The following is a 72,089-nucleotide window of genomic DNA, read 5'->3' as shown; positions in this document are numbered from 1 at the left end:
TATGTTGTGGGAATTGCAGCCGGAGGATTTCTGGAGCAGCAGTAGACAGTCAGTTCCCGATCAAATCAGCAGCTACTTCGAGGTGAGTTACCTTCCAGTAGCGGTGGGTCTACGGCCACAATGTCGGCCCACCAGTAGGAGTTGTATGTAGATGATTGTCTCCGTGATATCCATCTAGGGATTACTACTACCTGCGCTATGTTTATGTGCTAGTATGATATGATGTTATGTGCTAGTGACAGTAGGGGGAGATAGTCCCCGAGGTATCCGGTCGGTAGGGCCGAAGTGGTAGTTATACCCAGCCATGTTAGATAGATCTGGTATTGTGATACATGTTATGTGGTAGTAGTGGAGGGGAGGAATAGTTCCCCAGTATCCGGTCGAGAGGACCGAAGGGGAGGCCAACACCCAGATATGCTAGGCAATGCCCGGTCGAGAGGACCGAAGGGGAGGCCAACACCCAGATATGCTAGGCAATACCCGGTCGAGAGGGCCGAAGGGGTAGGTCGGGCACCCAGATATGCCTGACAATATATGTATGTTATGAGATTATATGGTATGTGGTACAGTGGGGGAACTCACTAAGCTTCGTGCTTACGGTTTTTAGTTTTGGTTTCAGGTACCTCATCAGCTAGGGGAAAGGAGCTGGCGCGGTAGCAGCATGTCACACACACACACTCTCTTGTTTCCGCAGTTACTAGTTTATTCTGGGATTGATCTCTAATATTTGATTGATCGAATGTTGTGGTTTTCAATTTGGTTTTCGATGTGAAATGGTTTAATCAAACAATGTTTTAACTATTAATACTTTCATGTAATGTTTTATAACGAAATTTTTGGACGTGAAAATTGGGTCGTTACAAGTTGGTATCAGAGCCCTGGTTTGAGGGATTCGGACACACCTTCGGGGGTGTCTGAACTCAAATCAAGGGATTAAAAGATTTTCTAAAAGAAAATGTTTTCTAAAATTGAGAAAGAGTTTTGAGAAAGAACGAAGTGTGTGATGTGCGCGACCGGCCGAGCTCAAGTAAGTATTCCCCAAAGTACCCATACAAGTTTATGTTATGTTTATCAGCTTTTGTAGAACAGCATGCTAGAATAGGACCAAGGATCTAGGAGTGATGCCTTATGTGCCTACTTTATGTGTTTCAGTTGTATGAGAATTGCATGCTAGATATTGAGTAGACAGTAAGTAGGATAGCCTGATTAGGTTATGCCTGATAGTATGAGTTTAGCACTTTATGCTAGCTCAATTCCTGTAAGCGGATAAAGTTGATTGAGATTGTTACCCTTGTCTGAATGTTGCTTGCTTTGTGCTATGTGGGACTCTGAATAATGGGAGTTAGCCATTAGGCGAATACGTCACGTCACATGTGATCAGGGTTGAATAATCTTAGAGTGTCGGATTTGATCCTACTGCGCAACTCTCGTTTGAGTCCAACCGTTGTAGGGACGAGTCGGGTACTCGAAGGATTATCTAAGCCTCGTCACATGTGATGGTATTCGGGTAATGGCTAATTGGCATTACAAGGAGGCCTGCAGCAGCTGAGGACTAGATAGAGTAGAATCAGAGATTTTCCTAGGGCAAGCCTAGGATGAGTATAGCAGTGATCAACAGTAGTGAAAAGGATTTGTTGGAGTCGAGGCATTCCTTGAAGAAGGTACGGATAGATGTGGAAGGTAGTATGGGCCCATACTACTGAAAGCAGAGGATCCGTACCCGAACCAAGGAAGGCCAAGATAAGACCAGGGAACTTGTAAGTAGCAGTGATCCCTCAGGAAGTATCAATATCACTAATGATTGTGTTATGTATTGCAGAATGGTGGTACTTCGATCGAGGCCGGTAGATGGCGGTTCAGGAGAGGGGTTAGGTTCGGGATCAGGTTCCGAGCCGGTAGATGAGGGACTGCGCGAGTTCATCGCGTCAGAGATCACCAGAGGCATCCTTGAGTCGACCCCCATCCTCTTTGGGCCGATCAAGGAAGGGATCATCGAGTTGATGGAGGATCGCCTTCGGGCATTCAGGAGTGATATGGCATCTAGCCAGTCGGGATCTCGCATACTGTCCTTCAAGGACTTCAGGGGCAGTGGTGCGCCGGATTTCCATGGGGTGAAAGACCCCATTGCAGCCAGGCGATGGATTGCAGACATTGAGTCTGCACAGTTGACTAGCTTTTGCCCCGAGGGGTCGAAGGTGAGGTATGCAGCAGGGTGTTTACGGGACCGAGCCCGGGATTGGTGGGAGTCAGTGGGTGACTCGTTGGGAGCATCAGCTATCGAGGCTATGACCTGGTCGGACTTTGTGACCAGGTTCAGGGCAGAGTTTGCGCCGGCTGTCGAGCTTCAGCAGTTAGCCAGGTAGTTTCTGGACATGAGACAGACGACGGAGACTGTGGCGGAGATCACCGCCAAGTTCCGGGAGAGGGCTTTGTTGGTGCCCCGGTATGCTGGTGACGAGGATATGAGGAGGACCCACTATCACGACATGCTCCGGGCTGATATCCGGGAGCACGTTAGTTTTTCAGCTTGCCCCACCTTGGACTCCATGATTGCCAGGGCGAGGGAGAGATAGATAGATTTGGAGCACATCCGGAAACGGAAGGCAAAAGAGGGTCAATCAGGAGGGGCTTCGGGGAAGAAGCCCAAGGGATCAGATGCGGGGCCGAAAGGCCAACAGGGACGGGGACGCTGCAGGAAATGCGGCAAGACGCACGAGGGAGCGTGCCGGTTGGGATCATCAGGCTGCTACAAGTGCGGCAAGCCTGGGCACTTTAGCAGGGATTGCACTGCTCCGGCAACAGTTATTCAGACATCGGAGTTGCTATGTTTCCACTGCAACCAGAGGGGCCACAAGAAGGCCAATTGCCCCCAGTTGACAGTTTCAGCGCCGGTGAAGGCGCCAGCTCCAGCGACCCTGCGGATCACGGATGTCCGGCAAGGCAAGGCAGAGGCTCCGGTGGTGAGGAGCCGAGCATTTCAGTTGACTACCGAGGAGGCACGCGCCGCACCTGATGTGGTGACGGGTATGATTCTTTCCCTCTATCTTTTATTTTTATGATGTTATGATATTGATATGTGCTCCATATGTATATGTATGCATTAGGATCGTTCCATATGAACGACATCCTAGTTCAGGTGTTATTCGATTCGGGTGCATCCCGATCATTTGTGTCCCTTGCACTTAGCAGGAAGTTTCCTGAGTCTTCGGGTATGTTGGATTGCCCTCTAGAGGTAGAGATTGCTGATGATCGATCGGTGCAAGTATCGATGGTGTTTCGGGATTGTGTATTGCGTCTATTCGAGGAGCGCTACTTAGTAGACCTGGTTCCCATTACGCTGCGTGGGAACAAGGTGATTATTGACATGGATTGGTTGAGCCCTAATGGGGCGGTGATAGATTGCGCGCAGCAGCTAGTGCGGGTCAGGACCCCAAGCGGGGGAGAGTTAGTGATTCATGGCGAGAAGCCGCAGTGTGGACCCGCAGTATGTTCAGCAGCAAGGGCGAGACGCTACCTTCAGCAGGGATGCGCAGGATATGTCGCGTATGTGATGGATACTCGGGAGGCGGGTAAGGCGATAGTGAGCGAGGTTCCGGTGGTTCGAGATTTTGCAGATGTTTTCCCGGAGGAGATATCTGGGATACCTCCGGAGCGACAGGTGGAGTTCAGGATTGACCTTGTTCCTGGTGCGGCCCCGATAGCCAAGGCACCGTATCGGTTGGCCCCTCCTGAGATGCAGGAGTTGTCTACACAGCTGCAGGAGCTGTTAGACAAGGGATTCATTCGACCGAGTAGTTCACCCTGGGGAGCCCTGATGTGTGTGAAACAAACTAGTTTTAATCCTACTAACTTAGACAAAAAAAAATAAACACACGAAAGGCAGTGTACCTATCGATTAGCAGTTTAGTTCAGGTAAGTAGGGTATCGAACACAGGGAACGGTAAACAATTAAAATAAATGCTAATATTATCTAAATAAAACAAGTAATAGAAAGGGGGTTTTCTCTAGTTTTGCAAGACTAGAAACTTAAACAATTAACTAAAACTTAAACTAAGAAACTAAGAGCTAAGCAAATAAAAATCAACTAAATTCAATAATAAAGAGGACTTCTGTTTAGTTCGACTCATTTGTTCCCATGGATGATTTCAATGTATCAGATTAATTCTTCATTGGCTACCGACTAAGATGATTAGTTTCATGTTCGCTATTACTAATCCTTAGGAAACAAATTAACTCAAGCAGTGGCCAATTGTCTAAATTAACGGATTTCCTAGTTATTAATTCGGGTTAAATAAGACTTGTGATGGTTAATTAAATTGGCCCTTCAATTAACCTCTTGCTGATGTTCATCAAACAAGCTCACACATTAACTTACCTATCTTCTAGTTAATTCTAGTTTCACATTCGTTATTCCTAGACATACAACTATGTGGTCACAATAAATCATATGAAATTAATAACTAAGAGATGCTCATACAACTTAATTACTAATTTATTAACAGAAGAATAGTTATTGTTAACACATAAGGTTCTTTAACAAGATTAATAAAACATAATCACCAATTAAAATTAATCCTAATCAAATAATCAATCAATGTTCACAAATTCATCTACCTAAACAGAAGTATGAGTTTTAGCTCATAATTACAGCAGAAACAAGCTCAAAAACGAAATCAATTGGTAAAAACATAGTTCAAACAAGAGATTAGGTAAAGAGTAAACTTGATTTTGCCTTGATTCTCCTTAAAATTGAATGTAGGGTTGATTCTCTTGCCTCCCACGCTCCAGCAACACCTTTAGTCGACAATTGGCCTCCAAGGGTTTCTCTATATGCTAGGGTATCGATCTGAAAGTCCCTTTATATAGATTTTCACAAAACAGAGGCTACTCGGCGAGTCCAGTTACCTACTCGCCGAGTACATCACTTAAAACCCGTGTACGGCAAGTCAGCGCGTCAAGAATCGCGAAAGTTCGATACAACTCGCCGAGTAATCGACCCTACTCGACGAGTACGCTTCGAATCAGCATTTTCACAAAACACGAAAGTCGTCCGAAATTGTGTCTACTTTTCAGAACATTTTGAATCTCGTCAATCGGAGTTACTGTTCATGAGATATGGCCAAAACACTGACGAGGGGTCAAGCTGTCCAACAACATCCTTCTTTCTTCAAAATCCAAGATCCATGCGTCCAATCGCCAATTCTGCTTCCTTTTCCATCCGAGCATGTAATTGTTGCTGATAAATGAAATTATAAACTAATTAAGCACCTTTTGTTCATTAAATGAGATAAAATCAACATAAAGTATTAAGATAATGCATGATTTTTATGAATAAATAAGCCTATATCAAGCCCCGATTTTGTTCGTAAAGAAGAAGGACGGGTCGCATCGGATGTGTATAGATTACCGGGAGCTGAACAAGGTAACGGTGAAGAACCGTTACCCGCTCTCGAGGATTGATGACCTTTTTGACCAGCTTCATGGAGCATCTTGGTTCTCCAAGATTGATTTGCGTTCGGGTTATCATCAGATGAGGGTCAGGGAGGAGGATACGCAGAAGACCGCGTTTCGGACACGCTATGGCCACTATAAGTTTGTGGTGATGCTGTTTGGGCTCACCAATGCTCCTGTCGCGTTCATGGACCTCATGAACTGCGTATGCAGACCGATGCTGGATCGGTCTGTGATAGTCTTTATCGATGACATCTTGGTTTATTCCAAGACTCAGGAGGAGCATGAGGAGCATCTGAGAGAGGTGTTGGAGACCCTGAGGAGGGAGAGCTTGTATGCCAAGTTCTCCAAGTGTGAGTTTTGGTTGCGCGAGGTGCAATTTCTCGGACACCTTGTCAACCAGAACGGGATTCTGGTCTATCCGGCCAAGGTCGAGGCCGTGATGAGATGGGAGGTTCCGAAGTCTCCATCTGAGATTCGGAGTTTCCTGGGATTAGCAGGCTACTATTGGAGATTTATTCAGGATTTCTCCAAGATAGTCGTACCCCTGACGCGGCTGACGAAGAAAGTCGTGGTCTTTCGATGGGGACCCGAGCAGCAGGCTGTGTTTCAGACGCTGAGACAGAGACTGTGTGAGGCGCAGATCTTAGCCCTGCCAGCAGGCGTAGAGGATTTTGTGGTATACTGCGACGCGTCCATTTCTGGGTTGGGCGCGGTACTGATGCAGAGGGGGCATGTCATTGCCTACGCTTCGAGGTAGCTCAAGCCTCACGAGGCGAACTACCCGACGCATGATTTAGAGTTGGGGGCGGTGGTTTTTGCCCTCAAGATTTGGCGGCATTACCTCTACGGGGTTCGATGTACCATCTACATGGACCACAAGAGTTTGAGGTACCTCATGGATCAGCCGAATCTGTATATGAAGCAGCGTCGGTGGTTGGACGTGGTAAAGGATTATGATTGTGAGATCCTCTACCACCCGGGGAAGGCCAATGTGGTGGCCGATACGCTTAGCCGCAAGGCGGCGCCGATCAAGGACGTTTGCATGAGGATGACCGTGGTGACTCCCCTGTTGGAGCGAACGGGAGGCTCAACAGGAGGCTATCAAGGAGGAGCATCAGAAGAGCGAGCGTGTGGTGGGTCAGGTTTCCTCCTTTGATTATGATAGCCGAGGACTATTGACACTACACCGTAGGGTGTGGGTGCCGTATCACGGAGACGTGCGCCAGTTTTTGATGGAGGAGGCGCACAAGTCCCAATTCTCTATTCATCCCGGGGCGACGAAGATGTATAAGGATCTTCGTCTAGATTATTGGTAGCCCTACATGAAGCGGGATGTGGCATGGTACGTTGAGCGCTGCTTGACCTGCAGGAAGGTCAAGGCCGAACATCAGAGGCTGCATGGCAAGATGCAGCCGTTGGATATCCCACTGTGGAAATGGGAAGATATCACGATGGATTTTATCACGAAGCTTCCCAAGACCGCGCGTGGAGTGGATTTGATTTGGGTCATCGTGGATCGATTGACCAAGAGTGCTCACTTTATCCCGATTCAGGAGAGCATATCGGCCGAAAAATTGGCCGACATCTATATCAGGGAGATCGTGGCGCAGCACGGGGTGCCAGTTTTGGTTATCTCGAACAGGGATATGCGTTTTACTTCCAGATTTTGGAAGAGATTTCATGACGAGTTGGGCACTCGTTTGCATTTTAGCACCGCCTTTCACCCGCAGATGGATGGTCAGAGTGAGCGGACCATCCAGACTCTGGAGGATATGTTGCGGGCGTGTGTGCTAGACTTCGGTGCGTGCTAGACTCTGGAGGAAGGGTTGACTTTGACCAGGACTTTGACTTGACCAGAGTTGACTTGGTTGTCTGTCAGGGGTCAGTTTGACTCAATGTTGTATTGATATTGGTAGCTCGGGGAACTAGTGGAGCAGCAGTTCAGAGTCAGTGGTCAGGTAGCGGTCAAAGGGATTAGCAGCAGCAGTTCAGCAGTATCAGGTGAGTTTCCCATTGTATGAATGGGTCTACGGCCACAATGCCGGCCCATGTAGTTATGAGTAGAATACCCGAGGGTTAGCCCTAGGCATAGTATGCTAGTATGATACTCGGGACGAGGTCCAATGATAGAGGGCGGGTGCCCAAGGAATGGTTTATGTGATAGTTTATACTTGTTGTCTGTGTGATACTTGTATGTGCCTGGTAGGGAGGTGAGTGTGGGCGAGGTCCCGTATCTCACCAATAGCAGAGTGTGGATGGTGTTCTACATCTCAGTAGCAGCAGAGCAGGGGCGAGGCCCAAGTCAGGAAAGGAGTGAGTGTGGGCTGGGCCCGTATCTCACTACCAGTAGGAGCATGGACGGGGTTCCGTGACTCATCAGTAGCAGGCCAGGGGCGGGGCCCAGAGATAGGCGAGGCCTTAGGACAAGATCCGTTAGTATGTGTTTACCTTATGTGAGATGTTTATGTGCTATTATATGTTAGTAGGCGAGGCCCTGTGATAGGCGAGGCCTACGTGAAACAGATCTGTATCCGAGCGGGGCTCGAAGCCAGGCGGGGCCTGGAGCGGCGGGGCCGTTGTAGCGGGCGAGGCCTGAGGTAGGGGCGAGGCCCAGGATAGCAGGCGCGGCCCAGTATGTGCAGTATGTGGTTATGCATGGTATGTGGTAGGGTGGGGAACTCACTAAGCTTCGTGCTTACGGTTTTCAGTTTTGGTTTCAGGTACTTCCGGTAGCGGATGATGGAGCTCAGGATGATCGCATGGCACACACCATAGTTTAGACAGCCTGGAAATGTTTACTCTGATAACGAATATGTATTCTGGAAACTAATACTTTGTTTATGATTGAAAATGATGAATTTGCTTAACGTAATGTTTTATTAAATGAAATTTTTAGTCTTGAATATTGGGACGTTACAAGTTGGTATCAGAGCCTTGGTTTGAGGGATTCGGGCATACTCTCGGGTGTGCTTGAACTCAAACTGAGGGGTTGGATAAAAAGTTTCCAAAAAAAAATGAAAAGACAGTTTTGTAAAAAGAATTTTTGAGAACGAAAGACAGTTTTAGAAAAGCAAAAAGAATTCAGAAAGAGAAAAATTTTGAAAAGAGAAAAAGGGGTGTGATGCATGCAATCAGCCGAGCTCAAGTAAGTACCCCAAAATACCCATACCAGTTTATGTTATGATTATCAGTTGGTAGAACAACATGCTAGAATAGGACTAAGGATCTAGGGATGATGCCTTATGTGCCTGTTATTTGTGCTTTTGAGCTGCATGATAGTGCTGATTAGACAGTAGTAGGATAACCTGTTTAGGTTATGCCTGAGTTTATGAGTTTGTGTTGCATGCTAGTTCAGATTCTTGCTATGTGGATATGATTTCTTGAGTATGTTATGGTTAGATTTTCCCTTGTCCGAATGCTGCTTGCTTTGTGCATTGTGTGATTCTGAGTGATGGGAGTTAGCCATTGGGTGGATACAACACGCCACATGTGATCAGGGTTGAATAATCTCAGAGTGTTGGATTTGGTCCTATTACGCAGCTCTTGTTTGAGTCCAACCGTTGTAGGAACGAGTCTTTTACTTGAAGGATTATCTGAGCCTCGTCACATGTGACGGTATCCAGGCGATGGCTAGTTGGCATCACAAGGAGACCTTCAACAGCTGAGGACTGGTTTGGGTTGAGTCAGAGGTTCCCCTAGGGTAAGCCTAGGATGAGGTAGTGCTGGGAGCAGTAGAAGTGGTTAAGGGACCTAGTGGAGTCGAAGCAATTCCCGAGGAAAGTATGGATAGATGTGGAAGGTAGTATGGGCCCGTACTACTGAAAGTAGAGGATCCGTACTCGATTCGGGAAAGGCCGAGACAAGACCGGGAACCTGGTGGGGTATGGTTGGTCTCGCACCAGGGATGAGTATTCTGATAGTGGTTGTGTTATATGTTTCAGCATGGTGACGTTGCAAGAGAGACCAGCGGGGGGATCAGGCACCGGAGAGGGATCGGGCTCGGGTTCAGGGGCCGAGCAGCTCGAGGAGCGGATGAGAGAGTTGATATCAGCTAAGGTTACGCGCAGTATTCTAGCTCAGACTCCTGTGATCTTTGGCACGGTCAAGGAGGGTATACTGGAGATCTTGGATGAGAGGCTGGGAGCCTTCCGTACCGAGATGATGGCTTTGTTGGGAGCGCATACCTTGACATTTCCAGAGTTCAGGGCTTGCGGGGCACCAGATTATCATGGGGCTAGGGACCCCATTGCTAGCAACAGATGGTTGGCTGATGTTGCCAACGCTTTTCATACGAGCAAGTGTCCCGAGGGGGACAAGGTTAGACTCGCCTCCTGTCTTCTGAAGGACAGAGCGAGGGATTGGTGGGAGGAGATTGGTCATGCTTTGGGGGATGATGCCGCGTTGGACGCGATGACTTGGAGCGATTTCTCGGTCAGGTTCAGGGCGGAGTTTTCGCCGATTATTGAGGTGCATCAGCTGGCACGAGAGTTTCAGGATTTGACGCAGACTACTGAGACTGTGGCGGAGATCACCACCAAGTTCAGGGAGAGGGCTCTTATTGTACCGCAGTATGTCACGGATGAGGAGATGAAGAAGGCTTGGTACCATGAGATGTTGAGGGATGACATCAGGGAGTTCGTGAGCAGATCCAGCTGTAAGACGCTGGAAGATATTGGACTCGACGAGTCAGGTCGCGTAGCCCCAAACCCTTCGAGTTGAGATTCGAATCAGTGAGTCGGGTGGAGACTCAGCGAGTTGGTCAGGTCAGGACTCGGAAATTGTGGGACTCGGCGAGTCATGGACTGACTCGGCAAGTCATGTCGCGAATGGAAAGACCCTGAGTATGTGAACTCGGTGAGTCAGTAAGTGGACTCGGCGAGTAGGGTTGACCTGGAAGGGTTGACTTTGACCAGGACTTTGAATTGACCAGAGTTGACTTGGTTGTCTGTCAGAGGTCAGTTTGACTCAATGTTGTATTGATATTGGTAGCTCGGGGAACTAGTGGAGCAGCAGTTCGGAGTCAATGGTCAGGTAGCGGTCAAAGGGATTAGCAGCAGTTCAGCAGTATCAGGTGAGTTTCCCATTGTATGAATGGGTCTACGACCACAATGCCGGCCCATGTAGTTATGAGTAGAAGACCCGGGGGTTAGCCCTAGGCACAATATGCTAGTATGATACTCGGGACAAGGTCCAATGATAGAGGGCGGGTGCCCAAGGAATGGTTTATGTGATAGTTTATACTTGTTGTCTGTGTGATACTTGTATGTGCCTGGTAGGGAGGTGAGTGTGGGCGAGGTCCCGTATCTCACCAATAGCAGTGTGTGGATGGTGTTCTACATCTCAATAGCAGCAGAGCAGGGGTGAGGCCCAAGTCAGGAAAGGAGTGAGTGTGGGCTGGACCCGTATCTCACTACCAATAGGAGCATGGACGGGGTTCCGTGACTCATCAGTAGCAGGCCAGGGGCGGGGCCCAGAGATAGGCGAGGCCTTAGGACAAGATCCGTTAGTATGTGTTTACCTTATGTGAGATGTTTATGTGCTATTATATGTTAGTGGGCGAGGCCCTGTGATAGGCGAGGCCTACATGAAACAGATCTGTATCCGAGCGGGGCTCGAAGCCAGGCGGGGCCTGGAGCGGTGAGGCCGTTGTAGCGGGCGAGGCCCGAGGTAGGGGCGAGGCCCAGGATAGCGGGCACGGCCCAGTATGTGCAGTATGTGGTTATGCATGGTATGTGGTAGGGTAGGGAACTCACTAAGTTTCGTGCTTACGGTTTTCAGTTTTGGTTTCAGGTACTTCCGGTAGCGGATGATGGAGCTCGGGATGATCGCATGGCACACACCATAGCTTAGACAGCCTGGAAATGTTTACTCTGATAACGAATATGTATTTTGGAAACTAATACTTTGTTTATGATTGAAAACGATGAATCTGTTTAACGTAATGTTTTATTAAATGAAATTTTTAGTCTTGAATATTGGGACGTTACAATAAAAGTGCATTGAATATAAGTTTAAACTCATGCATTTTGCATATTTTTCAGGATTTTTCATGATGCAATTCCATTCACACACTTTTATGATATTTAGGGACTTTTGAAGGTAGGATCTTAGTTGAGGTGATGAATAAGAGATTTGGATGAAGTTTCGGGACCTGTGGAGCATCAAGGAGGAAGATATCAAAGAAATGAATATTTTGGCTTTTCAGAGCTTTACACGGCCGTGTAAATGTTTACACGGGCCATGTAAACGAAGTCTCTCAAGCATTGTACTTTGAAAGTCTGGCCAATTTTCGCATTGTACTTTTTGCATTTACACGGCCGTGTAAACGTGGTCACGGGTTTACAACAGTTTTTCTTCTTTCTAAAAAGGAGCAACCTGTTCCAGAAAAAGGGGGGTCGATTTTGTGAGTTCTAGAGGCGATTTTAGGGAGCATTTCGAAGGCATTTGTTGCTTGAAAACACTTGGGAACATTTGATTTCATTTTGTAAGAACTTTAATTTCATTTTCTACGTTTGTTCTTTGTTCTAGTCATGAGTGGCTAGAAATCTAATTCTCCAACTTCATGGACAATTATGTCTGTGAAGTCAATCATCTGACTTGGTATTTGTTTTAAATGTTATCTAGTGAATTTGATTTTGTTTTAATTGAAGGTTTGATTTCAATTCTAGTTCTTTTTGGCCAATTGATTTAGGGTTGATTCATTCAAGTTATCTAATATGTGAAATTCGTAATTGTTTTGTTATATAGAACAAGTAACAAACACTAGATTGAACTTTCTTAAAATAATTCCGGTGTAAATCAAATTCACACATTCTTACACTTCCAAGGTTATGAAAAGTATTGAATGTTGTTGGTAAAATTCACACAAAGCATAATGCAATCTTTCCACCTATTCTATGAACTTGTTTAGATTAGGTTTGTTAGATTAGAATTAATTAAAGAGCTTATTTTAATTAATTAAAATGGTGAATGTGAATTGCTAGATCTTGTTAGCATTTCTAATACCAACTTAGATAGAATTTAACAAATATCATTTCAAATTTTGAATAACATTGTTAATTAGTCTTGCATAGAGTTGGAGTACTTACAAATCTTGAATCCACTTCATTTAATCAATCATTTACTTATAACTTTATTCTATTGTTTAAATCATTGCTTCTAAATTCCCCCCATTTTGTGACCATTTCTGTACCTTACGCAAAAAGGTATAAGCACTTGTCTCGTGTCTCTATGGATCGACCCTGCTTACCTTGTATTACATTTTTAGTGCAAAGTAACAATGTTTGGACCCATTCCCAACCCGACTACCATCCTCCACCAACCCCCGATAATTAGATGGTTTATCCTTCTTCAAGCATCGAGGACGATGATTATTTTAAGCTTGGGGAGGGGCATCCATCCATGCATACATCCTGTTGCATGCAAGTTACATGTAGTTTTGTACATTTTGCATTTTTATTATTATTTTTTTCATTTTTCTGCATAGGAATTTTTTCAAAAACCAAAAAGATTTTCTTTCTATTCTATTTTTTTAGTATTTTTTGCATTTTGCATCTAAATTTTTGCATTGCATTCATTTGTTTAAAGAAAAATTGATCCAATCTCAAGCAACCAAATCTTCTCAAAACAATTGAGCTAGTAAGTGAGTCGTATGTCTTGAGATTAGACTTGCTCTTTTTATTGAAAATCTAAAAACAAATTAATCGCACACGAACACACCTCCTGAAGCTACTTGTGCAAAACAGAAAGCGAGAAGATTGTCAACATTGGAGCATAACAACATGTATGAGTCAATCTTTGGGACGCATGACTGGTCTTATGAGTAGTAAATGCTCAATTGAACTCAAAATGCCAAATTCAAAAATTCGTAAAAAGAATACAAAAGTTCAATGTCTCGAGCCTTCCAGCGCTCTAAAAAGTCATTTCTACTCATTCCGTTTTATATACCCTGCTTGGGGACATAGTTTTCAACTATACCTACGGGTCTTTGCATGTTAACTTCAGTCCCCCGAAAAATGTCTAGAAGCCCTCATGGTAATAGACCGTGAGATGTCCCACAATAGAAAAGTCAAGGATGAAAATATAAAGAAATAGGCCTAGCAAATAAATTAATAAGAGTGTTATGTGTTATCTTAGTTAGTGAATTTGATAAAAAAAATTAATTAAATAAATAAATAATATAAAAAAATTAAAAAAATAAATAATTATTATTAAGTTAATCTGTGACCTTTGGGACTCGAGCAAGTTCACTAAATCGCCTAAAGCTAAATTGTTTGGGACTGATTGGGTTGAAAGTTCGCTACACGGGTTCCATAGAAAGTCATGAACTTAATAATAACAAATAAAGCTAATCTGTGGCCTTTGAGGTTCGGGAAAGTAAACCCGAGGGATCTCTTTAAATCTAGCACACTAAGGTCATTTGATCTGGATGTGTTGGTTGGAAGCCCATTACATGGATTTAAAAGAAAATCATGAGCTTTATTTGTAGGAAAATATAATTAGATAGTTTGTATATATTTGTGTTTATAGTCTAATTAAATATTATGTTTAGGAAAAACGCTTTGCTGCCAAAAGATTCTTTTGGACTTGGATTTGAACTTATGACATTGAGACTAAATGTTAATTACTTTGACTAGTGTAAGTGGTTTGAAATTTGTAACCAATCGGGGTAAATATTAGGGAATTTTTAGAAGATTTTTTTTAGAAAAAGATTGTTGTTAATCAACAAATAGCTGGAGTCGGTAGTTGTTATATTTTGTAAAACAAATATGATTGAGCATGTTTTGTCACATATAATTTCACGAGAGTAAGACCATAATTTGTTCCATGAATTAACTTAATGATATTGTCACACCCCAAAACGGAGAACGGCGGAAACGTTATGGGGCGGAGGACGTCATGTAATGTATCACAACAATGCAAAGTAGTAAACAAGCAACAACATCATCCATTGCATTAATAGTATAATTTTAAGTACATGTGAGTTCTTTCATAGTATAAATCTACATAATGAATATTCAAAATAAAAGACGAGTCTTAACTGCTCTGTCTTCACAAACCTGGTCGTCGTAGCCGTCTATTTGTGACATGAGAATACAAGTTATTTTGAAAGCAATTATCAGCAATAAAGCTGGTGAGTTCATAAGTATTTATGTGACTTTGATTTGTAAAACTGTAAAGAAAGACCTGTAAATGTTTGAAGGAAAGTTTGTATCAATGAACATGTTTGTAAGTAGTTGTAAACGTTTGAAAACCCTAAAAAATCCCATATTTCCTACTAGTATAAAAAGTAGTCTTCTACCAAGACCCGAATGTTTTGAACGTTTGCTTTTAGAAATCCAATATTTGTCCATAAGTGGGTGGTAGTTTAAAAGTCCCTAAAACTGAAATGCAATAGTATTTTTCATGCCTAAAATAGTAGATTTATGTATGTATAAAATCACTAAGGCATTTGATAACCCCGTAAATCAACGTGTTTTTAATACTCCATGTGAGTTTTATAACCACACTAATGACCCAAACTGCCTGTAACAACGTTCTTCAGGCATTGGAATGTTACAGCGTTTGTCACCCCAGACCTGCCGGTCTAACTGTAGCTAATAGTTTAGGTGCGGGAATTGTCAATCCCGTATAGATTTATACACAAGTATCACACTCTCCCTACAAGAGATTATGGTATATAATACAGGACTTTAACAACATACTCGAAAGTACGTGAAGTTGAATGTCTCACAAATCTTAGTATTAAATAGATTTATGTATGAAAGTCCATTTGTTTTTGTATATGAAAGTATTTCCTTGACATAGTACTTGTAGTATGTAAAATTTCATAAATATCTAGTAAACTATCTATGTATTTGTATCTTTTGTAATGTGTTCGTATTTCATATAGTCTGTAATGTATTAGTATAGACTCATGAATGAACAGACTCTGGTATGATTCCTTGTACTTGGAATAGTAAGTAGTATCTCCTAACTATACCTATTATAGTTACTAGTATTGTATGTGTATAACCGAAGTATGCCTTTGCTACTCAAAGGTACTGAACCAACTGATGGAGCTTTTATGTCTATATATGTATACATGATGTATATAACTAATATTTAGACGACATTCGGACGAATAACCAATGCCCTAATTCCACATCCCAACGAGGAAAAGGAAATAAAGCGATCTAGCCGTCCTAAGTCCTTTAAACATTACTTATATAACTATACATATATAGACATGCATTTGACAATATAAAAGTATAAAATAAGTTTTGTAACACCTTTGAAAAGTTGAATAACTAAAAAATAATGACTTGATGTCAGTTTGTAAAACGATTTGAAAGCATTTTGTTTGATAAGACTAGTTTTAAGTATAAGAAAACCTTTATTTGAAACATGATTCTAACAGCGTTTGAAAGGAAACATAAAGTATGTAAGACAGTTTGATAAAGAGTTTTAACATGTAAAAACGTTTGAGAAAGTCCTTTGAAGTAATATGTTTGGTGAAACAGCTAAACGTGTAGTAAATCCATTTGTATACTAGTCATAAATCGCATAAGATTGATTAAATAATAATATCGAATACATAGGAAAGGATAGATATTTTCACACGATAATAACCGGATGTTTACTTGTATTCCCACCCACCCCCCCCCCCCTTAAAAGTATAAAAAAAGTATTTAAAATGTATTTAAAGTGTGTTTGTAGGGGTATGAACTCACTTGATAGATTGAAGAAAGCGAGACGAAAACCGAGCAGAACTTCTACTCGAGAAAGTGGATTTCTCGGGATTTTCGGGAATCTCGGGAGCGTAAAACTTCCTTCCGAACTTGGATATGAAAACCGGAACTTTAGGATGGTTCTGAGGGTTTAAACGCAGAGCTTCGGCGCGAGAAAGGGAGGAAATGAGCAAAAATGGCCGGCACCCTCGCATCCTATTTATAGGGTGCTGAAAGAGGGATTACGCTGTGCATAAATTCGGAGTATGCTGGGTGTACTTCGGTTACGCTGGGCGTTCACATGCGTCATGGCTTACCGCATCCTCAGACGGAGCATTGGAGCAACGTGGACGAACCGAGGCCTAGCACCCGAGTACGCTGGGTATACGAGGGTACGCTGGGCGTAAATCATCTTGGTGTGTGTGCCTCGAACTTGTAAAATCCGTAACTTTCGCATACGAGCTCCGTTTTTGACGTTCTTTATATGCACACGTAGGTGAGAAGGTACTCTACAACTCTCATTTAAACTTCGTTGGCAAATTTTGACTTTATTTTTAATTATATATTTTTAATAAGCTGGGACACGAAAAATCTGTTTAAATCCATAACTTCTTCATCCGATGTCCGTTTCTGTCAGACTTTTTACCGTTGTGCTACCATTGACGAGATCTTCGATTCTCGTTAGGTTGTGTCGGCCACAAATCACTCGATCACTATTTCGAGTTTTTAGCTATCTACTGCCACTTCGGAACTTAGAAAAATCATAACTTCCTCATACAAAGTCAGATTTGGGCGTTCTTTTTATGCATGCTCACGGTTTAACGTAATCTACGACTTTCGTTTAGACACCTAAGGCTAATAATTATGGTATTGAAACATCGTGTTTTACGTTTACAAGTTTTGCTGGTTTTTACACGAATCTTCGGTTGGTCATAACTTCTTCGTTATAACTCGGAGTCGAGTGATCTGGATATCTCTGAAAACCTTGAAACGATATATATCATTTAGACAACCTAGTTGAAACTTTTTGAACATTTTATTTTCCAAGATATTTTATTAACTTAAAACGGGTTACCAGGTTTGATTGGGATTTGTTATATTGGCTAGAAATTTCAGGTTGTCACAGATATTGAGAGAGAACAAGTGTTGTGATCTTTGATTTTGTTGAGTTACATTAGGGAGTGGCTACAATCTTATTTCTATTGTTATATAATTGGAGACTAAAACCAAGTTGACTCAAGGCACGACAGGTATATTCTCAACTATGGTACAATAATAAGGTTAATTGGGTTGGATCATTTTCATGTTTGTTTTGATTTCTTGCATTAAGTTTCAAAAGTTTTGACTTTGATTTTCTTTTCTTTTATTTTCTTCGGTTTAAATTTTTCTTGTTCTTTCTTGAGGATAAGAAAGGTTCAAGCTTGGGGAGATTTGTTAGATGCATTTCATGCACCCATTTTGTAGTTTTACTCCATAAAAGTGCATTGCATTTAGGTTTAAACTCATACATTTTGCATATTTTTCGAGATTTTTCATGATGCAATTCCATTCACACATTTTTGTGATATTTCAGGGACTTTTGAAGGTAGGATCTTAGTTGAGGTGATGAATAAGAGATTTGGATGAAGTTTCGGGACTTGTGGAGCATCGAGGAGGAAGATATCAAAGAAATGAAGATTTTGGCTTTTTAGAGCTTTACACGGCCGTGTAAACGAAGTCTCTCGAGCATTGTATTTTGAAAGCCTGGCCAGTTTTCGCAGTGTACTTTTTTCATTTACACGACCGTGTAAACGTGGTCACGAGTTTAAAACAATTTTTCTTTTATCTAAAAAGGAGCAACCAGTTCCAGAAGGGGGGGGGGGGGGTCAATTTTGTGAGTTCTAGAGGCGATTTTGGGGAGAATTTCGAAGGCAATTGTTGCTTGAAAACACTTGGGAACATTTGATTTCATTTTGTAAGAACTTTAAATTCATTTTCTAGGTTTGTGCTCTGTTCTAGTCATGATTGGCTAGAAACCTAATTCTCCAATTTCATGTATTGGCAATTATGTGTGTGGTTTCAATCATTTGACTTGGTGTTTGTTTTAAATGCTATCTAGTGAATTTGATTTTGTTTTAATTGAAGGTTTGATTTCAATTCTAGTTCTTTTTGGCCAATTGATTTAGGATTGATTCATTCAAGTTATCTAATATGCAAAATCTGTAATTGTTTTGTCATAGAGAACAAGTAACAAACACTAGATTGAACTTTCTTAAAATAATTCTGGTGTACTTCCAAACTTATGAAAAATATTAAATGTTGTTGGTAAAATTCACACAAAGCATAATGCAATCTTTCCACCTATTCTAAGAACTTGTTTAGATTAGGTTAGTTAGATTAGAATTAATTAAAGAGATTTTTTTAATTAATTAAAATGGTGAATGCGAATTGCTAGAGCTTGTTAGCATTTCTAATACCAACTTAGATAGAATTTAACAAATATCATTTCATATTTTGAATCACATTGTTAATTAGTCTTGCATAGAGTTGGAGTACTTGCAAATCTTGAGCTTATTTTACATAATCCATTGCTTACTTATCACTTCAGTTCTTTATTTAAATCATTGCATCTAAACCCCCGGTTTTTGTGAATTTGTACCATGTGCAAAAGGGTATAAGCATTTATCTCGTGTCTCTGTGGATTGATCCTGCTTACCTTGTATTTCATTTTTAGTACAAAGTAGTAGTGTTCAAGGAGTTATTTTACCCCTTTATTTATTTGCTTTGACACGCCTAACATGGGTCGTACTGAGGATGTGGCGGCGTCGGATCTGTCGGGGGATTGTTGTTCTTTCTGGTAGGTCTCTTCCTCGGAGGCATCTTATTCTAAAAGAATCAAGAAGAAGAGGATGGTAAGTCCCCTAGAATTTGGAATCAAGTGATATGGAACAAGACATGTCTCACATGATAGATAAAGTGTTCTACTAAGCGATATACAAAGAAGGGTTACCAATACAAGTAAACTATCGCTAGAAACGAAATAAGTAGCAACACTTGGAATGAATTCCGACACTGAGTTCGACTCTAGCTAAAATACTCAAATAGTATTTTTAAGTTGTATGCTCTGTTCTATCGATCTCTTGTTGTATATATAGCTTGGTAAGTTTTAGGCTTGTTGCAACACCACAGTCACTCCTAAACACATGTTGGTCATGTCTCAAATAAATATAGTTGATCAGGCTATATTGATTCCAGTCATGATTACATAACTATCCAGGTTTAACTGCAGTGTCCAACATCCAAATACTTTTGTTTTGTTCTACTTGCGATACTGCTTCTGGTATGTATATATACTCGTATTCTTCATATAAGATACTTATGTTTTAAAAAGTATACTTTTAGTTCAGAACACTTCGGTCTCTTAGCATTTATAGTTTTATACCATGTAAGGTTCGGTATACTTAGTTCACTATAAACAATAGCTCTGATACCAATCTCTCACACTCTCAAACTGAAATGGCGGAAAACTTTCGGGGGTAGAGGACGTCATGTACAATAACACAACAATTGCACAATAGTAATCAAAGTAAACACAACCATTATATTGAAATATAGGTATATACATCTACTTATTACATAGTTTGTATACATCAAAAGTATAACAAAATATAAAAGACGTGACTCTACGCTCCGTCTTCTCAAAATCCTACTGGAGTACCTGTCTATTGATTTCCTGAGAATACAAACGATTTTGAAAGAGTATCAAAATTAAGCTGGTCAGTTCATAAAGATGTTTTTGTAGTGAAAACCTGCCATTGAATCTTGTAAAAAATTTTGTATGCTTCCCAAGAAAATCCAATATTTTCTAACATATAAGTTTGTTATTGTGTTCTGTATAATGTACTAGATCATATGTCTGGTTACCACCGACTATAATGTATATCGTTGTTTTGAATGAAAAATCATTGTATGAAAGCCCTGGCTATCACCAGTAATGTATAAAATGTTCTGTTTGAAAACCCTTGTTACGACCAGTCTGTTTATTAGTTTCATGACTTAAAATAAAACCATATATTATATCCCTGGAATCTTCCAGTGTAATGTATAATAGTTCTATTAATTAAAATAAAACTAGCGTAGAATGAAATCCCGTAAACAAAAGGTTAGTTTATACTATTGTGAGTCGTATAACTTTGCTTTATATGACTAGTGACTTCTACAATGTTCTTCAGGCGGCGAACGGTATGATATTTGTCACCCCAGGCATCTCTGCCTAACTGTAGCTAGCAGTTTAGGTGTGGGATTGTCAGTCCCGAATAGATCTATTCACAAATCTCACGATCTCCGTCCAGGAGACTCTGGTTACACTAAATGATAGGATTTAAACTATACCCCGAAGGGTACAATTTGAAGAGATGCCTCACAATCATGTATTAACTAGTTTACGTGTAGTTATATATGATTCTCTTGTATTTGAATATGTTTGTATACTTTGTAGAGGAATAATTATACTTAAATAATTATTTAGTAATGTATTCTTGTTATCCTAATAATAACATTGCATATCATAAACAAAGTATGTCATAGTTTATATGCCTGTTAATGTAAAACCGTGTATTGAAATCCCAAACTATACCTATTATAGTTTGCATGAATGTTATGTACTTGGTTCGTATATTGATCTAAAAGTTATGCAATTATGATTGAAATTGAAAGCGCCCCATATGCTCAACATGTTACAAAAGAGATAAAATATCTAAATATTTTATAAAATGTGGAAATCGTTTGGTTGTATCAATTGCATAAGTTTTAAACATATTGAAATTCTTTTGTATAAGTTCACAAAATCATTTGTGTTAGGCTTGTATTCCCCCTGAAAACGTTAAAAATAGTAAAAACATAGGGGTATGAACTCACTGTTAGTTGCGTGAAGGTGTCAGACTATGAAACTGAATGAGGGCCTTCGAGTTGTTATGCGCGGAATTAACGGAATCCTAATAATAATTAAACACATATACAAGTAATATTAGCGAAACCATTAATTATAGTGTTGGAAAACACTTGCTTTTGGTTTACGAATGTTATCGGACTCGATCGAATTGGGAAAAAGTGGGTTTTCTGCCAAGTTCACGACTTGGGGAGGTTTGCGGCCGTGAACTGTTCTCGGCCGTGAACAGCCTTTTGAATGGTTTACGGCAGTGATCAGTGTTCTTGAAGCAAATATGAAGGTTTGAAGGGTTCACGACCGCGAACTAATTTCGGTCTTTGAAGATTTGAATATTTGAAGGGTTTGCGACCGTGAACTCAAGAACAACAACACCAGATTTGATGAAAAACGCGTTTTTAGAGGCTCTACAACAACACCCAAAGGTGATTCTTGATGATTTTCGGAAGAAAAGTGGGTATTTTTTTTGTTTGCGGTTGAGAGGTTAGAGAGAGGATGAGGGAGTTTTCGGCCAGAAAAGTGTAAATGAGGGGTATGAGCACATATTTATAGGTTGGGCTCATGGTTAGTGGTGGGAGCCACCAGCCGTGAATGGGTTTACGGCCGTGAATACCAGGCCGGATTCACTGATTTTCGAAGTAACTCGAGTTTTCGCGCGATTTTTGGTTCCGACCTTTATATAAAATTTCATAATATAACTTAAACGATTTCCAAACCATAAGAATTTGATGAAACAAAATAAAATTCCAAATTTATTAATGGAATCGGGCTAACGTTAACGGAAAAATGTTCGAGTTGTCATAGTGCAACCTGAAAATCTAGGGTTTCATTAAAATCACTTACCACGTCGGGCCCTTATAGCCACGTCATGGCGGGTCATTAAACCTTGTGGCCAAGAAAACAATCACCATGCCATGGTGAAGATCCACCACGTCATGGCCACCCAAGAATGAAATTCAAACTTTTAACATATTAGCTCGTACTTGACACGGGTGTTACAATTGTAGCACAAATAAAGTATTACCTTTTATCCTATTTGGTCGTTAATGTTATTTTTTGTGTAAAAAGTCATTAAACTTGTAAAAATGATCTCAATTAAGCCATTATTGAAAATCGAAGCAGTCATCCGATGATAATTGTTATGTGGAAATAAATACACAACCACATATAAAATTAGTAAAGAAAGTCAACCGAAATATGGGTTTTATTCTTGTGTTCGACTTCATCTATTATTCACCTCACTATGATCATAATGATCATTGTATTTGGCTTCATATGTTCTTCATTAATGTTGCGTTGACTTTGAAGAACACATTCAAGATGCCAAGAACAATCACCACCATCCATCTTCCCACACAAGAACAATTCCAATATCAAATATCTAGATATTTTTAAGACATTTAATTTTTATATATCCCCTTTCTTGAAACCCATACTTGATCATCAATCATCATTAAAATAAGAATAACTAAGAAACATTAGTAAAATCGAATAACTAAGAAACAAACCCAAAGATTGTGAGCACAAATCAAAATATTTGTAGAAATGATTACAATACCATAATAAAGAATCAATTATAGGACCTAAACTTAGTCTTCTAGGGTTCGAACTTGTAGACATTCTATGAGTGCCTGGACAAGGCGAACCGAGTTGATTTTTGTCACGATGACATGAACTTTATTATATTTGTTTCCAACGGTGGTGACAGAATCATTGAAATTAATGGCGGAGAAGAGTAAGGTGTTGTTAGCTTAAATCTGGTAGATCTATTTTGATGTCAATGGTGTAGTTCATTGGCATCTTGAACTCAGTTTGTATACCTTCCTTGATGATTATCATAACGATCTGAAACTTGTTCTTAGCAACCGAACTCTATTTGTAGACCCTTTTCCGCTTTCAGTTTGTAGCTTGTTACTTCGGAATCACACACACACACACACACTTTTCTTTATCTTTTATATTTTTTCATAAGATATTTTAATTCGTTTTATTGCAATGATCTCTTGCAGGTAGAACACAAACTTTTGAAGGTTCATTTTGATGATGTCCAACCTCTGAAGCAAAAGATCTTTGGTCTCACGATAAGGAATGTCTCTCTCAAATGAAAGATCATGTGTTCAAATCTCATTATAAGATATGTATGGTATTTAATAATAGATAAAATTATCGTTAAAAAAAGGATGCCCAATTTATGAGATGCCGAATCAAAAAGATTAAAAGTAATTTTATTTATTATTGTAACCGGATTCAATGGGTGACAATTTGTAAAACGTCCTTTGAAATCATTATTTGGTTAATGTGACAAAAGTTATTAACTCTTGAACTTTTTAGGCTTAATTTGTTTCATAAATCGAGAGGAAGTGCTATTTTGTAATGTGTGTTTTGTCTTATATTTTTTGTGTGATTAATATGTTTTCTTCATTTATGGAATAGCGGTTTTCGGTTAATTTTCCCATGCTCTGAAATTTGTTGTCTTTGATTACTTCAGCAGTTCAGCTCAATTAGCCCATGCTCCACCATAATTTCCTTTTTAATCCAATCGTAGGTAAAAGTTTAAATATGTTGAGCAATGGGTGATTGTGCTTGATGTGGAAGTGACAATTTGGTGTGTATTTTTGGTGCATGTACAATTTTTTTGTCTTATAAGCGTATGTGTTTGGGCTTTAGGTGATTCCACTTGGATTCAAATGTGTTAGACCACTTGTATCTTGTATGTACCAAATGGTCTTTGGCCTAGTTGTATCTGGAATTGGTGGAACTATCTCTCAACCAAAGGTTGAAGGTTGGTTCAAGTCCTTTTTAGAACAAAAGATGTAGATTTACGAATAGAATGATAGATACATGTCTAAGCCGTTTATCTTTTATGTGGTTCTTTTATATGTGTTTGTTCTTTGAGTTAAGGAGTATAAGTATCGATTTCAAATAGTTGTAATATGAAGTTTCTTAAAGTCAAAAAAGTTTATGGAACTAATTTTTAGTGAAGGTTTGCTGATGATCCAAGTATGATGCTATTTTTGATATATCCTCAAAAGTTCATGAGTTATAAAGCTACTTTGGAGAAAAACCAAAAATTATGATAATATTTTGGTGAAAAGGCCACAAAAATGCATTGCTATTCTGCAAGGCCAAGTCAATGATGTGTTGCGAGTTTGAATAAATGACAAGTAAAATGCAATTATTGATAAGATCTTTCATAAAGTTGGCATGTTGAGAGACACTATTCATAAGTCTTAGTTTCACTTTAATTTGAAAGTTGTTTTGAGTAAGCTTTCATTCCAAAACTATCATGTGATTAAGGGATAATGACTTAAAAGGGTAATATATTTTTTGATTTGTATACATTTGATCACTGAGTTTTTTTTCGTCCACATTTACCCCTTCAACTTGTTGAATTGTACACATTCAGTCATTATGACCAGCTACTCCAGGTTAGTCGGGAAAAATGATTTAATAGGGTAATATATTTTTCATTTTGTACACATTTAGTCCTTAATATTTTTGTTCACATTTAGTCCTTAATATTTTTTGTTTCAAAATAAGTCATTTTTGTTTTTGTACACATTCGATACTTATGAATGTTTTCTTTAGGTTTTTCTCACGACATCTTATGTGGGACAATCATTAATTAAGTGTGTGAGGCTGTTGATGTTTATGTGTAATGTCTCATTTTCACAACAAAAAAATTTTCATTTTTAAATAAGGCAAAACTCCCTAATTATAAATTCATTATTAAAAAAAAAACGTTTATTCCAAAATACATTTATCGCGAAAATTATAGTAATATAAGAAATGCGTAATCCTCAATAATGTTGATGAGTGTGTAGATTCATGCATTCGCCTTCCCACGACCAAGGATAGAACCTGAAAACATAAACAATTGGGTAAGCACTAAGTTGAATGAGTTTCCCCTAGAATACCCAACACAACAAACATATTATCATGCATAACGGACCCACACTCATTAAATTGTTATACCTTGGCCCAATCATCGGACTGGAATGTCAACATGCAACAAGTCCAATCAATCATCGGACTGGAATACCCATGGTTTGTTGGCATGATGCCTTAATCTAACCGCTCTTCTCGAATCTTTGTACCTACAACTTATAGCCGGCCCGCACCAGGTATCTTGGCCTATAACATATAACAGGACCAACTGAAACTATCTCACCACCATATGGCTATCCCACATAAGATGTTATGAAAAAAAACCTAAAGAAATCATTTATAAGTACTGAATGAATAAAAAAACAAAAATGACTTGTTTTAAAATAAAAAAAATATTAAGGACTAAATGTGTACAGAGTGATAAATATATTACCCTATTAAGTCATTTTTACCGGATAACCTAGAATAGCCGGTCATAAGGACTAAATGTATACAGTTTAACAAGTTGAAGGAGTAAATATGAACGAAAAAAAAAATTCAGTGACTAAATGTGCACAAATCGAAAAATTTTAGTCACAAATCGAAAAATATATTACCTTTTTAAGTCATTATCCCTATGATTAATCAGCAAAACAACTTCAAACATATGTTGTAACAAGATTGATAACTAGAAAGCACTTCAACATATGTTGTATTAAAATTAACTAGAAAACACTAAAACGAAAAACATATTAATATGCCACTCACTAACTCAGTTTAATAGCAATCTAATAACAATTGACTTAACACTGCTTTTTATGTAAAGTATTTTAAGGTTTAAACAAAAAGCAAACAAATCCATAGTACCATTGTAAAACAGAGATAAAATTGATAACAGGAAGAAGGGCATGACTGCTTGTTGGGTAATACGAGATAAGAATAGTTGTTCATCAAGGACACAAACTAATGTATATGTCTCTTTGTGTAACGAATAATTTGTTCAAAGTAATAATTAAATTACAAAATGGTACTAAAAGATACTAACAATTTCTAATATCTTTTCATTCACCAAATTGTTTTAAGAAAAAAACAAACATTTGAATTAAACATAATCTTTCTAATCTCATGTAAACAATAGACACCCAGATTGATCACCAATATAACTTGGGTAACACTACTTGCACATAATAGAACACACTTAAAGAAGTACAACCCTAAACACAAATATTTTTAAGCGATGCAACTCCACGAAATCTTGAACTTTGATGTTTAAATCTTGCACTAAAATACTCACACTACACCTACATCTTAGTAAAAAAATATCTTATAAGCACAAGATACCGATAAACCGTGTTGTTTTACAAGTAATTATTTTCTTTTTTAAACATTAAAAAATATCAGTGGTTTTTAAAACAAAATTAACCCAAATATCTTCCGGAATAAATGACCAAAATTTCATATCTTTCGCCAATTACCATTTCAAAGCTGGTTTGCCGGTATATGACCCAAGTTTTTGAATACACAGCAAACACATGTAAAAAAAATTAATCGAGGTATGATAAATTTCGATTTGTTTTTTCTATCATAAACTGCTGCTAAAAAATAGAAGAGATTTAGGGGAAAAAAAAATCGTTAGAAATGTTTGCAAAAGGAATGAAAAAGGAGGCTCAGATTTGTTTACAAACGAAGCAAGAGGATTGATCCGCCATGGCTGCAAAATATCAGAGGTTGCAATGTGTAGAAGAAGAAACAGAGGATCATAATCATAATCATAATCTCTCTATATCACTCTCGATTATATCACCTTCCTCTGATTTTGCCCAGCCAAGCTACAGATAATCTCTATTAAACTTGCCCGATTTCGAACTTGGATCAGATAATCTATCATCACTGCCTCTTAAATGTAGTCAGAGTTTGAACATCAGAAGATGATGATGATGATGAAAGCGAACTTTTCCAGATCTGGGCTCGTTCCCTATTATTTCAAACGCAGATCAGAAGCACTTCTCAAACCCAATCCCAAACATCACATAAATGCAATTTATTCTATAATATACTCCCGCCGTTCAAAATAATAATAATAATAATAATAATCGCTATACTCAGAAACAGAAGCCAGAAGCACCAGTTTTAGCAGCGATTAATTTATCTGTTTCTTTCTCTCGCTCTCGGTATACAAACACGACATGCATGTATTTACCGATGAGGGTTGTTGATTTGTAGGAACAAGACGAAATCATCGGTCGGAAGAAGGGCAACCACCCTCAGAAACCTCACTTTTCCTCTCGCCGGCCTCATTCTCTGATCCAAGTTCTGTAAACATAACCCTAACTTTCCCCAAATTGCTTCTTTATACTCCTTTTTTTTTCCGGAGAAAAAAAAATTAGGCTAAAAATTATTAACATTTTTCAATATTTAAATATGGGTGTTTTTTTTTTGTAAGGTCCTATTTTATTTACCTCATCTTTTAATTTTTTTCTTTCATTTAACTTTTTTTTTTCATCTAGTTGTTTTAATTTTTAATTTTTTATGTTTTTTTAATATTTTTTGTAATTTTTTGTATTTAATAATTAAAAAAAAATTCTTGTAATGCAAATATATAAATACAATTATATTTCAATAGCTTCTTTTATGATTTTACCGTAAAGACAAAATTAATTGTTCTATCCATAGTTTTTCTAATATTTAGAAAAAAAACGTAAAATGAAGACATCACTTATATATTTATTATTTATATTTATATTTATCTAAACTGACTAATTATAAATAATTAATACATAACAATTCTTAGATTTTTTTTTATCTTTTTTGCTTTTTTGAATTTTTTTTGGGTTTTCTTGGTCTTTTTTGATTTTTTATATTTAATAATTAAATAAATAAATTTATTCCCTAGATATATGTTTTAGTCTATCATGAAATTGCTAGTGTTGCATTTAATATTTTTCCTATTCACTATAATATGAATGACAAAGTATTGATTCGACGTTACTATATTGCGTAGATATATTTTTTAGTCTATCATGGAGCTGCTAGTGTTGCATTTAGTCTATCAATATCTTTTTAGTCTATAAAAAGAATCATTGTTACCAATACATAAATAATCTCTTATTTTCTTCCCTTCCCCGTCCGAATAAATTAATGACAATCATATTGAAAACCTTTTGTAGGCGTGGTTTATATAACGTACTAAATCAATACATCTACAACGACTGGATCATATGGCGAAATTTAAAACTAACCAGATTTGTTTTTTTTTCTTTATAATTTTGTATATTAATACGTTGAGACAATTTTCAAACTGACCACATATGTATTTTTTTGTCAGGTGTTTAACACTCATGAAAATTTGAAAGAGTGGGTTGACCAGGTGGCACAAACTCTTGGATATGTGGTCATTACAAAGAAATCAAAAACGAAAACAAGTGGAGGCTATGTTTCAAAAATCAATTTAGTTTGTGATCAGATATGTGTCTATAGAGGTACAAATACATCTGGTAGAAATACAAGGACAAAAAATAAATAAAATATTAATTTCAGTTGATCGGATATTATTATAAGATTTTTGATTTTTGGACCTTGTCGGTTAAAAATTGTGAACATAATCATGACCCTGAAATGTATATGGAGGGTCATGCTTTTGCAAAACGGCTGACCGAAGAATAAAGATGAACGTCGTATGGTGGAATACATGATTGATAATGATGTCCCTCCACACAATATTCTTTCGAACTTGATAGTTACAAAAAAAAGAAAAAGCAAAACAAAAACAAAAAGCAAAAAAAAAAAAAACATAATAAGACGAAAAACGAGGGTACATAGGGAATTAAGGGGAGAGGGGTGTATAAAAAATCCTTTTTTTATACACCAATCTAGTATATATATATATATATATATATATATATATATATATATATATATATATATATATATATAGGGTTGAGTTCTATTGAAAACAAATAACTAGGGCAACATCTACCGGAACCAATAATCAAATGACACGTGTCCATTTCTTTCTTCATAAGTAATGTATTGTGGAAGTTATTATGGAAGTGATGTGTTGTCATGTTTTCATTGGTTCAAATATGTGTTGCCCTAATCATTTATTTTCCATATAACTCTTCCTTATATATATATATATATATATATATATATATATATATATATATATATATATATATATATATATATATATATATATATATATATATAAAGCTTAGGAATAGTAAACTTGATATTTTTTTGGCAGAAATGGTCCCTATACTTTGTTCCTCATTCTTTACCTATTTTGACATTTTTGGTCATTACAATCAATATTTTTACACTTTTTAGGAACATTTTAATATATAAAATTTGGCCACAAAACTTTAACGGTTTGACAAATTTGATTCATTTTCTAAAAATTTGCTAATTTCTACCCCTTTAATTCTTTAACCGTTTTTGAAACTTTTGATCCTTGCAGTCAAAAATTTTACATTTTTTCATAAAAACATGAAAAAAACGGTCTGGGGCAAACTCCAGGCTTTTCATCTTTGCACTTTCTACGTCTGCCATATTTATCGATTCAGAAACAATATTGAAAGCTTATGGCCCCCGCGTAGCGGGGGTAACCTTTCTAGTTATTAATTAATCATTCCTAATAATAAATTGTTTTGATAACATTGTTTTTCGAAAAACTAATTTTTTTTCTTTTTCCTTAACTATATATATATATATATATATATATATATATATATATATATATATATATAGTAGGTGTGTACCCGCGCAATGTGGCGGCGACAACTATGACTGTTTCAACGAATGGTTTTTTTATTAGAAAATGTTATTTGACAGTTTCAATGGCTATAAATTTTGTGACTTATATGTTAGAAAATTTCCATGCCCTACCTTTGGACAAAAATCATGCCTAAGTTGAGATAATATGAATCATTTCTCCACGTTTAGTCCTAAGAATATGATTAAAAATTAATTATAAAATAAAATTCCTAAAAATCAAAGCTTTTTCAAAAAATGTTTTGAAACTTTCATCTATGACAAATTATCTTGGACTAGTTTCAATAATAAGTATGAGGAGGGAAATCATATCTCTTGGAACGATGACAGATAGAAAGTAATTGGCAAATCAAAAGAAAATGCATTTTTGTCCAATTACCATTAGTCGAATACGCACTAAGCATAATTCATCTTGTTTTGTTGTGTACTACTTAACAAATGGGTCCTAAGTAAATTTGTTATCTAGAGGAAGAAGCCACTCGAGATGGTTTGAAAACTGATTTTCAACCTAAAAAAATAAGCATTCAAAAAAATACATAGACTTAAATGTAGCAACGAAAAATAATTATATTTTGTGAAGAAAAAGATATCAAAGCGAGAAAAGTTTCATTGACACAAATCCTTGTTCTTGAGAAGCTTGAACCGACCAACCCATCAAAAAGTTGGATGGGTGAACAACCCTTAACGACTCTCCAGTAATACTTTAGAGAAGATAATAGATAATATCCCATATTTCAGTCCTCATACGTTTATTAAAAATTTACTTCAAGTTTTACAAAAAAATCACTCAAGAGAAGATGAGAGTTCCACCATATACAATTTTAACATATACATAAATATATAGAAAATCAAGAATATAAATGCATAATTTTTTTCATGTCAAAACTTTACCACATACATAGATATATAGAAAATGAAGAATAAAAAAATGCATAGTCATGATAGAAACAACTAATAGAAAATTAGGTATATAAAGGCTCGCCATTATGTGATAATCACACCACCAAAACCAAAAACATCCTTGGAAATCCATAAGAATTTCTACCTATAAACTATTGATATGAAACATGAATAAAGAAAGAAAAATATAAACTAAAAGATTAAAACCGAAGCTGAAATATGTTAAAAAAGACATGGAGTCATGAACTCCAATGAATAAAGTGAAAGTAATATGAAACGATAATATATCTCATATTTTTTACTTTTTAATATAACTTTCTATCTATGTTAAAAAGGAAACGGAATTTAATTGATATTTCAGTCCTTAAATATTTTCGGTGATTATTTTTTATCATAATTAGTTTTGTGTTCATAGAAAGATAGTAGTTTGTGCATAACAAATTTGTACATTAAGTTTTCAAGCATGTACCTCTTAAATTTCAAAAAAAGTTCAATATGTTTTATAATATAGTTAAGATTAAGATATATATATATATATATATATATATATATATATATATATATATATATATATATGGGTAGAATTTCGTATATACCCTCGTTAAACAGCTAAATATCGTATTTGCCCGGCCTAAATTCCAAATATCGTATTTAGTTGTTTAACGAGGGTATATACGAGGCCAAGAAAGAAAGAGGCAATGAAAAAACATAAGAAAGTTATTGTAGCTCATGAGATAAAAACCATTCCTGATTCAGAAGAACATGAACAAACCACAACTCCTCCTGTTTATGAACCTGAGAAGATCCAAATTCATGAAAATCAATGGTTTAAACCCTTCAAGTGGTAGTGAGTTAGTAATTAGAACTTGTTAGAATAATCTATAACAAATTCATAAGCTCTTTTTGATCATCTTATAGGTGTCTTTTATAAAGAATGTGACTTGTGGTTGATGATTAGATTAGGTTGAGGAACAAAGAAAGAGAAGAGAATGGCTGTTGATTTTATATATTTTTTAGTGGAAATCAATGGTTCCACTTCCTGTTCATTGTTATCTACTATGTTGTTTATCCATTTTTCTCCTTAAAGAAAATGACATCATGTGTATTTTGTTTTAATTAGTAAGTTTGTCATCCTTAATTATTAAGTTCGACATGTTTTTGTGTTGCTGTTGTTGTAGGTTTGACATCCAAAGCATAAACTATTTGACCGGCTGAAGGTGGGTTACAAGCCACAAAAGAAAACATACATAATACCTTCAAATTCACTACATCAAATGAAGAGATATAAAAGCAGGGCTAAATTCAAGAAATAGCATTGTACTTTGAGAAATTAATAAGATATAGCATTGAACTTTCATAATTTTGTAATAGTTAATTACACTAGCAATATTTTTTTATCTCAATACTTTTTAATTGTAATATATATAATTTTTGTCCATAAAGAATATATTTGGAATTAATTATATTTTTAATTGTAATATATACAATATTTGTCCATAAAGAATATATTTGGAATTAATTATAGTTTGATCCCTGTTTTTTACATTTGGCACTTATTAAATTTACACTAAGTACTATTTGGTCCTTATACTTTTTAATTTTGCAATTATTACAGGTTGGTCCCTGGACTTTAAATTTGCACTTATTACAGTTTGGTCCTTGGTCTTTAAATTTGCACTTATGACAGTTTGGTCCCTAATTTTTAAATTTGCACTTATGACAGTTTGGTCCTTGGTCTTTAAATTTGCACTTATGACAGTTTGGTCCCTGGACTTTAAATTTGCACTTATTACAGTTTGGTCCCTGGTTTTTAAATTTGCACTTATGACAGTTTGGTCCCTGGACTTTAAATTTGCACTTATTACAGTTTGGTCCCTAGTCTTTAAAGTTACACCATATATACAAATTTGACAACAATGCAAATCCATGAAAGAAAAAAAATATATCAAAATATTTATTTATGTCACATAATAACAAAAAAAATCCATCAATTGAACCCTAATTAAGAACATTTGCAACTTAAGCTAACAAAATTATCAAAAATACCAACTAATTGCACGAGCTTTTTTTATGTAGACCCCGAAACTCCCACATCGCCATGCGATTTTGTATTGTTTCCACGTTTCCTAAAATTAATAAAAAATTATTTTCATTGTTAGTATTGTCATTTACTCAAAAAATTAATGGAAATTTAAGTAACCTTTTTAGAGGTGGCTGTTTCACTTTGATTGAAACTTTGAGATGCTGAATTTTTACATGTTTTTTGATGGTGTACATACTCACCACATCGTGGACAATTGTGTCTTCTTTTAGGCTCATCCGATGATTTAATTCTAATTTTTCTTGGTCGTCTAGGTGGGCGTTTGATAATAGGTGGATATATTTTCTCCCCATTTTTTTCCGCCCATTGATCCTGTCCGGGCATCGGAGCAATTTGAAAAGCATATGCAGATTTAAATTTCTCTATAGTGAAATAGGGATCAACATATTTGTCCCAGTTAGCATCCCTTATAAAAGCAATAAAAGCCGCTGTATGTACACATAGTCGACCCTGAACTTGCCACACACAACAACTACATTTTCTTTCATCTAGGCTGACCTCCCAACGTGTTCCCTTGTACTTCACTTCAGCTTGATTCTCACAACTTCTAGTAACTTCATATTCATCCAAGTTCTATATGAAAATTAAAAACATATATATTTTAGATATATGTATTATTGAAGTAAAAACTAAAACAAATATAGTCATTCAACTTAATTATTTAACATGTTTACGTTAGCGATGTCGTTGATATGATTTTTAGCAATAGGAACTAATACGCCATTCCATGTACTCACCAAATTCCTTTTCTTATCAAACCTTTTCATAATCTTTTCCCTAATTGCGTCAAGGAGATCAAGCACAGGTTTATAGCGTAATTTACCAATCCAAGAATTAAATGTTTCTGAAACATTATTAGTGATGTAATCACACTTGGAAGTAGTTCCAAACTTGCTTCTAGTCCAATTTTTTTTGTGATTGGTATTTAGATATGCAATGGCATCTTCATTTTTATCACTAATTTCCTTTAATAACCTATCATGCTTGGTAGGGCGATAGGTTTTCGCAGCAGCCTATATTTTGGTGTTAAAGAAGTCACCACGAAAGTGTTTCTTGAAGTTGCTATATAAGTGCCTTATACACTCTCTATGCTCAACATTAGGATACACATTCATGATGGCTACTTCTAACCCTTTTTGCATGTCCAATGAGATAACAAGACCATTTGGGGTTCCAATTGATTTTTTGAGTGAGTCAAGAAACCATGTCCATGATTGTGTGTTTTCTTATTCAAGCACACAATATGCTATTGGAAAGATAGCATTGTTACCATCAATACCAGTTGCAGTGGCTAGTATACCATTAAACTATCCTTTTAAATGACAAGCATCAAGACCAATATACGGACGACAACCGGCAACAAACCCTCTAGAACAAGCTGCTAAACAAATAAAAAACCTTTTGAAAAGTTTCTTTCCACCAACTTTGTCAAAGTCAATTTCAACAACGCTTCCTTCGTTCCTTTGTAATAGTTATTCTCTAAATCCATCCATCTTCATGAAAGAGTCTTCCCACTTACCATACATGTCAGTATAAGCTTGCTCTTTCCCTCTAAAAACTTTTAGGTACGGCACGTCAATATTGTAAGTTTTCATAATCCAATTTATAAGCTCATATGGAGAGACATCCCCATCAGATTTCAACTTGTCAATTACTACATTAGCAATCCAACCTTGAGTGGCACACTTATTGCCACCTTTGTTGCTTCGAGTGCAAGTATGTACTTCTACCATTTTCTTAACCTAAAAAAAGAATTAAATAAACGCAGATATATTTTTAATATAAAGCATGTTAAATATAACTTAACATATACACTTACTTCAAAGGTAACTTCATCTTGTGTAATAGAAGCATGAATTCTCCACTCACACTCTAGGTTTTCACATTTTGCTATGAATCATGTGGGGTCACTTTTCTGAATGTAGATTAAACTCATTTATGACTGCAAAGTGGTTCAAAGCTCTCCTAAAGTCAACCACATTTTCAAATTTTGAGCCGACTTCCATTCTTATACTATTCTTACTACACGAGTTAACTTCATCATCATCATTCACTATACCGTCTTCATTATCAGAACCGAGATGACTATGATAGCTTTCTTCACTAGGACAAAGGTCTGCATCATACTCATCGTGTGGTTCATCTCTGTTGGCACACGAATGGTTAGCATGAATATTGGAGCCGAGGTTATTCTCTATTGTTACATAAATGGTTACTTGTTTCTCGCTTCCATACATGCTAAGCATAGCCATGAACTTTTCATCATAATCAAGCTCAATAAACGATTTGTCTGGTGCATACTTGTCAACATAAAGAATTGAAAATTTTGGGTTGTTCTTTGATGAATAACGCTTTATCACTTTTTTGTGTAGTTGACTTCACTTGTATAAAGTTGTGTCTATGTGGATACATTTTTGAGAGCCAAAACAATATATTTGCCTACAACTGTTCTTCATTAGCCGAAAGTAACCCCCATATTTTAATTTTAACTTGAACTTGGATGTTGGTATACGCCTGAAATTGAAACTAATTAGAGAAACAATCATACAATTTTGTAAAGGTTTAATAAATTAAAATTAAGATATTCACATAAACATACTCGATCATTGGAGATGTAGCCCTGCTTTCCCATATTGGTTTTGATGTGTCATGAAGGGTAATATATTCTGTTTGAGAATGATCTTCGGACATTGGTTTGTATCACGTCTATAACGACCTAATTTTAAATCGACGATAAGAAAACAGAAATAAAGGTATAACAAATACCAAATGTATGCTTTATAATTCACAAAGAATATTCAATTCAAAAAGAATTCATATTGCACATTAGTTCATTACTTGTAATCAAACATTCAATGACAAAGAAAGCCAAGAAATAATATGCAAAACGGTTTTAATTCAACAATAACAAAAACATATAAAGATAACCTGTTGATTGTAATCACATTCATTTTTCAAATGATATCATCAATTGTAATTACATTTAATGATTAATTGACAAACAAAGCCAACAAACAACCTAATGATTGTACCCGATTAGCCAACAAATAATATCTAACGATATACTAGTAAAAAAAATAGAAAAATAAAAATTATAGATAATTGTATAGGAATTGACAATAAAAATGAGAAAATAAAATTTAATGAGTGATAAACAAGATGTCGCCATCAAAACAAACCCGAAACATTATGCGATAAGGTTTTCTTGGAAAAGGTTTTCTTGGGAAAGAGTTTGAATTTTTATGTTTTCAATTTACATGTTACGATATAAACGAAACTGAATAAATTCTGTTTACAAACATTGTAAATATTAATAATATTTTGTATAAAAAAAATGTACAATTTTTTTAAAAAAATGCATGTTTTATAAAAAAAAAATTACAGATTTTTTAAAAAACTTAAGATTTAAAAAAAAAAACTGCATGTTTTTAAATAAATTGCACTTTTTATACTTTTTTTTTTGCATTTTTTAATAAACAAACTGTACATCTAAAAAAACAGCACGTTTCAGAAAAAAAAAATTGCATATTTTATAAAAAGCTGCACTTTTAAATAAAAAGCTACATGTTTTATAAAAAAAAATTAAAAAGGCAAATTATAACAAAAAACATCAAAGAAGAACATATTTATGAATAAGTTTATGGAAATGGACAAAAAAATGTTTGTGGGTTTAGACTAAAAACAAAGATAAAAATTGATAAACAATATTTATATTATTATATTATAAAAATAACATTATTGTTATTTTTTTATCTAAATAAAAAATAAGTTTAAAATTATGAATATTAGTAAAGTTAGTAATAAAAATATAATTATTAAATAATAAAGTTTTATTGATTAGTTTTAATGAAATAATTATAAAAGTTAGTAAAAAAAATAATTATATTGTAATGATGAATTAAAAAGTATGACAAATAATAATTATATAGTAATGACCTAAAAAAGAAGGCTAGTGGTTTATAAGAGTTATGTCAATAGTAAAACCCTTAAATATAAATTAGTATTTATTTTTTTAATTTAATAGTCTATCAATTTTAACATCTACAAAATTGTTGTCGTCGGTGAAACGATGTTATTTTTAATAAATTAAAAAAAAATGAAACAAAATTTTGCAAGTTTTTGATTAAAATGACAAACATAAGGTTCGACATTCCACACATAAACTCAAAACTGAAAATTATATATATATATATATATATATATATATATATATATATATATATATATATATATATATATATATATATATATATATATATATAACACCCAAATTTTCAAATAATTTTTCACAATTAAAAAAACACACTTTCATTCACAAATATTATAAAAATGTCATTGTATCGCATCTCAATTCGTAAATACACAACCCAAGATCATAATGTGTAAAAACTCATCATGTGTGTACTGATCATGCCGGCGCCTTCCCGCGATCCTCACTGGTACCTGAAACACATAACACAACACTGTAAGGTTAAATGCTTAGTGAGTTTCCTAAAATACCACATACAACACATATTAGCCACTCGAGGCTATAACTCTGTATGACCCTCTGGTCAATGTGTCTCAGTGGGACCCTCCAGTCCCATATCTCTGTGGACCCTCTGGTCCTAACTCTGTTGACCTTTCGGTCCTAACTTTGTAAACTCTGAATCATACATAACACAAATCACATAGAAATCACATCATACAAAAGCATACAAGATACTCTGTCACATAACTCTAATTACCACTCTTTGGTAAAGTATAGTGAGAAGACTCACCTCGGGTAACTCGGTAATCTCAAACTCGGTAAAAATCTAGTCTATCCTCTGCCTAATCATATGCTAGTGGTTTATGAGGGCTATGTCAATAGTAAAACCCTTAAATATAAATTAGTATTTATTTTTTAATTTAATAGTCTATCAATTTTAACATCTACAAAACTATTGTCATCGGTGAAACGATGTTATTTTTAATAAATTTAAAAAAATGAAACAAATTTTTGCAAGTTTTGATTAAAATGCCAAACATAAGGTTCGACATTCCACACCTAAACCCAAAACTGAAAATTATATATATATATATATATATATATATATATATATATATATATATATACACACACACACACACACATATATATATATATATATATATAACACCCAAATTTTCAAATAATTTTTCACAATTTAAAAAAACACACTTTTATTCACAAATATTATAAAAATTTCATTGTATCGCATCTAAATTCATAAAAACACAACCCAAGATCATAATGTGTAAAAACTCCTCATGTGTGTACTGATCATGTCGGCGCCTTCCCACGATCCTCACTGGTACCTGAAACACATAACACAACACTGTAAGCTTAAATGCTTACTGAGTTCCCCAAAATACCACATACAACACATATTAGCCTCTCAAGGCTATAACTCTGTATGACCCTCTGGTCCTAACTCTGTGGATCTTCTGGTCCTAACTCTGTAAACTCTGAATCATACATAGCACAATCACATAGAAATCACATTATACAAAAGCATACAAGATACTCTGTCACATAACTCTAATTACCACTCTTTGGTAAAGTATAGTGAGAAGACTCACCTCGGGTAACTCGGTAATCTCGAACTCGGTAAAAATCTAGTTAAGTTGGGCATACCCGGCGACCTCACAGAAACGGGGACCCTAGAAGACCATTTTACTCCTCCCATGACTCAAGGACCCTAGAGTTGACCAAACCCTAAAATTCATCAAAAGTCAACTCTCCGGGTTACGTTGGGCATACCCGGCGACCTCACAGAAACGGGGAACGCGACCCCCTACGCCGCGCGTATTGGGATTACGCCCCGCGTAACTCCCATATTCAGACTCCTTAGCTCTTGGGGTCTTAAATAGTTAAGATACACGTCCAACTTCTAGATCTGACCATTTCTAAGCCTCTTAATCCATAAAGTTGGTGCCTTTAAGCCTTTGCATGGCCGGACAAGTCACTAACACCCATAACATTCCATTTCCAACCCTAGAAAAGCTCATAACTCAAGCATGACCCCATAACAATGACCAAGTTGGGATTTTTATGGATCTATAACACAAATATCACTGAAATGGGACAGATCTTGGTCCATGGAGTCCCTTACACTCATAAAGTCTCCACCTTTGGGACTTTTAACCCTAGAAATGGTCCATGCAACACCAAAGCAAAATAAAGAGGAAAGTTTTGAACTTTATACCTCTAGATGAAGCTCCTTCCTCTGAAGATCTCAGATCCAAACTTGCACTTCAAGCCCTAGCCTACACAAGCTCCTCTCCTTCTTCTTCACTAACACACCACGACACTTTTATCTCAAAACACTCACACACAAGCTTAAGGACGAAGGAAGGCTCTCTTAGGGTTTCACTCTATGATATGGTGGCTGAGGAATAAGCCTTAGCATCCCTTATATAGTGCACAAGCCAAATATTAGAGTTTGCATCTGGGTCCTCTACGCCCAACATACCTAGTTGAGTCCGCGTCCAAATTAAGCGCATGAGTACGCACAGCATACTCCCCAGTACGCCCCGCATACTCATTTGCCACAAAACTCACTCAAGGGCTAAACTTGACAACTTGACAAAAGAGAAGGGTTAAATCGCTTTACCTGAATTTTGAGATGTTACAATATATATATATATATATATATATATATATATATATACACACACACACACACACATATTAGTTGTCTATCCGTGCCAAGCGATGGGTGTTTATAGTTTTTACAAAAATTAGTTTCTCGATGCGATTTGTTTTTTGGACTTCAAATGTAAGTATGGTTTTGTTTTGATTAAAAATTATATGTATCTTGTTATTTTGGGTTAAAACTACTTTTCTTTATTAAAAAAGAAATGTTCATTTTGTTATTAGGTAAACTGGTTTCTTTATGAGAATCGTTTTCATCAATTAGTGCTATCAAATTGGAGTGTCATGTCATGTTTTTGTCTAACACGACACGACGCGATAACTTGTTTTTTTTTTTTTTACATTGACACAAAATGAATCAACTAAAATATGACAAACATGACATGGCACGACAAAAATAACATAAAATAACCAATTGAAATAGTGTTAGTAAGAGTTATGCTAACTAATACAAAATCAATAAGAATTAAGAATGAAAATTTTGGATTCTTTACAAATGCAAATGAACACATGTCTGATTGTGCGTTATTGATCATGCAATACTTCTTTATACACCACATTTACAGTACAAACTTCACTGCTATTGAATTGTTCATCAGAGATCACTAATATTTATTGGCACGTGATACCTCTCTGGATAATGCCACAATTTCTTTTTATATTATTAAGAACAAAAGGTTGAGAAGAGTATGATGCTCTAATAGAAAGAAATGACAAAAATATTCTATAATAAAAAAAAATTGAAATTAAATTGTCATTTCATTGCATTTAACCCTTACAAAAATGATATTCTACATCATTTTTTTCATCTGGATTTTTAAAAGTATTTTTAAAGGTAATGGCAAAATGGGCATGAGATATTCTATCTTGATTAACATGGTGTAGGTAGACATGAAAGATTAAGCAAAAAAATGTTTTGTATCTCAGCGGCCATAAGCTTTCATGACAGGCAAAGATTATCCAAACATATGCTCATTTAATATCATTTTCTTTACCCCAACACACACAACCTAAGGTAACAAATACTAAGGATGCTATAATAAACAAATGTAAGAAAGTATGTTGCCATTACTTATATTTAACTCAAAAAAAAGAATCAATGATATTACAAACCAATTTCTTTTATCCTTTATTAAATACAAGTAGATCTCATTTACTTTTCATGTGTAAAACTTGAAAGGATGTTGTTATTTACTATATTTTGATGTATAATTATTTAAGCAGGGTACAAGTTTTGCAATGTTGAGGTGTTCCTCTCTTAGATAATATTTCAGGAGCTTTAAAAATGAAATCAACGAACATAAATTGTATTTTTACTCTATCTGATTAAAACAAGATAATATTCTAGGGTTGAAATCTCCACTTTTTAATGCTTTTAGAGGAAATAACATGAATGGTCCCCTCTCACTTGGGGTAATCTTTTTATTTGGTCCATTTTTAACATATAATTTTTTTTTATATATTTATCTATTATAAATTTTATGTTATTCTCAAATTGTTTTTAAAGGCGGAATCAATGTTATAAAATATTGCTCACTCTAAGCTTAGAACAAACTTCGATCATCATCTTCAATCACCAAAATTGCCCGACGCAAAGCTTAGGAATCTCTCTAGTCTATAAAAAACAGTTCACAAATCATAAATGGGGAAAATGACTTGCTAATGTAATTAACTTTTCGGTATGTTCACATATGGGTAACTATCTTTTTTTTGTACACATTAAGGTAACAAACTTGTTGGAAGTGTTCACATATGACCATTATGACCGGCTGTAGCAGGTCACATTCTAGATGTAAACACTTTCAACAAGTTCGTTACCTAGATGTGTACAAAAAAATAGTTACACAAATATGAATAAAACGAAAAGTAAGAGTAAATTACACGAATGGTCCCTGTGGTTTGGGGGAATTTGTGTTTTTGGTCTCTAACTTATTTTTTTAACTCGGATGGTCCTTATTGTTTATTTTTGTTGCGCGTTTGGTCCTTGTCTTACCTAAAAAGACTATTGTGTCCTTATTAATTTATTTTTTAATTAATTTTTTTATTTATGTATTTATTTTATAATATATTAAAAAAAATTAATAGACCAAACATATCTGTATTTCCTCACCATCTCATCTCTCATCCTCCTCCCATCTCATATCTGTATCTCCTCACCACATATCTATATAAAAAATAAATTAATAAGGGCACAATAGTCTTTTAATTTTGTAAGATATGTGGGGTCTATTAATTTTTTTAAATATATAAAAAATAAATACATTAATAATAAAATTAATTAAATAATAAATTAATAAGGACACAATAGTCTTTTTAGGTAAGACAGGGACCAAACGTGCAACAAAAATAAACAATAGGGACCACCCGAGTTAAAAATGATGGGTTTTGGTCCTAAGACATCCTATGTGCTCATACAAACCCTAATGCTTGGATCTAGGCTTCTCTATTGTACATGCTTTGAATCCAAGACTATAAACCCTAATTCTAACATATGGAAATCAATATTAACATATAATTAGGTTTAGAATATTACCTTGATTGTTATGTAGCAATAACAATCCCAATTCCTCCTTGAATTGACTTTGGAAGGCTTAGAGTCACAAGTGTCACTCCTCTAATGGCTTACAAACACCAAGAGCAAATGGAGAAGGTATAAAGAGATAGGAGAGGTATAAGAATTCGTCTCTAGGACCTCTTGGGAAGGCATGGACGAATTCATGAGCCTTGAGGGTCTTTATATAGGTGTAGAGATTAGGGTTTTAGTCCTTATCCTTATCTAGTTGCTTGCCCACCAAGTAACCATAAGATAAGCCTTGAAAACCCTTATCCTAGTCGAATTCTAAGGCCTTATCACCTTAAATTCGTCAAACCTATTAATAAGATAATCCTTACCTTATTTTGTAACTATCACATAATTACAATTCAGCCCCTCTAGTTTAATTAATTACACTTGATCACAAAATTAATTCTTAATTAATTATTGACCAATATTAATTAAACAAATATGATTTCTCCTTTAATATATTATTCTTATAACATATTAATAAATCATAATAACCTCTCTCTCTAGTTATTTCTCCAATCGAGTTGCTTTGGTGAAGGCAACCCAAAAGGACCATGCACCATCGGGTCAAGTACATACCAAAATAGTTATGGACTTAGACACTAATCCAACAGTCTCCCACTTGGATAAGTCTAATAACTATTATGCGTATGACTTCAGATCCTGATCTGTAATCGTAGCTTTCCAAAGCCGCTGTCAACTCTGATCCTATCAGATACGCGTGTGTAGCACCCGGTCCCTGGTACGTAAATGTTATTTGAGTATTTCCTTTCTTTTAGCCTTGGACTTGGCGAGTCATAGGTCCGACTCTCCGAGTGGATGCGGGACCCGAGACACGTTTAAGTTGGCGACTCGGCGAGTCACAGCTGTTGGATGAAACCCTAAGTTTCAGGGGTTTGCACCCTATTTAAAGGACTTATCCGCCCAGGACAGCCCCCATTCTCTCCCCAGAGCTCCCAACCCTCGTTCTAAGCTTGTTCCTTGAGAGTTTAAGGCTATTGTGTGTGTTCTTGAAGGTTTTGAGGAAAAAGGGGAAGTAGATCAAGAGGAAGGAAAGGAATCCAGGCATCTTTGCACTCTTTCAGCAGTTCCTTTGAGGTATAATCCATTTTCCCCTGTTTCTATGCTTAATACTTCATGTAAGTCATTCTTGAGCCAAACCCCAAGTTTGTATGTGCAAATTACTTCGTAATAGGCTGATTGGCCCTTAGATCTAGGCAAGATTGAGCTCCAGGAGCTCAGATCTGTTAGCTTTATGGCCCCATGTTGCTTGTTCACCCTAAATCTACCCTTTTGAGGCATTTTGAGCCCTAAAATCCATATTGGTGAATATCCACACGTAAAGTTGGAAACTTTACGTGTGATTCGTGTCCTAGAAGTCCAAATCTGTGAATAGCATGGACTGGAATCGAGCAAATCTGTGTATTTAGTGGGTGCATGGCAACGACTAGGCGAGTCGTTCATGTGACTCGGCGAGTCTGTTCTCGAGTCTCCGAGTTTGTCCCCTTTTCGTAGTGTCGAGTGAGCAGTGAGTCATGGGGTGTGACTCAGTGGGTCGGAAGCTAAACTCATCTATGGAGGTACTCGGCGAGTCAATGCCCTGACTCGGCGAGTTCAAGGCAATCTCCTTAGATCACGAACAGACTCGGCGAGTTGTTCATACAACTCGGCGAGTGTTAGCATAAGTGTTCATCGGATGAAGATGAACTCGACGAGTTGTTCATACAACTCGGCGAGTAGGATGAAGGACTTGAATATTGGTTAAGAAGGTAAACCCGTCGAGTCGTCGCCTAACTCGACGGGTAGGATCGGGATTCAGGGCAGACGTTTGAGTAGGGACTTGGCGAGTTGGAAAGCCAACTCGGCGAGTCGGGTCAACTGAAAGTTGACTCTGACTTTGACTTAGGGCGTGGTCAGGGGTAAAATGGTCATTTTACCCAAAGGTCAGTGAGCAGTGTTTGATTGAGTATGTTGTGGGAATTGCAGCCGGAGGATTTCCGGAGCAGCAGCAGCAGCAGTAGGCAGTCAGTTCCCGATCAGATCAGCAGCTACTTCGAGGTGAGTTACCTTCCAGTAGCGGTGGGTCTACGGCCACAATGCCGGCCCACCAGTAGGAGTTATTCGTAGATGTTTGTCTCTGTGATATTCATCTAGGTATTGCCTGCGTTATGTTGTGTGCCAGTATGTTATGATGCTATGTGCTAGTGACAGTAGAGGGGAGATAGTCCCCGAAGTATCCGGTCGGTAGGACCGAAGGGGAGGCCAGCACCCAGATATGCTAGGCAGTATCCGGTCGGTAGGGCCGAAGGGGAGGCCAGCACCCAGATATGCTAGGCAGTATCCGGTCGAAAGGACCGAAGGGGAGGCCAGCACCCAGAAATGCTAGGCAATGTCCGGTCGAGAGGGCCGAAGGGGAAGGTCGGGCACCCAGATATGCCTGAAGATATATGTATGTTATGAGATTATTTGGTATGTGGTACGATGGGGGAACTCACTAAGCTTTGTGCTTACAGTTTTCAATTTTGGTTTCAGGTACCTCCTCAGCTAGGGGAAAGGAGTCGGCGCGGTAGCAGAATGTCACACACACACACTCTCCGGTTTCCGCATTTATGAGCTTCACTGGGATTTGTACTCTGATATTTTGATTGAATGTATGAATTGGCTTTTAGACATGGTTCACTTTGTGTTATGATTTGATCAGACAATGTTTTTAGTTATTAATATTTTCTAAAGTAATGTTTTTAAAACAAAATTTTTGGTCATGAAAATTAGGTCGTCACAGCGTGTCCTTAAGATAAGGGATCATATATTCCTCCATTCTAGATATCATATGAGATATGATTTCAAATCATTCTCTTTGTACTATATCTCGATTCCCGATTTATGACGACTGACTAATTGAACAAATCAAATTAGCCCTAGCCCAGCCGAGCATTTGCGTTTGTCATCACAAAATCATCGAGGGGCCCAAAGATATCGCTTTTATCCTACCTTGGATAAAAGGAACGGATAAACTTTGATACAATGCTTGCTTGCACTTACTCACCGAATCACACACAACAATATGTTTTATAACACCAAGTTACTAGTGCGTTTACATATTATCAATGTGCAACCGATTTGCAAGATACAACTCACGCATCTCGGTTTCAAGAATATAAGATGTTATCGTCTCACCAATCACTCGTGACACAATCCATGGAATGATCCAAGTGAGCGTGGGTTTAATCCAATGCTCAAATTCATATTCATAAGCACTCATGAACGTTGCAACAAACATTTGCTTATGTCTAATGCTCTTTAGACAATCCACACACCAATTCACGACAGTCTTCATTCATATCTACTTCCAACATATGAACGACTGTGGCCCATTCGAATAATTCGATTATTCTTAATAAACTCAATTATTCTGGAAGTTAAAACATGCAAATGTGAAACACAAGAATAATACTAATCCCATATGGCCTCAAACCTTTGAGTATAAATAAAACTCCTTTTATTTATCACCATACCGATTACTCATTATTTGTCGTTTCAGGTAATCAACTTCTTACTTGAATTACAACACTTGTCCCATGCTCCTAGCATGCACACAATGTTTACCTATGGTTCTTACTTTGTGAAATAGATCACATTGAACACATTTCCAATCATTCTCATTTCACAACTCCAAATCCTTTTCATAAGTGAAAGAATATCAAATTCTTGCTACTTGTAGAATATGCTAGATTCTAACATTTTATGCAATGATCCTTTTGTGATTTCACTGCACCAAAGTCACAAAGACTATTGCCAATGATATTACAAAGTCCTCTATCAGACATTGTTACAAGACAATTCCTTAGATATGATGTCTCTCACTCAAAGTACATTCCTTTGAACATCCTTTTGCATAAAGGTTTCTAATCTAGACATAGTTATTTCAATATTCAATTCCCAATATGGACATGCTTCCATATTTTCCATATGACAAATCATTCTTAATAGAATCTTATCTATTCGTAATGATGTCGATATGGTCCATCCAATATCATGCTTCCAACTACTCACAAGCGACCAATCCTCGTCAAACTTTGGATTGTCCTTTGATAGTTGTTTAATTATTTTAGTCAAAACCAATTCTAGTCCTTTTTCCCTCTAAATGCGCTAAGCATTTGGAAAATTTTAGAATGGTCAAACATTAAAGCATTTGCAATCGATCCTATACCCGAAGCGTATGGGACACGACGCATAATGTTTTATTTTCTATGTTCTCAAAATTCGAATTGTGAAGAGGAATGCCGTAATCATAATCGAAATTTTAAGAACACACTATGTACCCTTGACTAAATTTATTAACATTTCTCAACCTAAACCTTTAGATTTGAAATGAAGCATAATATTCTCTCCCTTAATTATAGCAAAACAACCTCTCAACTCTTACAACTCTGCAAAGTATGACTCTTGTTTTCTATAATTAATATTGCTAACCTTGCAATACTTGCCTTAATAATCATACAATTATAACTTTTATGCTCCCACTATCTTGATGATTATTATAAACATAACACTTATGGTCCCACTAGCTTTGACATGTATTCAGAAACATCTTAACTTTTAGAAAAACAATGCTTATTGAATTTCTTAAGTTCATGTTTCTAATACTTAGTTCTTTGATAATCTTTTATCAAGGCTTCTTGAACTTATACACCTTTGCCTTCGATAGTTCATATGTGTGTCTAAACAATTAAGACTAATTGCCAAACCTCACAGTTCAAATTATGGAAAGGGATACCGTAACCATGATTGAATTCGAGAATGCAATTTTACAATCACTATCTTCTTAAAATCTTTCTTAGTGAAAGCATTTCCTCACAATCATTTTCATGAAGGAGGAAATCTTATGACACTTAGATTTAAACGGTGTATTTGTTCCTATCCATGTGAATTTGTCAAAACCAAAGTTTACGACAAATTCAAACTCATATGGATCGAACTTTCTTAATCTTGATTTCTTGCCTTTATGGTAGCACAGCTGCCCACCATGTCTTCCAAGTAGTTAAGCAGCTCACCTTTTCTTATCAATGTACTTTCCATTGATCAAGGTCCTTGTCTTTTATGCATTGAAATGAGAACTCATAGAACTCACATGCATAATTAATTTGATTGGAACGGCATAGAAACATAATAATGTCAACACGATAGGTTGTAAACCTCAACTCGTGCGCTAGTGATGATTGATAAAGTTTATTTGATTTGTTCTAGAAACCTTTCAAGACCATTAAGACTCCCACTGACTCCTTGACATATAAGATTCTCTTATCAAAACATTTCTTGACAAACAAATATTCAAGAGTTAGTGTAACTTTTATCAAAACTCTTCATAAATTGGTCCTAGTTGGTCTTTGTCTTATTCAAGACATCACAGCTTTCCACATTTGATGAATGTTACAAACCTTTTTAATACTTTTCACTCAATGTCACAATCTTAATTTTAAGACTTGTTATTGGAATGAAGTATGATAGACTTCTTGATTTAACCATTTCTTCAATCCTTGATTCCTCTTCTTAAACATACAATTGTACTAAGACTCACTTAGAGGATCAATTGAGATATGGTTCTCAATCATTAAGACATATCATAAAGCATAAGAGCTACTCTCCCTTCTTCTTAGAATGGAGAAACTTTTATCTTTCTGTCTACTTGATTCTTCTTATTCGTTTTGCTATTGATTTAAACCTTTTTAATCAATTCACAATTACACTTAGATTTTATAAGTATAATCACATTTACTAAACCTTTAGTAAATCATGACGAATATCATTGTTACTCTTATGGTTGACTTGATCAACACGCAACTTTGTGTGCTCGATCTCCTAGTCCTTCACTTGACACTTTGTCAATGAATTAGTCTAATTTCCAAATATGAAATTTCTCATTCATCGTGCATCCAACTTGCATGATTCCAAGTTTCTGTCCAATTGAAACTTGGGCGATGAGAAACTCTCCCTATTTGGTAAATTCTCGACTTTCCATAAATAACATAAATAAGAACCAAATCCATTCAAACACCAATTTTTCATATACGCCATTGCAAGGATAAATAAATAATATAAAATCAAAATTTATTTTATTGCGGAAAAATTTGTCCTTACAATGCAATTCATTGAAAAAACTATGCTAATACCTAATTCTAACTCTAAGTAGTAGCTCAAGAATCTAATCTTCGAGAAATGCGATCGAAATCCATTCCTTCATGGTTAGATTCTGCTCACTTCTTCCCTTAAACTTCCTTTCTTTTCTTCGATCCTACAAAACATCAATTGTAATCTTATCACATTATGTATTAAGAATCTAGAATAGAAGCTTAAAAGAGTTAGTTAATGGATTTTACCTATATTAGAGCCATACGTTTCGACTCTCCCATCTCTAAGATCTCTTAGGTAAATAGGGCAGCTTCGTCTCCAATGCCCCTTCTCTTCGCAATAAAAGCAAATCGACTCTTTTGGAACAACACATGGAACTACTTCAGACATTGCCTTTCTTTTATGATCAAACTTTTCGATTATATCATGTCTTTCGTTGCCATTGTCTATATCCATAGAGGTCTTGAAGGCAGATTCACCAATCAACTTTGCTTTTCTATTGCGCCAAACCATTGCTGATTCATCAGCAATAAGCATATAGGTGAGATCTATAAGGGTCACGTCGCGGTTCATCATATAGTACTCTCTTACGAACTCACTATATGAGTTAGGAAGTGACTGAAGAACCCAATCAACAACCATTTCCTCACAGACAACGGATCCTAACATTCTTAACCTATCAATATGTGACTTCATCCCTAGTACGTGTGCACACACCGACTTTCCTTCTTTATGTTTACTTGCCAAAAGGGCTTGAGTGATCTTGAACTTTTCAAGCCTTCGAACTTGTGGGTTAGGGAGAATAATTGGAGGAGGTGGAGGAAGTGAAGCATGATTTCTTGTTCCCCGATCGAATCGTGGAATATCATCTTCATGTGGAAAGCTTGTCCCACGGGATTCGGGAAGACCATAGTTGTCGAACTTTGACATCTACAAAGCGGGAGCAAACGAATTCAAGTTAGTTGATAGATTGAGTCCTTAGTAAATCACCCAAATGAGATACTAAGGCTAGGACCCAACACAATATTCTACAACTCGGGAGAGGGATGCCGTAACCCTAATTGCAGAATATTTGAAGGTAAGTGAATGACGATTCACTAATTTCCACCATGAAATTCGAAAAAGAAATTTAAGTTTTAAATCTATGAAAACTCCTAGATCCTTTGAGATTCATTGAACTTTCAATGGCAGGTTTAAATCTCGATATGCCCCTCTTGTTTGTGACTGGGATGCCGAGGATTACAAAGCGGGTGTGAATAACCATGCAAACTTACATGGTGCCCTCACATGTTACAGTCACCTATTCGATGTGCCGGTAAACCACACACGCTCCACCGAACTATGACAAACATTGAGTCACCCTTTGCTACCTTTGCTTAGAACCATTTAGTGTGCCGGTAAACCACACACGCTCCACTAACGTCTTCGCAAGGGCACAAAGTATAATTTCATGGAATTGCATCAATTCACTTTTGCCTAAGTAACTAAGATTGGGAATTTTATGAAAACATTTAGTTACTTTAGTAATTCATTATACTTATAATGGAAGGTTTTGTCCCATCCTACCCGTTCGGCTAACGACCCTCCACTAGTCAAGAGTGCGGTGGGTAAGAGTGGATACCCATTCAATCGCCATTTTATAGGCAGTTTCCTTAAACACCCCTTATAGACTAGCTTCGTGAATGAGGCCTACTAACGGTAAGACTGACTTTTACTCATACATATATATAGTGTTAGAGTTTTAATGTTATATATAGTATAGGGTGTATTTTACACTTTTAAAATATTAGGTGGTCAAATTTAACAATTATACTTTTAATTCAATTAAATTTTAAACCAAAAACTTTATGGATTTATTAAACCTCTTTTAATTATACACCTTAATTAATTAATAAAACCATAAGGGTGTGATTTGAACTTTTTCAAAACTATAATAAGGTTTTAGAATTTAACATTCCTAATTAAACTTTTAATCAACTTTTAAATTCCAAAACTTGAGGGCAAGTTTTGAAACATTTCAAAACATTAGGGTTTAGAATTTAAATATACATCAAAATTAAACAATTAATCAAAATTTAAATTCCAAAACTTGAGGGCAAGTTTTGAAACTTTTCAAAACAATTTAGTTTTATTCTTTTTTTAAAAAAAAATTCGAATTTATGACATTTAAACTAAAAAAATTAAATATTAAAACTCCTGATTTAATAATTATCTTGAATTAGACTATTAATTTAATTATTAAATCATAAGGGATTATCTAAATCATGAGGATAATTACCATTTATACATTTAAGATATCCTAATCCCTTAATTATCTCTATAGATTTCGAAAATAAGGATAGGATAATGCAAAATCTATAATTACCATATTTAACAATTAGAGGATAATTACAAGATATGGGATAATCCAAATCCCTAAAATTTAGGATCTTATCTTGGGGAGGAGGCTAATTTCGAAAATCAAGGGATTAAAACAAACCCTAGATTTCGAAATTTAAGGGTTTAAGGAAAGGATTTGAAGATCTTATTCAAACTCTTGCAAATTAGGGTTTGCAAACCCTAATCTCGAAAAAAAACTTTAGCCTCCTAGGGTTTATTGGCAATAAACCCTAATATGTCAAGTTCATACAATTGAATTTTTCATACATATCAAGCATCAATACAATAGAAACCAATCTAGGCTCTGATACCACTGATGGGTTTTGGTCCTAAGACATCCTATGTGCTCATACAAACCCTAATGCTTGGATCTAGGTTTCTCTATTGTACATGCTTTGAATCCAATACTATAAACCCTAATTCTAACATATGGAAATCAATATTAACATATAATTAGGTTTAGGATATTACCTTGATTGTTATGTAGCAATAACAATCCCAATTCCTCCTTGAATTGACTTTGGAAGGCTTAGAGTCACAAGTGTCACTCCTCTAATGGCTTACAAACACCAAGAGCAAATGGAGAAGGTATAAAGAGAGAGGAGAGGTATAAGAATTCGTCTCTAGGACCTCTTGGGAAGGCATGGACGAATTCATGAGCCTTGAGGGTCTTTATATAGGTGTAGAGATTAGGGTTTTAGTCCTTATCCTTATCTAGTTTCTTGCCCACCAAGTAACCATAAGATAAGCCTTGAAAACCCTTATCATAGTCGAATTCTAAGGCCTTATCACCTTAAATTCGTCCAACCTATTAATAAGATAATCCTTACCTTATTTTGTAACTATCACATAATTACAATTCAATCCCTCTAGTTTAATTAATTACACTTGATCACAAAATTAATTCTTAATTAATTATTGACCAATATTAATTAAACAAATATGATTTCTCCTTTAATATATTATTCTTATAACATATTAATAAATCATAATAACCTATCTCTCTCTAGTTATTTCTCCAATCAAGTTGCTTTGGTGAAGGCAACCCAAAAGGACCATGCACCATCGGGTCAAGTACATACCAAAATAGTTATGGAGTTAGACACTAATCCAACAAAAAAAATAAGTTAGGGACCAAAAACACAAATTCCCCCAAACCACAGGGGCCATTCATGTAATTTACTCTTACTTTCGATTTGTTTATATTTAGATAACTATTTTTTTTGTACACATCTAGGTAATGATCTTGTTGAAAGTGTTCACATCTAGGATGTGACCTCCTACAGCATGTCATAATGGTCATATGTGAACACTTCCAACAAGTTTGTTACCTTAATATGTACAAAAAAAAGATAGTTACCTAGATGTGAACATACCGAAAAATTTATCACCTTAGCAAGTCATTTTCCCATCATAAATGTGCAATACATTTATATGTAAATTTCACAATTTATTTCAACCCTTGTAAAAGCCTGTTGCCAAATCAAGTGCATGAATTCTCCATCTTTACATTTCAATAAAAATTGAAACAAAAGATCTAAAAAAACAATATATACAATGCCTTTCCAAAATAACATGCAATAAAATATGAGATATACACTTTTTATCCAAAACCAAGTTTTCCCTCAATAGCAACAGATAGATGAAGTAGCTTTTATATGAATATATACGGGAGAAATATTTGTTACAAACAATTTTTTAAAACCTAGTTTTTATCTTTATTTGAAGAAATGAAGAATCTGGCTAGTGACATAATCTTTTAGAAGTTTTGTGTGGCTTGAATTATTATGCTTCGTTAATCAAAAATCAAAAAAAATTCAAACATTACAACAAGTTTATGGAATCATTAAAAATGAACTTGCAAAAGTCATCTACTTATTTATCTCAATTATCACAACATTTCAAACGCTTTAATCAATAAAAATATAACGAAAACTACAACCATGTGAGCCCGGTAAATTCCATTTTACTTATCTTGGGCTCCCGATAGGAGTTAATATGAAACTTGCCAAGCACTGGAGACCAATTGTGGATAAATTTAAAAATAAATTATCGAATTGGAAAGCCAATAATCTCTCGTTTGGGGGAAGGCTTACCCTTGTTAAATCTGTCTTGGGTAGTCTTCCGTTATTTTATTTCTCTCTTTTCAAAGCGCCGAAAAAAGTAATTGACAATTTGGAAAGTATTAGAAGAAAGTTTTTATGGGGGGAGAAAGAAAATAAAAGGAAGATAAATTGGGTAGCATGGAACACTTTGACTAAACCGAAAAGAAAAGGAGGTCTTGGTATTGGGAGTCTCCGGTCATTGAATTTGGTTCTTTTAATCAAGTGGTGGTGGAGGTTTAAATTTGAAGTGAATAGTCTTTGGACGAATTGCATTAAAATGTCTCTTGTATTGATGGCAAGCCATTAGCCAAAGCTAGTCTCCCAGGAGTATGGTTTGTTATTTCCAAGCTAAATGAAGATATGAAACATTGGGGGAATTAACTTGGAAGACTTGTTTGTAAGGCGTCTTGGAGCGGGAAATAGAACCTACTTTTGGAAGGACAAATGGTGTGACGGTGTAGTGTTGAAAGATGTTTTTCCGGAACTTTATCGTATTGAAATGCAGAAAAATTGCATGGTCAGTAACAGAATTCAAAACAAAGGTCTAGATGGAATTCATGGGCAGTGGTCGAGAAATCTAAGGAGAGGAAGGGAGGCAACAACTTTATCAAATTTAAATAACAAAGTTGTTGGTGTGGTGTTGACAAGCATAAATGATTCGTGGATTTGGAAAGGTAACGAGACGGGTGGTTTTACAGTTCAAAGTTTGCGGAACTTGATGACTATTGCGGAAGAGGTCTCAAACACGCTTCCTTTTTCATTGGGAAGGTTGGGCTCCATTAAAGTGAATTGTTTTGTTTAACGTTTATGTTTAAATAGGATCTCAGTTGCCGACAATCTTCTTGTTAGAGGTGTGACTTTCCCATCGTATCTATGCCCGCTCTGTGGTACTGAACAAGAAGATGCCGAACATTTGTTCTTTAAGTGTAGTTTTGCAAAAAAGGTTTGGAACTGGTTCTGTAACTAGTCGATAGTCGATGTAACTAGTCGATGTTATTGAAATATGCTCCTATGAATGTTTCAGACATGTTGGGGGTCGTAAAGACATTGGTGTTGATTAAAAAAAATAAGAGAATGCTATAGGCCCTTGTATATTCGGTTTTATGGAGCATATAAAATACTAGAAATCTTTTAATTTTCAAAGGTTTGAGGATCACCCCAATGAAGACAGCCTATGATATTCAGTTAATCTCTTTCAATTTGTTGAAATATAGAGGAAAGTTTAGTTCTTTAAATTGGTTTAACTGCTCGTGTTTCCTTATTTGTATGTTGTAGCTGGTAACTTGTCTCACGCTAGTTTCGTTTTAATGATTTTGTTGTTAAAAAAAAAAATACAACCATTTACCAATTATCTATTACCAAAAACAAGAAAAAAAATAAAGGCTTTACGAATTACTTGAATTAGAAAATATAGACACAAGAATCTAAAAGTCAATTTAAGAATGAGGCTCAGATCTGTATATACGTATCAGAACAAAGAGGATTAAACCGCCATGGCTGCATACATACATCACGGCTGATGAATCAAATACAGAAACCGCCGGAAAATGCCCCGCCAAGTTGCAGTAAATCTCAACTTTGCCCGATTAACTCAGACACTTAGAATACATCATCAACGCCCCAATTAAGCACTTTTATGAAAAAAGGCATAAGCTTTTTTAAATAAGCAAAAACAAACAACACCTTAAGTACTGTTTGTATGTAATAAAGAGTAAATTACACGAATAGTCCTGTGATTTGTTTAAAAACGCACAGCCAAACACCCCAAAAGGGATGGGTAATGCGATTTTAAGATCATATGGGAATTGCACCCGTGATCGATTGTTGTAAAAGGAGAATAATCGATCTATTTATCCATCTTTAGATTCATCGACGTTGTACTTTTTATGCGAAAGAAAAGGGCTGTTGAATTTTTGGGAGCAAAACGGAAAATCATTAGCGGCGGAGGGGGGCAACCACCCTTACGAAACATCCCTTCCTTCTGCCGCCTCATTTCTTCGGTGTCTGAGTTTTTTTTTCTTGTTTGCCCCAAACCCTAGTTTAGAGATGAAGCTCCGTTTTTATATGAAGGGATTATTCCTTATGCAAATTAATTTCCTGTTTTTACAGCTGTCATTGTTTGTAACGTGAGTTAAAACGGAATCACATTTAGGTCATTTTGTTATTAGTCTTCGTGGTTAATTTATGTTGGGAATAAAAAATCAGATCATTTTTTCGTTACTTTTTAAGTTTAAGAGGGAGTTTGGTTTGCTTTATGAAACAAATTAAAAAAATCAATAAATTAAAAAATGGAAATGGCTAAATAAACACGTTAGAAACACAATCTATACTAAAAAAACATCCTAATAAAAAAAAATTAACAATGTCTTTTTATATTGAAGTTTGTAAATCCAACTTTTTGTTTTTCTTTAATTTACGTATCTTCTTTTTATTTTTATTTTCTTTTTTATTTTATGCTTGAATATTAATATTTTTTCTGGAGTAATTAATATATATATATATATATAAATGATTAATTATTTATTTTTAATTAATATAGATTAATAACGTATATATATTTATATATTATTTAATAATTAAATATAAATGAATACATAAAAACAAAAATATGATGCAAATACATAACTGCATAAATCGAGAGAAAATTAATACACTCTAACAATCATCTATAGTTATAAAAGATGTTTCAAGATAGTAAGGTTTCAGTTGTCTATAAAGTTCTAGACGTGACATGAACATAATTTTCCATCCAGCTGCACATGGGGCTTTGTGGCGGATCCAGAAAGCTGAAATGGTAGGCAGCGGGCAATCTCCTTCTAATTGTACCATCACATAATGATTACCATATACAAGTGAAATCGTAATAACGCGATGGTACAAAAATTCTTCCGGACCTTTCCAAAGAGGAAAGAAAGTGAGAGAACCTTGGTTGGTTAAAAAAGTAAGGACTACGCCAAATCTGTTGGCAATGAGGATACCTGTTTTAGGCATAAGTAACCAGTATCTTTTAGGTGCCGGCAATTCTAAGAAATTCAACGAAGTATATAGTTCACTGATTCCACCAGTGAAAACTCTAGCATATGCATCGTACGAACTCAGTAACTCGTCTAGTAGTTGACGTCGAACATAGAGCCAGTCATTCTCGCCATACCCAAGACAAACAGATATTGCTCGAAATCCACAGTTTCCATCCCCCTCTACATCTTGTATATGTGTGATGTAAGGATGAAACATCACTTGAATTTCATCTATTAGTCGATGATTGTAGCATGATTGAGGCTCTTCCTTCAAGTCTGGAATTTCATTCAAATCTGGCTCTTCTTTCAAGTCTGGATTTCATTCAAGTCTGGAATTGTGGTTATGTATAAACTATGTCTTGCCAGTTCCCTATTGTTCAACTCAACAAATTTTGGCATGGGTGAAAAGTTGCGTCTTCTAGGAGCTTGATTGACAGAATCAGTTTGTTTTTGTTTTTGTTTCTTCAAACTTGGTCGTCCACGTATATTTTTTTTGAATTGCGGGTTCTCTAACGTGTGTTTTATTAGGCTGGAATATATGTAGCAGCTTTCTCATCATGCTTTTTTTCACAGCTTCCTGAAGTTGGCTTCCCCCTTCACCGCCCACCGCCTTTCTCCATCTTTTATCTTATGGTTCCATTTTCCGGCTTTCTGGATAGGCCAAACTATTCCATCGATGGTTTTGCTATCCTAAGACTACTCTAAATCCTTTTTAGTTCATGTACACCTCAATTTCTTCAATTTCATGAAGGTTAGTTTTGGATTTTTTTTATTATTCTCTTCTTTTATCCATGTCTTCTTTCCTGTTTTCTGTAAATTTTGGGGAATTTAAAGGGAAAAAAATCGTTACTTGTGTTGTATCATAAAGATTTGGGGATGTCAATCTAAGTTTCGTTTACCCCGTGGTCAGCGATTTCTTAATTCTTCTGAAACTTCGCCTCTATTACTAACGCAGTTTCATGGCTTTTTGAAAAAAAATCCATTTCCAACCTCACAGAGAGGTTCTGTTGTGTGGTTCTGGGTACTGGACGAAAAGTTGTTGAAGGAAATCCTAAAGTTTTTTGATATTATTTACTTTCAATCTTCCGCCTTCTCTCTTAATCAATTTTAATGTTTCGAATTTTACACTTTAGAGGCAGGGGAAGTAAGAGAGCATCATGAGGAAGGAGGTAGCAAGAAGAGTTGGAATTCAAACTCGGGACCTCTAAAGCATTAGTTCAACAGGATGAACAGAGCATCTTGGCCATTTTGCTGTGAAAATCATCTAAAAATGTAAATTCACCCTTTGCAATTTTGTTGTATAATACATTTACACCGTATGGAACATAGTTTTACAGATCTGAAGTGCAATGTGGCAGGCAACAATTGAAGAAAACTCAGAAGTCGACTTCATATTTTGTCTTTTGCATTAAAAAAAGTAACATCAAACCTTTTTTTTTCTGCGGGAGAAGAATATCACATGGGCGGATATCTTCGAGGAGATACATGTATGTTCTTTTTACAACATTACTATATATATATATATATATATATATATATATATATATATATATATATATATATGTCACACTTCAATATTAAATGTTGTTTGTTAGAATACTATGAAACCTATATGTTTCACATTTTAACATATCAAGGTATTTACATTTTCTACAATTTTCTACTTCCACTTGGTCTTATTCTTTAAACTTTAGGCTAATTATTATAGTTTTGCAGGACCATGTGCGTGCAGAAACTTAGAAGACAACTATTTTACAGCATCAGAGTTATATACAAGGCATAGTAAGAAAATATTTTCAACCATATGTGTATCGTTTTATGCCTTATGATTTAGTCTAAAGTTGATTTTTTTTCTCATTTTTGGTCATATAAAATGGTAAAAGTATAATAAATTACTAATGATATGAAATATTTTTACAGGTTTTAGAAAATGTTAAATAACACTAAAATTTTGTATTTTACTATATGGTCCATTTTCGATTTCCTTTTACTTAAAATTGATTAACAAATGTTTTTAGGAAGAAAAGATGTTGAATTCGGTGGTAGTTTTCACAAAGGTATTTGAACATTTAACCAAGAGTGGCGAATGTGAAATGACAACTCTGTCCCTGTTGGAAACTTTAAGGTTGAGCCGCCCGAGTTGTTCTAAGGGCGTGGGGAGCATTTGAAAGTTAAACCACAAGTATGTCTCTGTTATGAATGTTTGTATTGTAAACTATTAAATCATGATTTTTATCTTTGTTGTTTAGATAGGAATGCTGAAAAGTCGTATCCGCCCATGTGATATCTCAATAAATATTGGCAATGCTTGCATGATTGGGGACAATCCTTCGAATGATGTCAAGGCCGCAAGATAAATTTGTTTTATTACTTTTTAATTTTTATTAAATTGAATTCTAATTTTATATAAACATTTGTTTTCCCTTTTTATTTATATATTTCAGGCGAGACATCCATGTTTTTCAATTTTGACAAGGATATGTGTTTTTAGAGGAAGAGAGAACTGCACAGATTATCCTGTTTATCGGGTGAGTTGGAGTTGAAATGATTTATGATCCTTTTTTTTACTTATTGATGCATAATAAATTTTGGATGTGTGTATGTCTGATCCACTTTGTATGTGTGTGTCATCTGATATGAATGTGTATGCTCAGATTTTATCATGGGTTTTTGCTTTCTAATGTTTTCATGTAAAAACTGTGCAGGTCAAGTAGCAGAGTTTATGCTGTCCGGATTAAACGCAATGAGGTAATATTTTCCAACTTTTTCTGGCCCTTAATGCCTTAATATACATCATTTCGTTATCTAATAGTTGTGGCATTAATTTATAATGGTATGGTCAGCTTATATATGCAAGAATCCAGCATAATCCGGCTTCCGGGTTATACCCGATTATAAAGGCTTGGCCATTTCGAGGGTGGGCAAGGAGCTACGTTTCTTTTTTTTTATTATTATTTATCTAGCGTAAGTAGAACTAACATAAGTGTGATCTTCCGAGAAGAGAAGAATATTACCGATCTAAATATTATGCTCCTAAGCTTTTCAAGGTAAGAAAATTTGTTATAATTCTAATAATGTGAATCTGGTCATTAAATCTCCGTATAGGGAGATTGTTGTGCTCATTGTCGGTCATTACAAGGTTTTCCAATGGATCTCAAACAAAATATGCTTATTTTTTTGTAGTTTGGCTGCAGAAACAATACAATTTCATAGAGATTATTGAGCATCTGTTCAGGAAGACAAGATTTATCTTCAGCTAGAGGCATTGTTTCTGCAGCCAAACTACCACGAAACAAATATGATTTAAGTTGTATAGGGGTAGAATTGTCATTTGGTGCTTCTCCATTGTCGCAAGAAAAGATTGTAAAAGCGGATTCGCGTCATGTAGGCAGGTAAGATTAGAATATACTGTACTATCTTTGTAATTGAATTTTATATTTTTAATGAATACTTTTTTTGGAAGAAAGGGCCATAAACCTTTATCAGATATAAATGGATCCTTTCCTGAAAGCCTTAGAGGTTTAACTGATAGGAATCTGAATGGCAACTCCCTATTATGAAGAGTCCCACTTACATGAAGGTATGACTCATTTGAATCATTTATCAGAAGGAACATGAAATGAAAAGTTGGAAACACTTCTTAAATCTTACCTTGAAGAACAAAGAAAACGAAGAGCCATTGCAGCATGCAGATGAACAAAAGCAAAAATGGATGAAGTTGAAAATGACATCTATTGAGTATTTTGAATTAGCTAAAAAATAAATGGGCCAGACAATCCTACTTTCATTAATTTTTTTTATAAATACATTCTATTTCTCCAATGTAACACTTTTGGGATTCATACTTGATATCAAAACTCTTTTTCACCTATTTATATATTGTCAATCACGAACATAATTTGGAAAGTTTTGTTCTATTTTATTACATCCTTACATAAATGGGCGAATTGCAAAGAATACCACCATAATTTACTGTGACTACCAATTAAGGCAATGAACTATAGTTGCACACAAAAGCAACAGCTTCCAACCCCGCAACGCGGGGGGAACGCATCTAGTTAAATATAAATATGTATTTGAGTTTTTCCAGCAACCGACGCATAGCTTGAAATGTCCACTTAACAAACTAATTTATTTTAAAAGTTTAGCCCACCAGTTAATGTCCAGCCCATTTACCCAATTAAAACCTTAAAAACGTTAAAACATTTTCACTTTCATTTGCAGTTTGCTGTGAAAGAGCAACAACGTCGCCTCATCTGCCGGAGCACATCAACTGCCGAAGATCGATGCCACCGGAGCACACCAGAGCGTCGCCAACACAAAATACACCATCCATCGATCTGTCTCATTAAACGATTTCTCTTTTCCGGCAGCGAAGATCTAGGCGATGCTCGCGTCGGCGATGATTACCATCTCTCTCTCTCTCTCTCTCGACGTTTTGTACTTTTCCGGCGGCAGTACCGCTAGCCGTCGGCGATGATGACCGTGGTTGGACTGAAATAACCAAAATTATATTTTAAATCTTGAAATAATAGGCAAAGTTAGAAATTTTACCTTATATGTATTAGATGGTTAGATTAATGTTGATCTATCTTTTTATAATAAAATATAAATTGTTATTAGTTATATTGATATTAATGTGGTTTTATTATATATACAATTTATAAAGGTTACTAAGTTTGAGACAAAGTTTACAAGTTTGAATTTTTTAGCAACTACCTTAAAAAATATATTTGGATGAGAGATTGAAAAAACAAATTTCAAAAATTTACAAGTACATAGCTTTCTGAAAAAGTTAGTCAAATACTTTTTAATTTTACTTTCTTTTTTGTTACAAAATGGATTTATTAACTTACCGTTATAAAAATAAATCCAAACTTCGAATAGGGCGGAACACATCATTATTGAGGTATATTTGGTGAACTTTAGGGGCAATTTAGGTAGATTTGTTTAGTCGGATTGACTTTGTTGTCATTTTAAAACTATGTGATCTTGTTTTGTTTTCTTTTTGCTCCGCTTGTCTCTGTCTCTTGTAGGTATGTGCTTCGTTTGCTGCTTCATTTATAAATCGCAGTTTCAAAAAAAAAACATCTTTGGTCAAACAGGCTTAAAGAGAATTTTGATGAGTACATAGTCTCCATTTTCAATGGAGAAAAAGAAAGGTGAACATAGTCACCTTCTTCATTGAAATTTCTTGAAACAAGCATAGAATGGAGAGGGAATGATCTAATGAGGTAGACCTACGTTTGAGTAGGCCAAAATAATACTTTCTAATTACCATACGAATAATCCTACAAATGTAAACAACCTTTACTTATGCATATATTTTTTTTATACGACAAATACACTAAACTACACCTCAATTGTTTAACCTATGTCCACTGTGAGATTTGAACCCTCAACTTCAAAAATGAGAGTAACACCGAATATCATTGAGATAGAAACCATTTGGTACTTATGCATACATACATATTCATTAGTAATTTACACATACGACTTCACACCTTAATGATGGCGATCATGCACTTTTTTATCATTCAATTTATTTGTGGAAATCTTTTTGAAAGAAACAACCACAATTTTGGAGCAAGGGATCAAAGTTTTTAGAAAAAGAGAAATTAAATATCCTCTTACTTTTTGTTCATATACATCCTCCTACCCAATTAAATAGTGACATTTGTAACATTTAATGCTCATTTAATGATATTTTAATCTATTAATATGACACATATCATCATTTAATTGGATAGGAGGATTTGTAGGAACAAAACTAAAAGGATATTTAATTTCTCTTAGAAAAATAGTTTCGAGCTAGTCTTTAGAAAGAATAATAAAGCTAATTAAATCTTTAAGTTAGCTCTCATTTGAAAAAAAGAAAAAGAATATTTAGAAAATACTTGCAAATAAAATTTGTAGAAGCCAAATAAAAATACAACTTGTCTCTCATTGTTATTTTTGTCTTTTTTTAACTGTTGTATTAAAAGAAAATTGAGAAACAAAATAAGAAGTGTAAATTCATTAATTTGAGTATTTTCAAAGCAAATTGGACCAAACTTTTATATATATATATATATATATTGGGCCATTGATGCTACTCCAAAAACTTTGTTATCAAAGTTGTAATTTTTGACATACCAAAGGGACCATTTTTGCAATTTTGTCATTTTTTTTATAGCTAAAAACTTAAAATATCTTTGCTTCTTTATAGAAGAAACCAGAAGCTTCGAGATGTAGGCGAATGGTGGCTCCTTGGATGGAATGGTAGCTAATCGTGAGAAGCTACAAACTTATTATGCTTGTATTTTCCAAGTGGTTAAGCATTTGATGCATAATGCGATCTTTATGGTTTTCTTGGTGTTTCTATCCAAACATTGTAGGTTTTTTTAGGCGGGAGGGAGTGGTGTTGCGCTCATTCATGAAACCGCAATGACATGTAGGCGCCAACTCACCCATTACCACAAAATTATGGTCTCATACCACACCCAAGGAGTGGTGCCACAATCCTTTAAATTATTTTTATTTTTAAATAAATAAAATGTTTAATTTTAAATAAAAACAAAATATTTCATTAATTAAAAATAAAAACCATTACATTACTTAAAGAAATCCTAGGAAATTAGAAAATAAAAAGACAAAACTACAAATTTGGTCCTTGTGGTTTGCAAAAACCTTTGGATGGGGTCCAAAAAGTTTCCGGCTTGCACCAAAGGTCCAAAATCAAGGTTTTTCATTGTTTTTGGTCCAAAAAAACTTGAAAAGTCGATTTTACCCTTTCATTTTCTTTTTTATTATTTTTTTCATTTTTTAAATACTATTTTAATTTAAAAAAGAAAATAAAATAACTCTCTCTCTCTCTCTCACACACACACACACACACAACAAACACAAACCCAATTAATAAATAACCAATATTCCCCTTGATCTGATGATCGAAAGCACACACAAAAAAAAATCACGATTTCTACATCCAGATCAAATAAGAAATCCTCCAGTGCTCGATTGATATGAATATGAAAGGCAAGTGCTTACGAGTCATTGCCGATTCAAAGATTTAAAAGGCTGTAGAGAGCAGCGATTTGAGAATCGAGATCGTCGGAATCCAACGAAGCTTCGATCGTTCTCATCCGGTTGTGAGGTGCGAAGGAAGGAGGGTCAGAGGAGGGAGGTCTTTGATTGAAGAGAAAGAAAGCGAGGGGTGAGGCCAGAAGATGGGTTCGGTGTGGCCAAGAGGCTGCGAAGGGACGGAGGTCTTTGATAGGGCGAGACAAGCAGCAATGGTAATGACTTTGGTTGTTCGATGTCCAACAGGAGGTATGCGAGGGCCTTTTTGCTCCTTAATTCCTTGCTTCATCTTCTTTTTGATTTGGTAGGAACAATGAAAAGGTGAAGGGAGAACGAAGGGGGTTTGTAGCTCCCTTGCTCACCGGGAACGCACAAGAAGGAAAGAAACCTGGGTTAGGTTAGAGAAGAAGGGGGTTTGTAGCTCCCTTGCTCACCTCCTGCCGAAAATCGGGACAGAAGAAGGAAAGAAACAGGAAGAGTTCCAGTAGTGGGTTCGATTAACAAGATGATGATCAAAGGGAGGGGTATGTCGATGGATTTGTGGAAGATGAATAAGAATAAACCTGGTTAGGTTAGAGAGAGAGAGAGAGAGAGAGAGAGTTTGGGTAAGATTTTATTTTTTATTTTTTTTAATTATTTAAATACCAAAAACAATAAAGAAAATAGAAAAAAGAAATTAAAAAGGGTAAAATCGACTTTTCAAGTTTTTTTGGACCAAAAACAATGAAAAACCTTGATTTTGGACCTTTGGTGCAAGCCGGAAACTTTTTGGACCCCATCCAAAGGTTTTTGCAAACCACAAGGACCAAATTTGTAGTTTTGTCAAATAAAAACTAAAAAGCTTAAAGTACAACTTAAAAAAATAATAAAAAAATAAAAAAATAAGAAAAAAAAACACACATCAAATAATTAAAAACTTGGAAAACAACTACAAATTAACCATGATTAGCGTAACGTTTTTTCACGTCTTCTTCCTTCATTTGCAAAACGACTTGAAGCGCATCCCTGGTCAAATTCGACGTGTCCATCGATAGCACTCTCAGGTCGCTATCCCTTTGTTTTCGGCTCTCTCTATCCGAAACAAGTTGCAAAAATTTGTCCATTCTATCTTTTATGCCTTACACATTATCGACCATTTCTTTCAAGTCATCTGACTCTGACACTTTGCCCTTGTCTTTGTTTTTTGTTTTGTCAATTCCAATTAGCCCGGGGGGTGGGGGTGATGACACTTGAACGAGCTCATCTTCGTTGAGGTTGAAACCAACACCATCATCTGATGAATTGTGTTCGGATTCGGAAGTTCTTGACCGTTTTGATTTGCTATCGATGTGCTCGTCACTTGTTTTCAATTTTTGCCATTTTTTGTTGCTTTTGAGTAGATTCCAAACTTTAAAAAACTTGAAAGTATTCTTTTGCTCTTTTTGATAAATGTTAAAAGCTTTCTCCAAAACCACTTTGTTAGGCGAGTCAGACCCAACAAATAAAGCGGTACGATATATACTCCAAAAGAATCCCATTATATTGCACTAAAAGGTAGTACAAGGCAAGTAGGGTCGATCCACAGAGACACGAAATAATTAGTCTATACCTCTTTGCGCAAGGTACTATGGTCACCAACAGTAAAGAGGGGGTTTAGAATGAAATGACTAAACAAACAAATTAAAAATACACGTAATCAGCTAAATGAGTGAATTAAATTCAGATTTTGTAAGGACTTCAACTTCATGTATGACAACTTAGCAATGTGACTCAAAGATGACACAATATTCGTTCAGTTCTATCTAAGTTGGTACTTGAAAGTGTTAATATGTGACATCCCCAAAATCTCGGCCAGCAAAGACCGATTTTCATTTATGCTTTTAAATATTTTCAGAGTAAATCCTTTTGATTTGAAAGAGTTGCGGAATTTGTTCCCAAAAACAAAACATGATAAAACATTGTTTACCGAAGCATTTCATAAAAGAAATGTATTTTCATTATAATCAAAACTCGGGGTGTCATGTTCCGATACAGACCAATAAGCATAAACGAATACATTACAAGTCATATAACAAATATAAACATATGCAGACTTGTAAACAAAACAACTTGATGGTTCATCCATCTCATGCCCTTCCGCCACTACCTGTAATACAATTTAAAACTGAGTGGGTCAGGCTTGGGAGCCTGGTGAGCATATAGGGTTTTCAACCCACAATAAATATCATATTTAATTTTCACCAACCAACAATAACCCAATTACCCATTCCCGTTATTCTCACTTTAATGTCCCTAAAACAACTAACATAAGGGACCTAGTTTAAGAATATTTAATCGGGGCGACAACACATGCTTCGGGGGTACCTCAGCAATATAAGTCAAATAAGGCAACCATGAGGGGGATGGAGTACAGCGAATGAACACCCAAGTTCATTAACACCTACAGGTGGCGAACCTGCTAATGTTTCCACAAGACTGTCTAGAATAGCCAGTGGTCGTCATCTAAACTCCGCTAGATGACTCAATCAAACAACAACGAGGCCTCTCATCTGTTTATTACACACCAACGGTCTACCCATGTTCTACCCAACATATTAGTAGATAAAAATATACATTTGTATACATAGTTTAAAGAAAACCTGTATAGCATGCTTTAATCAACACATATATCACATAACAGATGAGGCACACACACACACATAACACGTATCTCATAAATAAATAAGCAGATCTATAAGATAGAAGAGAGTGAATACTCATTCACACATAACACCACCAAATATATACACATAGCACGTATTTTTATATAAAATACTTCGTATTATTGTATTAGAAGAAAATAACTACACACTCACTTGATCAGAAGATGATCGGACAGCACTACGGCTTATAAAAGTAGTATTCCTCAGCAGATTTGGAAGATCTCTTCGAAAATCGAACTTCTCGCGGGCAGAGCTTCGACTCGGGAACCGCGCTTCTCGGGATCTTCGGGATCTCGGGACTTGCCTCGGGGCTAGAGTATGATACCGGGGCTTCGGGGTAGCTTCGGGGGTTTTTGCGCAGAGCTTCGACACGAAAACGAGAGGGAATTGGCAAAAATACCCGGAACCCTCGCATCCTATTTATAGGAGGCTGGAGCCTCGGAGTACGCGGGGCGTACTGCGTTACGCGGGGCGTACTGCCCAAAACGTCATTGCTTACGTATCCGAAGTGCTCGAGTGCGAGTGTCGACATCCCTCGGAGTACGCGGGGCGTACTCGAGTACGCGGGGCGTACCTCGGATCAGATCGGTGACTCCTTCGGATAATGCTTCCGAATTTTGATTTAAATATAAATACAAAATGATTAATAAACTTCGGAAATTCATAACTTCTTCATACGAACTCCGTTTTCGACGTTCTTTATATCCACGCGAAGGTGAGACCACGCTCTACGACTTTCGTTTAGACTCCGTCGGCTAATTTTGACTTTATTTTTATTAATTATTTTTAATAGGCCGGGACAGAAACTTTCGTTATAAATTCATAACTTCTTCGTTTGACGTCCGTTCTCGCCTAACTTTTTATCGTTTCAATACCAACAATGAGATCTTCGATTCTCATTTAGATTGCTTCGGCTAACAACCGCTCGATCTCAAATCGAGTAAAACAGGCTGTATATCGCTAAGCCGGAACTTCGATAAATCATAACTTCCTCATACGAAGTCAGATTTGGGCGTTCTATATATATTCGGAAACCTCGTTTCAATTACTACAACATTAACCAAAGATATTAAGTTTATTTTACACTTAAATTTTGACACTTATTTTTATTCTTAATTAATCAAACCACATAATTAAGCAATTAAGCACAAAACACATAATACTCAAATAATACACTTTTATTATTTCAAAACGGGTTACAAAGGTCAACCTAGACTATTACATTGCTACAAATGGCAAGCCCGAAACACAGGCGTTACAATTCTCTCCACCTTAGAATGATTCCGTCCCCGGAATCACACATCAACAAACAAATGCGGATAGCGACTCAACATGCCACTCTCCGTCTCCCAGGTGAGATTTGGCCCATTCGTGTGTTTCCATCGGACAAGCACTAACCCAACCATTTTGCGTCGCAACTTCTTAGTCTTTCGGTCAACAATTGCCTATGGTTCTTCAATCAACCTTTTGTTCTCATCAATTCTCAATTCAGAAATTGGAATTATATCGGGAACTCCTCCCGTGAACTTCCTCAAATAACACACATGAAAGGTGTTGTGAATTCCATTCAGTTCTTCGGGTAATTCGAGCTTGTAAGCTTGGTTCCCAACCCTCTGAAGAACTTTAAAAGGTCCAATAAACCTTGGACTCAACTTTCCCCTTTTACCAAATCTTATAAGTCCCTTCCACGGCGAGACTTTAAGCAAAACCGAATCTCCAACCTCAAAAGTCATCGGTCTTCGCTTCTTGTCAGCATAGCTCTTTTGACGATCTTGAGCTGCTAACATTCTTTCCCTAATTATTTTCAACTTTTCAGCAGTTTGATGAACCATCTCCGGTCCCATAAACTGCTTTTCCCCAGCCTCAAGCCAACAAGACGGCGTACGACATTTCTGTCCATACAAAGCTTCATAAGGTGCCATCTTAATGCTCGAGTGAAAACTATTATTATAGGAAAATTCTACCAACGGTAAATGTTCATCCCAATTACCTAGGAATTCCAAGGTACATGCTCTCAGCATATCTTCAAGTGTTTGTATTGTTCTTTCACTCTGACCATCAGTCTGCGGATGGTAAGCTGTGCTTAAACATAACTTGGTACCCATTTCCTCTTGTAGACTTTTCCAAAACCTTGAGGTGAAACGGCTATCACGATCCGATACAATCGTTAACGGAACACCGTGAAGCCTCACAATTTCCCTTACGTAAGAATTCGCAAGCTTCTCCATAGACCATTTCTCCCTGGCCGCTATGAAATGCGCACTCTTAGTGAATCGATCAACGACCACCCAAATCATGTCGTGACCATTCTTTGTTCTGGGCAGTTTAGTGACAAAATCCATAGCAATGTCTTCCCACTTACCCATAGGCACAGGCAAAGGTTCTAAACTCCCGTAAGGTTTCTGATGTTGTGTCTTGACTCTCGCACAAGTCACACACTCAGCCACATACTTTGCAACATCAAGCTTCATCGTCGGCCACCAGTAGTAGGGTTTTAGGTCCCTATACATTTTAGTGCTACCCGGATGAATCGAGTACATGGTCTTGTGAGCTTCTTCCATCAGAAGATCCCTAATTCCTCCTGACTTAGGTACCCAAATACGATCTTGGAATACCTTCAGTCCATGACCGTTAGTACCAAACACCAACGTTTTACCCAAACGTTCCTCCTTTCGGTCATTTTTCTCAGAAGCTTCCTCTTGAGCTTTCTTTATACTTTCCACAATAGTCGAGACAACTTCAATTCTCAACGCTCTTGGCCTCTTCCTTTCAAGATTGACCTTCCGACTGAGAGCATCAGCAACAACATTAGCTTTACCGGGGTGGTAAAGTATCTCGCAGTCGTAGTCTTTAAGTAATTCTAGCCAGCGTCGTTGCCTCATATTCAATTCCTTCTGATTAAAGAGGTATTGGAGACTCTTATGATCAGTGAAAAGTTTGCACTTCGTGCCATAGAGGTAATGCCTCCATATTTTCAGAGCGAAAACTACCGCTGCCAACTCCAAATCATGAGTCGGGTAATTCTTTTCATGCTCTTTCAACTGTCGAGACGCATATGCTATCACCTTTTCTCTTTGGGTCAAAACACAACCCAATCCAACACCAGACGCATCGCTATAAACAGCGAAGTCTTCAACTCCATCGGGTAGAGAAAGTATCGGTGCCTCGCATAGCTTCTTCTTTAACTTCTCGAATGCTTCTTTATGCTTCTCACTCCAAGCATAAGTAGCTCCTTTGTGGGTCAAAGCTGTTAATGGAGTAGCAATCGAAGAAAAACCTTGGATAAACCTTCGGTAATATCCGGCTAATCCTAAAAAGCTTCGAATCTCCGTGGGACTTTTCGGTTGTTCCCACTTCATCACAGCTTCGATCTTCGCTGGATCAACCATTATCCCTTCTTGGTTGACCACGTGACCCAAGAATTGGACCTCACGAATCCAAAAATCACATTTGGAGAACTTTGCATAAAGCTTCTCCTTCTTCAAAACTTCTAACACTTCTCGCAAGTGTCTGCCATGCTCCTCCTGGCTTTTCGAGTAGATCAGAATGTCGTCTATGAACACTATCACAGATTTATCAAGGAAAGGATTACAAACCCTATTCATCAAATCCATGAACGCTGCTGGAGCATTGGTTAGTCCAAACGACATAACCAAGAACTCGTAGTGTCCATATCTAGTTCTGAATGCAGTCTTCTCGATATCTTGCTCTCTTACTTTCAGCTGATGATATCCTGACCTAAGATCGATCTTCGAGAAATAGCTCGAACCTTGCAATTGATCAAACAGGTCATCAATCCTCGGCAACGGATATTTATTCTTTATTGTTGCCTTGTTCAGCTCTCTGTAATCGATGCACATTCTCATACTTCCATCTTTCTTCTTTACTAATAACACCGGAGCTCCCCAGGGCGATGAACTAGGTCTAATGAAACCTTTGTCCAACAACTCCTGAAGTTGCATCATTAACTCCTTCATCTCCGTCGGTGCTAATCGATAAGGTGCTTTTGCTATTGGCGTGGTTCCTGGTAACAAGTCTATTCTGAACTCCACTTGTCTATCAGGTGGTAATCCAGGAAGATCCTCGGGGAACACTTCCGGAAAATCACACACCACTGGAATGCTCTGCATCACCTTCTTTTCCTTCTTAGCATCAATCACAAATGCTAAATATGATGTACATCCCTTGGTCAAACACTTTCTGGCTTTCATTAGAGAAATGATCCCAGAATTCACTCGTCGTTTGTCCCCATACACCATAAACGAATCTTTTCCAGGCGGGTTTACTTTAACTATCTTCTTCTTGCACAAAATTTCGGCATCATTGGCGCTAAGCCAATCCATTCCCAAGACGATGTCGAAACCATTAAGTTCGATAGGCAATAACGCCTCGAGAAACTTATTCCCATTAAGGTCGATCAAGACGTTTTTCATACGATGGCTAACAGATACAAACTTGCCACTAGCTACTTCGACTAATAAAGCATTATTTAGTCTATCAACAGGCAAAGCTAGCTTTCTACCAAACTCATGCGAAATAAAGGAGTAGTTGGCTCCAGAATCAAACAATATATGAGCAGGTAATTCGTTTACGAGAAAGGTACCTGAAGCGACATCAGCTTCATCTTTAGCAGCCTCAAGTGTCATCTGGAAGGCTCTCGCCTTCGGCTTTGGTGGAATGTTGGGCCTAGCTGCCTCCTTCTTCTTCGGACAGTCTTTCAAAATATGCCCCTCTTCATTACAACCAAAACACATCCTTTTGTTGTTCGGACATTCATTGGCAAAATGTCCAACCCTACCACACTTGTAGCAGGTCACATCCTCGCTACATTTCCCAAAGTGCCTTTTCTTACACTTATCACACCACTTTGCTTCGCCTCCTTTTCCCCCAAACTTTTTCGAATCAGATTTCGAAAATTTTCCTTTCTTACCGGAACCAGATGTTCCCTCAAACTTCCTTTTCTCACCAACCTCAACTTTGACGGTGGTTCTCCCCTTGATCATGTTCTCCACAGACTTGGCAGCCCAGATAGCTGCCTCTAGAGTAAGGGCCTGACGTACCGGCACCTCATACTCCCATGGAAGTCCCTTCGCATACCGATCCACCTTTGTCAGCTCGTCTGGAACGATACGCAAGGCAAACTCCATCTTATCGGTGAAGTTATTGGTGTATTCATCAACTGACATGCTACCCTTCGTCAATGTCAGAAACTTATTCTCCAACTCCAACAGATTTTGAGCCGAGCAGAACTTGCGCTTAAACTGCACCAAGAACTCTGCCCATGACAATTGCAGTGGCTCGTTAGGGCTTAAGGTCTTCCCTAGAGTGTTCCACCAACGAACGGCTCCACCTCGGAATTGTCGCACGGCATAGATAGTCTGCAACTTGCCTCTACAGCCACATGTCATAAAGGCTAACTCCATTTCGGAGATCCAATCCATAACCCCAATCGGATCCTCCTTTCCATTGAAGGTCGATGGTTTACAAGTCAAAAAGTCCTTGTACTTGCATCCCATTCCATCATTCCTTCCATCATGGTTATCTTGCCTAACTATCGGTGGGTTGGCTGGACCAACAGACCCACTGAAGTTTCCACCTTCCGAGTGCCCTTCATTCAGTTCAGGCTCTTCCACACGAATCGACAGTTCTTCACGATTTTGTTGAAGCAACCGTCTAGTTTCATCCATCTGACGATCCAACATCGTCTGAATCATCAATTGCACACCAGCCATGGTTATTGGCTCAGGTGCTGCTGCTACGACAGGTATTGGCTCAATCATTGGTGGTTGATTCCTGTTTTCGTCAGCATTTCCAACTCCACTTCTTGTTCTCACCATTTTGATCTACACACCGAATAAGGTGAAATTAGATCCTCAATCATGATGGATATTCAAATCATCCTTATCACTCCGAAACGTTTACATGCTAGTTCTAATATCGTAGACGTACGCTTAGAATCCTACACACATAAGGTTTCTAGATCCGGTCGGCAACAGACCATAGATCCGAGCAAATAATATCATATATGGCAACATATAACATTTAGCACCTAAAGCATTTTAGGCAACTTTCCTAAAATAAACTAGTGCTCGTGTCTAAACCACAACAGACACACATCTCAAAACTTCACTTAGCATTCTAAGTTTAAGTCTAGAAATCCTACAAATTCCTAGTTCGCTTAAACTAATGCTCTGATACCAACTGTGACATCCCCAAAATCTCGGCCAGCAAAGACCGATTTTCATTTATGCTTTTAAATATTTTCAAAGTAAATCCTTTTGATTTGAAAGAGTTGCGGAATTTGTTCCCAAAAACAAAACATGATAAAACATTGTTTACCGAAGCATTTCATAAAAGAAATGTATTTTCATTATAATCAAAACTCGGGGTGTCATGTTCCGATACAGACCAATAAGCATAAACGAATACATTACAAGTCATATAACAAATATAAGCATATGCAGACTTGTAAACAAAACAACTTGATGGTTCATCCATCTCATGCCCTTCCGCCACTACCTGTAATACAATTTAAAACTGAGTGGGTCAGGCTTGGGAGCCTGGTGAGCATATAGGGTTTTCAACCCACAATAAATATCATATTTAATTTTCACCAACCAACAATAACCCAATTACCCATTCCCGTTATTCTCACTTTAATGTCCCTAAAACAACTAACATAAGGGACCTAGTCTAAGAATATTTCATCGGGGCGACAACACATGCTTCGGGGGTACCTCAGCAATATAAGTCAAATAAGGCAACCA

The 72,089-nt window shown here is 36.4% G+C and overlaps 2 long non-coding RNA genes across 5 annotated transcripts; one reads left to right on the top strand and one right to left on the bottom strand.

The window, feature by feature from the left end:
* Nucleotides 1-24,785: 24,785 nt before the first annotated feature.
* On the bottom strand, nt 24,786-27,308 carry LOC145069912 (uncharacterized). Of its 2 annotated transcripts, none has more exons than XR_013689731.1 (3): nt 27,155-27,308; nt 25,063-25,299; nt 24,786-24,948 (listed from the first exon to the last, which is right to left on the bottom strand). It is a non-coding gene; the product is annotated as an uncharacterized LOC145069912 (long non-coding RNA). The 2 variants fall into 2 exon arrangements; XR_013689730.1 differs by having other exon boundaries at nt 25,063-25,221; nt 27,155-27,300.
* Nucleotides 27,309-56,393: 29,085 nt separating this feature from the next.
* On the top strand, nt 56,394-59,415 carry LOC145071231 (uncharacterized). 3 transcript variants are annotated; one of them, XR_013690319.1, is made up of 4 exons: nt 56,394-57,066; nt 57,296-58,107; nt 58,285-58,327; nt 58,423-59,415. It is a non-coding gene; the product is annotated as an uncharacterized LOC145071231 (long non-coding RNA). The 3 variants fall into 3 exon arrangements; XR_013690318.1 differs by having other exon boundaries at nt 56,400-57,066; nt 57,296-57,361; nt 57,598-58,107; nt 58,285-59,415; XR_013690317.1 differs by having other exon boundaries at nt 56,395-57,066; nt 58,285-59,415.
* The last annotated feature ends 12,674 nt before the right edge of the window (nt 59,416-72,089 follow it).

This window comes from Lactuca serriola, chromosome 8 (genome assembly GCF_051521515.1).
Source record: "Lactuca serriola cultivar US96UC23 chromosome 8, Lser_US96UC23_V15, whole genome shotgun sequence".
Classification (NCBI taxonomy): Eukaryota; Viridiplantae; Streptophyta; class Magnoliopsida; order Asterales; family Asteraceae; genus Lactuca; species Lactuca serriola.
This window is presented reverse-complemented; position numbering and strand designations above follow the sequence as displayed.